General features: G+C 42.8%; 3 long non-coding RNA genes and 1 pseudogene across 5 annotated transcripts; all 4 read right to left on the bottom strand.

The window, feature by feature from the left end:
* Positions 1-14,316: 14,316 nt before the first annotated feature.
* LOC124692735 lies at positions 14,317-18,615 on the bottom strand. 2 transcript variants are annotated; one of them, XR_006999661.1, is made up of 5 exons: positions 18,193-18,615; positions 16,582-16,674; positions 15,687-15,745; positions 15,293-15,389; positions 14,317-14,822 (listed from the first exon to the last, which is right to left on the bottom strand). It is a non-coding gene; the product is annotated as an uncharacterized LOC124692735 (long non-coding RNA). The 2 variants fall into 2 exon arrangements; XR_006999660.1 differs by lacking the exon at positions 15,687-15,745 and having other exon boundaries at positions 18,193-18,611.
* A 17,832-nt stretch (positions 18,616-36,447) lies between these two features.
* LOC124692724 lies at positions 36,448-40,742 on the bottom strand. Of its 2 annotated transcripts, XR_006999656.1 has the most exons (5): positions 40,326-40,731; positions 38,715-38,807; positions 37,821-37,879; positions 37,427-37,523; positions 36,448-36,956 (listed from the first exon to the last, which is right to left on the bottom strand). It is a non-coding gene; the product is annotated as an uncharacterized LOC124692724 (long non-coding RNA). The 2 variants fall into 2 exon arrangements; XR_006999654.1 differs by lacking the exon at positions 37,821-37,879 and having other exon boundaries at positions 40,326-40,742.
* Positions 40,743-57,155: 16,413 nt separating this feature from the next.
* LOC124657554 lies at positions 57,156-60,300 on the bottom strand (annotated as a pseudogene).
* Positions 60,301-61,111: 811 nt separating this feature from the next.
* On the bottom strand, positions 61,112-65,392 carry LOC124692718. The gene is made up of 5 exons (XR_006999653.1): positions 65,279-65,392; positions 64,974-65,067; positions 63,413-63,505; positions 62,126-62,222; positions 61,112-61,655 (listed from the first exon to the last, which is right to left on the bottom strand). It is a non-coding gene; the product is annotated as an uncharacterized LOC124692718 (long non-coding RNA).
* Between the last annotated feature and the right edge of the window lie 6,697 nt (positions 65,393-72,089).

The raw sequence follows: 72,089 nt of genomic DNA, 5'->3' as shown, positions 1-72,089 counted from the left end.
TTTCGGGAGCCCGTTGACTGCTGGCGTCATGCAAACTGACACGTGGCAGACGCAGTTAACTGCCAGTTAACGTCGTTAACCGGCTAAAACCCCGTGGTATATGGTAGGCCCACACAAGTCCTTCCACGCCTTAAGCGGGCCGGCCCATTTAGTTTGCGGGCCGGGCCAGCTGACTTAGTTTGATCGATCAACTATATAGTTGGGCTGGTCCATTAGGCACGTGGGCCGGGCCTAACCTCTATGGTTGACTGGTCAAAATTTTAATAGGCCGGCCCACTAAGCCCATGGGCCGGGTCGAATGCCTTCGTTTGACCGGTCAACAGGCAAACGGGCCGGCCCACTAAGCATGTGGGGCCACTTTTCTATTATCGGGCCGACCCATTTAATAAATGGGGTCCACCATAAAGCAAGTGGGCTGGCCCAAGAAGTTAGTGGGCTGGCCCAATTATCGTGTGGGTCCCACTTTCCTGTTATTGGGCCGGCCCAGTAAGAAAGTGGGGTCCATCGTAGAGAAAGTGGGCTATGTACTCTATTGGAACTAGAGGATGCCCGGCGCGTTGCAGCCGGAATATGTTGCAAGCTAATTATATTCTTTATCTAATACGTGATGTGTGCAAATGAAACTATCCATATAATGTTAAAAAATATAGTATTGTACAATATTGGACACCGTGGGTATTCACAAATTACAAAGATCAAAAGCAACTAAAGTAGATTAAACACTATGTTCAAGTGGAACGAAGCGAAATCATCTATAACGATGGCGTACTCTGGTATATATGTAGTAGTCAAGTACATTTTTTTTCCAAGAACTTCGCCGAATCTGGAAGGACCGTCTTGTGGTGTTGTGGCGATCACGAACAAACAAATAGAAAAAGATTGGACTACCCTGGGAGTACTAAGCAGTGTGTGCAGCGTCATCCACCAACCAAAACAATATCTGGTAGATATGCCCAAAATATTTATCAATTATTTCACGCTTATCTTGCAAAGTAATTATGTGATGCATTGCAAACATAATTGCCCAAACTGCATTTCCAATAAGAATTGCCCAAACTGCATTTCCGATAAGAATTGTCCAAACCGCTAAGTGATGCAAAATGCTTAAGAGAATTGTACAATGTGTGACTATCAGATAGATGAACGTTCAGCATTCAGCAATGTAGACCAATCAATGAAAGCCAGATCAGTCAAATACACGGCAGCTTTCGGACGCACAAAACCATGAAAGAAGCAATTCATATCGTCTAAATCTTCTCTTGCGGAACTCGCTGGACGGCACCAGAATCCAATCCAACCTTGTGGCAATCATGTGCAGCGACAAATCAATATCAGTAACTTAAAACCATGTAACTGCATTGGAAATTAAGAAGGTCCTATGCTTTGAGTCAGCCAGAAACGCGTGATGCCCCTGCAGACTGGTCGGCACGTACCCAGCGGGAGGAGAAAATATAGAGCTGCTGCTCCGCGCCGATGTGGGCATTTGGACTGCTCAGGTTGTTCTAGGCTTCTAGCTCTCCGGCTCCTATTCCTCTCAATCAGCCACCGTGGCCGTCGATAGTTGTCTGGCCGTGTAGCTGGCCTATGGAGACTTGGAGAGATAGGAATGCCATGTTTATATAGCGAATCATAAGAATAGGAAGAGACAATGTCGACGTTCGAAGCCGGACGATGGGATGGAAAAAGCTAGAACAACCGAGAAGTACTAATGCATGCATTAATGTGTAGCGTGAGTGGAGAATGTGAAGGGTGGACAGCAAGACTCCCATGAATGGCTAAATGGGTGAAGGTTGCGATGATGTATTAATGTGGTTGGAAGGGGAAGCTGTCAGGTCAGCACAACCGAGCCGCACCTATGCATGGGATGGATTGATGTGGAGAGGAGAAAGCTGATTTGGTGGGACCGCTGAGGTGGCATAGTTGCATGTCAAGAGAAATAGTTTAGTGGGGATGAACTTCTTAGTTATATAGGATCACACAACCATAACACACGCATGCAGAACGGTAATTAAGGATGCCAGCAAATTTTGGAAAGTTGAACCGTCCACAATGCAGTTAGTAATTGGACCAGATTGACTAGTATACTAGTATTGATTTTCATCATGTAAATAAGACATAGCACGAGACTACATGTTATCGATCCGTGGCACGATAGATCTCCGCTGTCCATCCTCAATCCTGCTCCAAACAATCAACGATGGATCCAAACTCCCTCCATGATTTTTTTTTGAGCGAACGAAAATCGTATGCCAAGTCCAACAAAGCCAGAAGAAAACCCCACCCCACCCCTCACATCCTCTACCCAACACAGCGACATGTCTTTTCCCCTTCGCAGCGCCGCTTCTCATCGCCGGCAAATCCCGGCCGGTTCCGGCGATCCCTCGCACCGCCGACCATCGCACCGTGACCAACTCCTCCTATTCTATACCGTCTCCTTGTCGTGCAACCACCGTTATGCAGCCCCCACGGCGAGCCCTAGACCCACAGGAATCTTCCAAAGCGGCGCCGCCGCGTGGCTTCGTCTAGCTCTGGCCGACCCTCCTGCCCAACTTCATCTCCAGGCCGCATCCACGACCACCCACTAGCACAGATCGAATGGCCCCTTCAGGTGACAACATGTGATCGTGGCTGGTGGGACGGGCTCACAGCGGCGCCGGGAGGGCGGCGGGGAGGCACGGAGGACGAGCCGGTGGTCGCCTGCATAGCCTGTTGTTGTTGGCGTCTTCTTCTCGCAACCCGGCCCTCGACCTACTAGTGCCGACCACCTGCTCCTACCGCCGGCCACCAATCGAAGCAAACTACTACAACGTGGTGAAGCCTCTCTCTTCCTCTTCCGGTTTCCTCCATCCATTCTTGCTAAATATTTTGGCTTTTCTTCCGTTAAACATGTAGTTAGTAGAGAAAGTCACGTTCATCTGAATTTATGTTCAGTCTATTAGCGAGTGTTATTCAGCTGCGTGCCAACTATTTTTCTCCAGTTCCTTGGGCTGCCGGTGTGACTGCACACACCAACGAGAGAGTTGTTCCGTCGCTCTTTTGTTCATTGCCTAAATTCTCTCTATTCTAATTGTAATGCAATAAATGCGAATTTTCTTTGTGCCTGCTGCAGTTTGTAATCATTTCCTAGGTGGTCTTGGAGTTCGTTTGCTTCCTGTTCGATTAATCTACAGGTTTAGATTTTTCTCATTTTAATATTCAAAGTTCTGCACTTACAGGGTCATCCATGGCAACAAATCGAACGGCTTATGCAGTTGACGGCGTGTGACAGTAGGCTGCAGGAGGGGCTCGCTGTGTTGCCAGGATGGCGACAGGGAGGCACGGAGGACGAGCTAGTGTTCGTCTGCCCTGCAGTCCAGTCGGAGCTGCTTCTGCTGGCATCTTCTGGTGACCACACCACCAAGGGTTCTACTGTAGGCCACCACTCCGAGATGGTATGGCCTCGCGAGGTCTCTTTCCTCCTCATCCATCTAATCTTGTTAACAAATGCATCTTTTGTCCTATTGAATTGCATGTGTATACATGAGATAAAAAAAGCATAGGCATGTATCGATGTACTGATTGGAGAAGCATAAGGATGTGTGTGTGCATCAACATGTATGTGCGCGGCTCCTTTAGTTTCGGTCACTGATTATTCATAGGAAGTGTTGATATATTTCATAGCGTCCATCTATCTGTTGTTGTTGTGATAATTTGGGACGTTGAAACTTATTCTGAAACCTCAAAGAACTTGTTACACACTTTGTGGAGCATTGGTACATATAAAGAATAAGTTGGTCGTCTTATATTCTTGTGATATCTTCAATTAAAACATGTTTGGGCCGGAAAGGGTTTAATTCGTTTCCAATATTCACAGTTGGATTAGAGTTGAGAGTGACCTTGCACTTGTAATATAGTTGCTATATATCTATCTTGTAGTTTTGAAAATAATTTGCTATAATCCTCGGATATTTGAGTTTTTATTTGGAACAAATACACATAACTATTTGTTCCTGTTCCACTATAGGTCATAATGACAAGGTTGGATTTCAAGTACATGGAGACCAGCCTTCAAAGATGGTCCGATGGATGAAAAAGTAAGCGGAACTGGTGGTGGCCTGGAGTGATCCGGCCATCTAGACGTGCTTTTTATCATTAGATCTGATGTAGTTTTTGCTATAGTTTTGTGGTGTCCTAAAAGGATGAGTGAATTTGTTGTGATGTTGCATGTTGTGTTGGTTCATGCTCAAGTATGGCTGCATCTACGTTTCTCAATGTTCGAATCTGATGTAATCTCCAAGACTTTTAGTAGTATTTTCTTGACTCGATGATAGAAATCATCAACATGTCCGTTAAATTAAAACCTGATCAAAGATGCACATCATATTATTTAGGGTGTTTAAGTATTAGGACAACAGTCTCTTAGATAAAATATAATTTGGGCCTGATTTTGTACTGCCCATTATGAGCAAGAAATGATATATAAAACTAGCAGGCTGCAACTCGGGTACCACCTGCACGTTTTTGAAATGAAGCTGTGTCTACTGAGATAATTTAGGCTTGGTATTCCATGGGAAGGCTAGGAGCTTTCAGCTTTCCAAATTTGCAGGGTTTGGGTTTTTAATCGTAGGGTTGCTTATGTTTTGTGCCACATACACTTCATGTGTTTCTATATATTGTTGTCCAGTGAGCAAGGCTGCTCTTTTATTTTTCTTCTCACTAGAATGGCAAGCAGGGTCGAAAATTCTAGATACATCCAAATTTAGATAAATCTAAGACATCTTTCATGATATAGAGGCAGTAGATTCTACCAAATTTCTTCGCTGTTGGAAGCTAGGTTATACAACCGATCATACTTGAATAGATTTGAACTCTGTTCAACCAATTCCCCTCCTTCCTTTTGCAACACAAAATCTGTCTACTTGTAATTATCACTTATATCTCCAGCTTGTGTGATGTTGCAATAAAGGTTTCCATAAACATAAGACTCGAGCTGCATGAGTTAGTCAAAAAATAATCTTTAGCTTATATCCTCTACTAATTCTGTTGACGCTTGAAGTTAATATCCCTGTCAGTCTAGATATATGTGTAAATATATACACGTTGTGCTCTCTGCCTTTGGAGTAGAGGTAATCATGTTGGAACATTATTTTCCTTAATTCATATAATGCTCTGTGTAATGCAGAAAAATGGTACATATTAGAGAGATTCCTGATAGTTGCATCTAGTCACTGAAATAACATTTGTTTTAGGAAACTACACATTACTGCATATTATTATCTGGAGGATTAAATAAGTCCATGATTTTAAAGCCTTTACCACACAAAATATACTTGATGCAATATTGATTAATTAAGTCGGACAATTTCGCAGATTTTTTAGACAACGTATATGGCATCGATCCACCGGAAATACACATCCACAATGGAATGTTGAGCTCAAGAATATCTTCATGTCGGAAGATAAAGTAGCTGACTAGATGATGGATCATTTTTGACAAAAGGATCAACTTACGTCAGATTTTCCCATCCGAAGTAACTTCTTTATGCGGGAGTTGAGGGGAATATATCTACACTAAAATTATCTTACATTTGTTGCTTAATCGATATTGGTGGAGAAACATACAACCTACCAATTTATACGTGTGTTGTTCATTTTATGGCAAACAACGAGTTTGTGATGGATCCAACTTGCTCGATAGTGCATTTGTAACTTTTTCCATATAAAAATTTAGAATCTACATTACTTTGAGAAGGCCAAGATCTTCCAATAATCTTAATTCTTACATCTGGATTTAATAATTTTCTTTATATTACAAGAAACAGAGGGTTGCTGCCCATGCTTAATAGTAGGCTTAATATATGCAAGTGAGGGATAGTACGTGCTTAGTGTATTGATTTCCTGTTTAGTATTGTGTTGTACAATTTTTGTTTTTGCGAATTATTGTGTTGTACAACTTAAAGCTTGATGAATTACTGCATGCTCTAGCTAGTGAAAACTGGCATGCTGCAAGTAGAGATGCTGTTGTGGTCTGTTTTGTCAGTTGGTGTATATATTGCCATTTGATAGAAAGTGCCCGGTCTTGACATGAACTGTTTCTACATAGGTAATTCAGGCTAGGTATGTCACGGGAAGACTAGGATCTTTCACCTCTCCAAATTTGCATGTTGGGCCTATTCAATGTTTAGAAACAACAATGCTGCATCATGTATTCTGGTTCTTCATATGCTGGAAGAGTTGATGTTGTTGGAAAGGACATATGGTCAGTTAATTTCCTAACAGTTAACAAATAGTATTCAAATGTTGGTTAATAAAGTTTGGATTTTTTTTTAATCCTCGGGTTGGTTATCTTTTGTGCCACAGACACTTCATGCATTTCTGTATATTGGTGTTCAATGAGCAAGGCTGCTTTGCAATTTTCATTTTGGATATAATGGGCAAGCAGGGTCGACATTTCTAGAAACTCTTAATTTAGACAAATCTAAGACATCTTTAATGGACAGAGGGAGTATGTTCTATAAAATTGTTTTGCTATTGGAAGCTGGGTTATACAACAGATCATACTTGAAATGATTTGCACTATGTTCAACTAATTCTCCTCCTTCCTTTTGCAACATAAAATCCGTGTACTTGTCATTAGCAATTATATCTTCAGACTTGTACGGTGTTGTAATAAAGGTTTCCATAAACATTTGAGTAAGGCTCGAGCCGCTTGAGTTAGTAAAAAAATAAGCTTTAGCTTATATCCTCTACTAATTTTGTTGATGTTTCAAGTTATTGTCCTGCTTGTCGACTGGATAGCGTTGTGCTCTGTGTTGCCGGAGTAGAGGTAATCATGTTGGAACGTTATTGTCCTTAATTCATACATCTTTAGGTAACTAGATATCATTTAGCTGACGTTAGAGTTGCATCTCACTTTTATGAGAGGAAAGTTTAGATGTGTTTGTTGAGTTGATGTTTTCCTTTCTTTGCCATGTAAAGATTATAGTATTCTTCTTAACATTTTCATATGCCAAATAGATTGTGATACAGTTTCTGTAACCTGGCATTTCTGCATTTTATCTTGTACCACTTATCTGACACTATATTATTGAAATGGAAGACCCCACAGATTGTTATTAAGAAAGTTGTACTGGCATCACCTTATTTTTGGATGGCAGTGAATTTAGTTGTTGAGCTTTTATATTTTTTAATTTCATAGATCCTCATGTCATAGCTGCAATAATGCCTCAAGTAATTTCTGGTCCATGGTGTACTCTCTCCATACCGGTTTATAGGCCCATTATGTGCTTCGAGAAAAGTTTTGACCATTAAGATGGTCAATAAAATATAAAATACCTGCCACAAAAATTATACCATTGGAAACATATTTTGAACCCAGTGGTATCTTTTTTGTGCCATATATCTCGTATATGTTGACCAAATTAATGGTCAATTTTTTATTAAAATAGGTGGTGGCCTAATAAACCGGTCTGGAGGGGTCGTAACATTTCATTCTATCGAAACCCTATGGCGCAGGGATGAGGGGTGGGCATCACAAGGCAAAGACCCAAGAACTCTAGTCCATTAGAGTTGTCTCCAGGATCTTTGTCATACTGCGACACCTCCAATGGATATGCGATTTAGACAGAATTCTGCCTCTGAATTTGTTTTAATCTTTGTCACGGAAGTGAGTGTTCAACGTCAATGCCAGAAGATCAATCTGTCACCCTCTCGTCCCAGTGGCATATTTTTTCGTGCGCAAGCTGTTCCAAGAGATCAACGGCTAATGTAGTTGCATTGTATATATATGCACTTCTTCCTGATTGTTGTTACGTGTGTGTGCTTAACATATGTTGATAACCAAATTTTTGGGGCATGTCCTCTAGTTCTTTTTGAGCTACACTAGACTTCAACCTTAAACTTACCGCTGAGGTATCAAGGTAACAAAGCAAGTGAATAATGCAGAGCTTATTTTAAATGTTGGATGCTGGTAATGTAGGTAGTAGATTGGCCACTTTTCAGTAAATTTTCTCTGTATGGACATTGTTCATCCATGTATTCTACATGAAAGTATTTCTCATCTAATATAACAACCTGATTATGTACCATTTCTGCTACTCCGTATTATTTTACTTCAAAAAAAGCTTGAATCTGTACATGTATCTGAGCCTCCTATTTAACTTTTGCAGGCATTACGGTTAAGCCTAGACAGTTGGTTGAGGCCTTGCCTGAAGATGACTACTTCATATTCTCAGGTTTACCTAACTATATGCCACACCCCTTGCTCTTTTCACAAGCTATGTACATGTATTTTCATGTGTGCCTTATGTTATCTTGTCATTGAGATGGTCTGCTTATCTTGGCAGGGAGCCTTCGGCAAGGCCAAGAAGGACGACAAGGCGGCCATGTTCGTGAAGATGGATGACCGGAAGTTGTCCACCAGGACCCTATCGACAAGTTTGTCCTGGTCTTTGAGAAGGATTTCAATCTCGCGTCGACCTCCAAGTCCTACGAGTGTGTCTTCTAATCTGTGTATGGGTACAAGATCTTCCGGACGGCCAACGAGAGATGAGATGGACTTGAATGTGAAGGTATATACATACATGTCGATGTACTCGAATGTTGTAGTGCTCTTTTGTTAAATGTACATGGTGAGGAATTAACGGATGGTCTTTTTCCCTTTCTGATAAAGAGGAGGAAGAGAAGATTGTTCCAGACACCAAGGTAAGAGAAGGACATGCAGGGGATACCACGGGACAAGTCAAACTAACATGTACAAGATCTACAGTAGGGATCACTACCGCCCGATGAGTCTAAAAATGTACAAGATCTATGAGAGCCTCGTCCGTCCGGCTGCAAGAATGACTAGAAAAGGTGAGATCCCGAGCTCATCCTTTTATTGTGTTTAAATTACATCCTAAAATTTAAATCTCAATGTTGTTTAATCTTTGAAATTTATATTCGGCCTTTCTAATAGTTATGTTTGTTCCGGTTCTAAATTTTTATAAAAAAGGTCACTGTTTTCCAGCAAATTGCAGTCCTTCCTTGAGGTTCTGTTAACGTAGTTAACAGTTACTCTTAATACTTATCCTGGTACCATTTGTCCATATCGATATTATGTTGTTCAATCTGATTTTTAGGATTTAATATAAGCAGAGCCATATTAACAGACTGAAACTTAGTGACAAGAATAGTGCTGTGTTCAACAACCTTCTCACAATAAAAAGGCATATGCTAGTTTATAAGCCTGAAATACTACATGTATCTGCTGCAACTCTAGTCTATTTGGATGTTGTTTAGATAGTTATCCCCTTGTTTTCTCATTTCAGGAGAACGTCGAGCTTGTTCTGGATTCTTGAAGCCTGGCGGCAACGAAGGGAGTGCAGTGTCTGTTCGTGGTGGGAAAGAGGTCCTTATCATGGTATGTCTCCTTTGCCGAAAGAGTAAAACGGGTATGCAAGTGGTTGCATACATGTTTTTGGTAGTTCAATGCTCAGTACTTTGTTCTGAACAAATGGTATGTGAGCCCAGGGATGATTCCGTAGTGGCGCTGACCAGCTATTGTGGTGCTGACCTGTTTATTTTGGAAATGAGAAATGGTTTGGATGGGGTTGGGTAATGAACCTGAGTTGTCCGGTGCTTCTTAGGTTATGAAAATAGTATTTTTCGTATGAAACGAGACCTTGTGTGGTTGAATAATGTCGGTTTACTTAGTTGTGGCTTGCGCTGCTATCGTGGTTCATTCTAATGTTGTCGTGGTGCATGGTTTGTGGCCATTGTGAGACATACCTATATTTGGTTTGGCAATGTGCCCAACCTTGTGTGTTGAAAACATATATAACTTGTCGGCCTAGTTGTTTTGATGTAGTACAACTTAAGCCTCGTGAATATGTTGGGTGGCACAACTTTGTTGATTGGATTTTCTGTCAATGGTGGCTGGCGTTCATGTGCTTTAGCTTTCCCGAGGGAAACAAAATCTAAGCATACTTTAATTGATTTGTCTTGCCAAACGAATTTGTTTATTCATGACTAGCTTTTTTGCTCATTTGTTACAACAACCCACTGCTATGATTTTCTCGGGCAGGGCTGATATTGATGCTCTGATGGTCGGGGATGTGGATAACATGCTATTTGACCAAGTTGGCTGGGGAGGCGTAGCAGCTCCAGGGTGGCGCTCCTTGTTGCGATAACGGTGGTGGAGAGGTGCGAGTGGAGCACACTCGGCGGCCTGGTCGCACTTGGAAAAGTGCCATAAAGGTCGAGGTGTTCGAGCTTGCCGGGTGTAGTGCAGTGTGGATGTATTTTTGCGGTGCATTGAATGTGCACGTACCCAGTATATTCATTGTTACTCAAGTGGTCGGTAGTGTAATGCATGTATGATGATCTTGCACCTTTTCTTTGTCAAATTTTCAAGTTACTGTTTTTAGTTCTTAACCATTAAGTGTATGACTAAGTACTGCATGTAGCATTGTAATTTTCTTGTAGCTGATGTGCATGCTATTGGTAGCTAGCTTGTTATGCTGCCATGATCATAAGCAATCTCATTCCTGGATAACATTCATATCTTGAGGTAATCAAGTGATCTGGTACGTTGAGTTAGCCATATACAAGAGAAAACCATGGTAGAGTGAGAAGCAAAAAAATGACAGAAGAATGTAAGGCATCTTAACAACAACACGCCCGTAATGCTCTCTCCTTTCCTAACTAGGATGCATATTAGTTTTGTTTAAATTCAAACTTTGTTAACTTTGATCAGTTGTACAGAATATCAACATTAACTCAATATTAGTGCAACCATCTTGAAATTCATTTTCATATATTGTATTAATTTAGTATCATAGAAGATACTCCGAGAAGGAGTGAGCACTCGTGGAATTAGTTGATGTGCGAGGAAGCACGTGATGGAACGCAATGTGCAAAACCGGCCATCGGGAAGTGACGCAGTTGATCATCAAAAACTGTTGTGGTAGCTATATGTCAATTTAACTTTTTTTGGCAGAGTTCCTAGCCATGGCGACATGAATAAGAAATCAACCAGAAGCTCATGTTCTCCGAGATTAATTTCCAGGTGTTGTTTGTCCCATCCATATGGCAAGCCCTGTTATTGGGAGAGTGGATGCAGACCTAGGTAAGTAGGTAACACATAAACAAGAATGAAGTCTGAGCATCGTCCCTAATTACTGTTTGATTGAGTGACTACTATGAAAGGAAAATCGAGGAGACCCCCACCCTTGGTTATTGGGCTACTAGGATTCTGCATGGTAATTGATTGAAAAACGATTAACTCTTCGACCAGCCAAGCAGTTATCTATGGGGCCTTTGTTTTTATTACGCCAAGTCAGCAATCCATGAGATAACCTATCTCATCCGTCCATCTAAGCATGAAACAGGAGAGAAGAGCAGTGTGGAATTAATTTATGTGACGAGGAAGCACTCGATGGTACACAATGTGCAAAATTGGCCATCGGAGAGTGATGCAGTTGATCATCAAATAGTTGTAGCTATGTGTAAATTTTTTTTAAAAGTTGGCAGAGTTTGTAGCCATGGCGACACAAATAACAAATCAACCTGAAGCTCAACTTCTTGGAGATTGGTTTTCAGGTGTTTGTTGGTGTTCCCAGCCATATGGCAAACCTGGTTGTAGGGAGCATGCATGCAGACCTAGGTAAAGGTAACGCATAATAAACAAAAGGGAAGTCCGAGCATCATCCACGATTACTGTTTGATTGAGTGACTAGTAGGAAAGGAGGAAAATCGAGGAGACCCACCCTTGATTATTGTTTGATTGGTTGGCTACTAGAATTGCCTTGGCTATTAAGTGGAACAGTTAACTTTTTGATCAGCGGTGCAGTTATCCATGGGGCCTTTGTTTTTATAATTAGGCCAAGTCAGCAATCCGTGGGATTACCTATCCCATCCGTCCATCTAAGTATGAAACAGGAGAGCAGAGCCAATGGATCCGCATACACGCTTAGCTTTCTCAAATCCGTACCTCTCTTCACTTCGAAAATGAGTCTATAAATAAAAGCCAGGACCAAAACCGCGGGCGGCAGCGCGTGCCGTGACTTATGACTTTGGACTTTGGCGTCGGCGACGAGAGGAGAGGGCACTCTGTATCGCTTGGCCGGCGAAGGTGAGGCAAGCACCGTACCGTCGTCTACATGGCTAGCCTGCCGGCGGCGAGCTCTCTTTCTGATCGATGGATCCCGTAGGTATGTTGTTGAGTCCCCATCGTACATAGGCTTCCTCTCTGTTTCTGTCTTTCTCTCTGTTTCATGCGTGAGGGCGCGAGGGTTTGGTGGTCGCAAATGAAAAACAGAGATCAGTCTTGTTTAGTTTGTTTTCTTCTCGCCGATTGAATGCGCCGTCTTCTTTCGTTTTGCTCGCCCGCGGTCGCGTGCACCTGGACCCGCCTAAAGGCTGTCGGTGAGCCAACCACGACCTGCGCGATCCATCCACAAAGCTACGTACTGTATTTCTTTAGTCGCGCGCGCAGGTCAAGTGCCCATAAAAAGTACTGCTCCATCCTAAACCAAGCTTTGCATCGGTTCCTTACAAAATCCTCAACCTTGTGAAATGCAGATGGCACGAAAGCATTGAAGCATATTACATTGATGTAAGCATTGAAGCATATTACATTTTTGTATAAACATGTTTTCTTGCTCACCCGGTCAGGGACCCGGTCGGACCGGCCCATGCGCCGGCCGGTTCCGGTCTGCCACCCGGTCAGCCGGCCTCCCAACCGGCCTGCCCGGCGTGCCGACCGGTCAACCGGGCGGCAACCGAGCTCCAAACGAAGAGCCAACAGATCCGGTTGCCGACCGGTCAGCCGGCCTGCAGACCGGGGTGTCCGGCGCTCGGCCCGGTCAACCGGGCGGCAACCAGGCGCCGACCGGATGACCTCGGGGTCCGTCCTACCGACCGGTTTGGACCAGCTGGTCCGGTCTGTGGCCCGGTCTGACCGGGCCCTGGACCGGACGGCCCGGCCCCAGGCCCGGTTGACCGGCTTCCTCGACGGTTGACTCAGCCCAACTTTTCCCCAACGGTTATATTTGCTCTTGGGCTATAAATAGCCCTTCTTCCACCTTGGGCTGAGTAGTTCTTCCCATTCTCTCTCCTCCATTGTTGCATTTGAAGAACTTGCTCTCTCTCTTGATTCCTCCCATAGTTATTGCTATTTCTTGAGGGATCTAAGAGAGGAGATCTAGATCTACTCTTCCACCAATCCATTTCTTCTCTAAGTGAGGCGAACTCTTGGGATCTAGATCTTGGAGTCTTTTGTTGACTTTCCCCATTGTTTTTCCTCTTCAATCTCATCCTAGCATTTGTTGTTTGGGTGGGATTTGAGAGTGAAGGATTTGAACACCTCTAGTGTTCTTGCTTTGCATCATTGCATAGTGTTGAGCTCTCCACCACGATTAGTTCGAGTGAGAGACCGTGAGCTTGTTACTCTTGGAGGGTGACCTCCTAGTTGGCTTGGTGATTGGTGCTCCGGTGATCTCTTCAAGAAGATTGTGAAGAGGCCCGGGCTTCTTCTTCGTGGAGCTTGTGAAGTGGTTGTGGAGCTTGCCATCTCCGGAGCGGAGGAAAAGCTAACCATAAGAAAAGGGCCATTATCCTTTGTGCTGCGTTCGGCTCGGGAAAACAGCCTGTTTCCAGCGACGCGACTGGGTGGCATCTCTGGCATCTCGCGCGCCGTGAAGACCAATCTTTTTGCTCGGCTGTAAATACGAATTTCCCTCATCTGCCTTCTTGAGCCTGCCGGGCGCGCTTACTAGCATAACAACCGAGATTCAGCGGATCAATTCAAAACGAATGCAACTAAGAACGTGCACAGGGAAAATTACAACTTCCGGTCAAACCCAAACACACGCCGGCCAGCACCACTGCGCCCGTAACATTACACAATCTCAGGTTAACACTAGTACTCACTGCTTCTGCTAGCTATTACAAGAAACCAAAACACCGACAGCCAAGCGTAGCCAGTCACCGAATCAATCGACAATGATCATTTCAAATATCAGGTCCGTAAAATTAATCCACGATTGAAACTACTGAGTAGTATATATCCCTGTGTGCTATAGCCACCCAGAATACCAAGAATCAGGAGCCCAAGCACTACGCATGTGTGCTGTAGCCAAAACCTAGTCATCGCTACCAATTAGCAGGTCACACGCTGCTCCACGTATACGTTAACGGGAGAACCAAAAACTCACCTAACCATGGAAGCATAGAAAAAAGGCCACCACTGCCTGTTTTCACGTCCTAATTAAACTGGTTAACTCAATCGAGAATGATCATTTCAATTATCAGGCCGGTAAAAGTAATCTACCATTGAAAGTATATTCCTTTGGTACAAAAATTCAACAGCCCACCATTAATGTATCTTACTGGAAATCAATAAGTTGACTAGTACGTACCACCAGCAGCAGGTATATAATTCAACAATCAAACCACTCAGAATACCAAATATCAAGAGCGCAAGCACTACCCGCAAAAAAAAAACAAAAAAAAAACGCGCAAGCACAACTTATCTGTGTTATAGCCAAAACCTAGTCATCACTACCATTTAGCATGTCACAGGCTGCTCAATGGCCATGGAGCACGTATACGATACAATGGGTGAACCACAAATTAACTCACCTAAACACAGAGGCATACAAAAAGGCTACCGCTACCTATTTCCGGGTCCTAATTAAGCTGGTTAACTCAAGTCTTGATCTTCTGTCCATTACCAGAAAACCGAGGACAGAGGGAATGCCATCAAGTCTCGTGATAGCAGTAGCTAGTCAAATGTAGTCAGCGAGGGACGCGGTGGACCGGCCAGAGCCGCACAAGACCAAGCCTGCAACAACCTCCCCTGCCTGCAGTCACATACACACACATAAACTTCAGCAAATTTGTACAGCTCAACACAAACAAGCTCTGCTGATGTATACCCACATGACATCCATATAAACACGACAATGAACACTACAAACATAGCCAATTACCAGAATGCGTATGCATGTACTTGCCATATAAGAAGCCAAATGATATTAAGTGCATAAGGCAGGAGCAAAATACAATCATATTCAGTGGAAACATGCTAACATGTAGAATTCAGAATCAAGGGTATCATTTTGTTCTTACCATGTTGCGTAGCTACAGCTAGATAACAAAAACCACCCAGTGAGCCAACCGAACCTAAGCATGCCATCTAATCAAATTTCCTAACGACAAAATATAGAGTCCATTGTAGATCACCACATAATACTAAACCAAAGCAGTGCCAGTACAACCACACCACCAGAATCCTAAATAAGAAGAGACAAGTGAGGACCATGATACTCACCTAAACCCGCCAATTCGAAGAAGAGGGCCACAGCTGCCAGACGGCTGGATCCAGCGGCCATGACTACCTTCTAGCCAGCTGCACATCCACTTATTCCCTGAGATTCGAAAACACAAAGATAAAGCAAGTGGTCAGGAACTGATCCAATTCGAAAAGGAAATACTACAGCTAGAGAACATTCAAGTCAGGCAACAATTTCCAAGCTACACATACAGGGTACATGTAGATGTCATTTCCAAGCAAGGCTGATATATAACACAGATGATCCATAAAATTAGCAGAATTAATTCATCGTTCCTGAGATAATATTAACCAACAGCAGCACAGGCATTTCAAACAAGGAACAACAGAATCAATTCATCCTTATAAGGTGGCAAAATTTGTGTTGACTCACAGAAATTAAACTGCTTTGTTGAACTAGTGGTCCAGATCAGCTCCAAAGAGCTTGAGGTTCTGCCCACATTTAATAAAAACTACAAGATCAGCTCCAAGTCAGGTTTAAGCTTCACAGTTCACATTCATCAAGTCGACCAAACAACAAGTTCAATAAAAACTTAAGGATAATCTAAAACTAGTGGTACAGATGGTCAGAATGTCAACTTCTTTCTTATTAACACAAAAAATTACTAGAACTACAAACCATTTCCAAGTCACAAACAAGAAACAACTTAGGTGCAGATATCACTCTTTCGAGATAAGCAGCAACATCATAGGCATTTCAAACAGGCAGAAACAGAATTAATCAATCCTTTTAAGGTGGCTGCATTGTCTTGACTCACAAAAGATTTAACTACTTTGTGGAACTAGTAGTGCATATCAGCTCCAAAAAGCAGCAGCTCGGTTACATGACCGCATATGGTTGTGCACCTCACATGTTAGAAAAGGAAACCAGGATTATTATGCACATCACATACACCGATCACAAGAACATTTGCTCAACAAACGTCATGAGATGGCATATAAGAGATCTAGGGTTCAAGCAACCTAGAAAATACAAGCAAATACAAGCATATTCAGTGCAAGCAAGGAACATGCTAGCATGTAGAATTCAGAATCAAAGGTATCATTTTGTTCTTACCATGTTGCGTAGCTACAGCTAGATAAAAAAAAAACCCAGTGAGCAATCCAACCTAAACATGCCATCTAATCAAATTTCCTAACTATACAATATAGTGTCCATTGGAGATCACCACATAATACTAAACCAAAGCAGTGCCAATACAGTGTCAAGACAACCACACCACAAGAGTCCTAAATAAGAAGAGACAAGTGAGGAACATGACACTCACCTAAACCTGCCGAGTCGAAGAAGAAGGCCGCCACTGCCAGCCAGATCAGGCGGCCATGACTACCTCATAGCCAGCTGCACATCCACTTATTCCCTGAGATTCGAAAACACAAAGATAAAGGAAGTTGCCAGGAACTGATCCAATTCTAAAATTCTTACTAAAGGAATTAATAAAGCTAGAAAACATTCCAGTCAGGCAACAATTTCCAAGCTAGACATCCAGGGTACATGTAGATGTCATTTCCAAGCGAGGCAACAATTTCTCTACTGTCTACAAAGTCAATTCATACTGAAAAAATAAGCCCTTTGTGCAAACAATGAGCACAATTACTCTTCAACACTAGAAGCTTTGCCAACATATTAAGCAGTATTAAATCATCCTTCCCGAGATAATATTAAGCAACAACAGCACAGACTTTATAAGGTAGCAGCATTTGTGTTGAATCACAAAAATTAAACTGCTTTGTTGAGCTAGTGGTCCAGATCAGCTCCAAAGAACTCCCACATTCAATACAACTCAGGTTTAAGCTTCTCATTCATCAAGTCGACCAAACAACAAAGTTCAACAAAAACTTAAGGATAATCTAAAACTAGAGCTACAGAAGAATGCCTATTTCTTTCTTATTAACACAAAATAAAATACTAGAGCTACAAACCGTTTCCAAGTCGCAAACAACTTAGGTGCAGATATCGAGCTTTCTGAGATAAGCAGCAACATCATAGGCATTTCAAACAGGCAAAAACAGAATTAATCCATCCTTTTAAGGTGGCTGTATAGTCTTGACTAACAAAAGATTTAACTACTTTGTTGAACTAGTAGTCCGGATCAGCTCCAAAAGCAGCAGCTTGGTTACATGACCGCATACACTTGTGCACCTCACATGTTAGAAAAAGAAACCAACTACTCAACAAACATCATGAGATAGCATATAAGTGATCTAGGGTTCAAAGCAACCTAGAAAATAGAAGGAAAACAAGTTTATGATCAAATATACATATAAAGAGTTGCAAAATACTAAAGTATGATCAAGAATTAGGCTCTTAAGCCATCATGGTAAATATAAGCGATTTACAAACTGCAACAATTCAAAAACGAACAAGATTTTGAATTGTTGCTATGTTTCGCTACTTTTTCTTGCTGTTTTCGATGTGAGTTGTGAAATCAATTGCCATCAACAAGCAGAAAAAAGGCTTAAGGCTTATACTACGCAAAGGCGACATAGGGCAAAAATCATTTGAGGCGCGGAAAAGATAGGCTGCTTCATTGATGTGATATTGAACTACCACAGGCAATGCAAATATTACAAACCTGAATCCGGTGCCAGCATGATATGCTGCTCCAGGGATTTGATCCCGACTTACCGCACATAAGAAACCATCACGCAATGAAAACAGAGACTAACTGAAGCATTCATTCAGGCGTAGTGTTCTTCACCAAAAATATGAACAGGGTATTGCAACAATTCCAACAAAACCCACTGCCATCAAACCATCATATTTTCCAAAAAAAATCATATCAAACCCACTCCATCCGAAACACACATAGGCAGAGCTAGATGGGCATGCTATCACGGAGAAAATAGAGGAGAAATAAGAGGAACCAGAAATTTACCAAAGCCCATGGAGTTGAAGACGATGGCCACCAGCTGCCATAGCATGCCGCTGCCGCAGTGAACTCACGGGCTGGTTTGCACTCTTGCCAGGGACACCTACAACGAACGTCCATGCAAACCCAGGTGAATTTCCTGTAGGTGCGAAAATTTCTTCATATGTATATCCAGTGGAAATTTGAGCCACGCATGCAGCACTAGTATGAAAATCTAGAGTTAACTAAAGCAATGTATCCTGCAGCAGCAGCTCTGCAAATACGCCCACATACAAGATTGGGTGGATGGTGTCGATTCTAGCGAGAGAACAGGGGAAAATTAACTTCGACCTTTGCGTGGCGATAGGTGTTCCTGGGTGGCGAGCTCCTGCAGGTCGTGAGCGCGCTTCGTCCGGCCATCACGGCCGCGTCGAGCGGCACCCCCGAGGATGTCGGCGAGCGGGATGCCGGAGCTCGCGCGCGGCGGCGGACTTGGAGGTTCCCTTGGACGAGCAGCGGCTCCCATGGCCGCTGAATCGACGGCGAGGGCCAGCCGCACTGTGCGAGGCGAGAGCCGTCGTCCTCGACCCCGGCCTGCAGTCCCGGCACTAGGGTTCGCTGCGGGTTGGGGATGCAGCAGGCTCGGGGATGCAAGCAGCAGTCCGTCCTCCCGTCTTCCTGCGCCGGCCGCCGGAAAGGAGACAGCTTTTCGAGGCGGCGCGATTAGGGAGGGGTTCGGGAGGGCTTCGTCGACGGGGAACCAGCGGGGAGAAGGCGCCGGAGCTTCGTCGGCGAGCGGCGGCGGCATGCGTGGGCGGGGGAGTTGTGTTGGGTGAGAGAAAAGGGGACTTGTGCGTCCGTCCCTTGGTTTTCATGTTTGGCTGGAAATTAATTTTTTGCTGCCGAATTAATTACCAGCTCTTCTATTGTGTACTCAACACTAAAACAGTCAATAACAACAAGTGATGTATCGCATGCAATAGTACGTACCTAGCTCTTTTTTTTTCACTAGCTAAAAATACTAGTGTCGAATCCTCCTAGTTGCTACGTATGTTAATTCGGAAAAAAAATTAGTTACTGTGTATGTTCATACAAAAATGTGACATGTTTTTCTAAATTGGAATGCATCTAGATGTTTTTTAGTGTATACATACCTTCGAATTTAGATAAATCCTTTTATGAATGGAGAGAGTACATATTATGATTTCACCATTGAGAATTATGGATGGATATGTGCTATATACATAAGCATCACATCACATCATGACATGTATATATGCAAACCGTCTCGAACGATCCTACTACTCTGTGCTAGCTCGCGATGAAGTCCACCAAGCCGAGAAAAATCTCCCTAGACGTAGAAAATAGAACATATACATAAAACCTAGGCCGTGAACCACTTTGAAGTGGCATCTCATATGAAACCCTAGATTTACACCTAAGCTGGCAATTTGATCCATGGGCACACCCGACCCGAATTGGCGGGGTATGGGTTGGCAAGTTTTCCCATGGGCAATACCCACGGGCGACATGATTAGCCATGGGAAGGATATGGGCACGAGTTTATACCAACGGATGACTCGTGGGTCGCCCTATTATTGTTTTCAATTAATAATATGTGCATATAAGGGTGGCATAAAGAGGAAAATCAATACACAAATCTGAAGTGGCACCTCATTCGCAAACATAACTTCCCTGGAGGATGATTTCATAATTATAGCACAAAATTCTCACTTCGAGGCCACGATCAACTCTTATGTCACAAACAAATACATGAGCACTTGGAATCGATCATGACTTTAGAAGTAAACAAGGGGTAGGCACCACGAGGCACACAAAATAGGGTTTCGCTTAAAACCGTGAGAGGAAGGGTAAAAAATATCCCCTTATTGCATTGGGTACTTATATGGGTATAAAAGTGTGGCGTGAAGAGGAAAAGCCAAGATATAACTCGAAGTGCACCTCTTTCGTAAACATGACTACCCAGATGAAGATTGTAGACTTATAGTGTTAAGCTCCCATTTCGAGGCCTCCGTCCCAACTCTTGTAAGCACGTGGGATCCTTTTGACGTTTTCATATTTATAGGACCCACACTAACACACACACAAAAGATAAGCTTCACATGGAATCACCACTTTGGATGAAAGATAGGGGTACATTCCATGCGGACCACAAAACATGGTTTCACCTGGAATTGGGTAGGAATGATCGGAATCCCTACCCCCGTTGCATGGAATCCTATTATGGGCATAAACAAATGGTGTAAATAGGAAAATCGATTACACAACTCCAAAGTGGCACCTCTTTCTCAAACATGACTACCCCGGAGGAAGATTTTAGACTTATAGTGTTAAGCTCCCACTTCGAGGCCTTCGTCCCAACTCTTGTAAGAACGTGTGATCCTTTTAACGTTTTCATGTTTATAGGACCCACACTAACACAAAAAAAGATAAGCTTCACATGGAATCACCACTTTGGATGAAAGATTGGGGGTACACTCCATGGGGACCACAAAACATGGTTCACGACACCTAGGATGGTGTAAAGAGGTAAATCGATTACACGACTCCGAAGTGGCACATCATTCACAAGCATGACTATCTCGGAGGAAGATTTTAGAATTACAGTAGAAAACTCCCAGTTTGTAGCCAGCGGCCCAACCACCAGTCTGTATAGTTAGTGGCGCATGTTATTTCTACAACGCTACTGTTAATTACAATGGCGTTGCAAAAAAGTTAAACGCCACCACTAAGCTACTACTGGTAGCGTTGCGTTAGAAACGAAACACCGCCACTAGGTGGGGCCAGCATCTTGACCAAGCGAAATATAATATGGTATTGTACGCCACCATTGTTTTGGTAGTAGTGGCGTTAGGTTGTACTTGGTGGCGTGAAAATGGAGGTACATATATCACGCAAACCAACCTGGTTGTGGTTGGTTTTGTTAGGACATCTCCAACGACCCTACGTATTTTAAAATGCGTCGCCGCGAACGGTCCGATTAATTTACGCAGAGCCGCTAGGATAAGGTGCAGATTCAATTATTTAGTCGCCCGCACTTTTGCGTCGGCCGTGGAGATGCTCGTCTCCCTAGTCCATCCAACATCTTGGAAATTATTTTGTATACAACATTACATAAGCTGATTGGCCTGAACCGAGAAACACTCTCCGGGTTCTGAACCTTCGGGATCATAACAATGACAGAATTGTTCCACCCTTCAGGTATTTCACACGTATTTACTGCATTCAACACTTCTTGGACTAACAAAGTCCAAAATCTCTTAAAGAAGATCGCATGTGAATAGTACTTTCCTAGTTTTTCTTGTTTTGGTTGTACGTGCTTTCAAGAAATTTGTTAAATATCAAAGAAGTAAATCTGCTGAAAATTTGCCTCTCTAATTTTCGTATAGCTAAGCTATGTACTCTATTGGAATCACACAACCATAACACACGCATGCAGAACGGTAATTAAGGATGCCAGCAAATTTTGGAAAGTCGAACCGTCCACAATGCAGTTAGTAATTGGACCAGATTGACTAGTATACTAGTATTGATTTTCATCATGTAATTAAGACATAGCACGGGACTACATGTTATCGATCCGTGGCACGATAGATCTCCGCTGTCCATCCTCAATCCTGCTCCAAACAATCAACGATGGATCCAAACTCTCTTCATGAAAATTTATTTTTGGAGCGAACGAAAATCGTATGCCAAGTCCAACAAAGCCGGAAGAAAACCCCACCCCACCCCTCACATCCTCTACCCAACACAGCGACACGTCTTTTCCCCTTCGCAGCGCCGCTTCTCATCGCCGGCAAATCCCGGCCGGTTCCGGCGATCCCTCGCACCGCCGACCATCGCACCGTGACCAACTCCTCCTATTCTATACCGTCTCCTTGTCGTGCAACCACCGTTATGCAGCCCCCACGGCGAGCCCTAGACCCACAGGAATCTTCCAAAGCGGCGCCGCCGCGTGGCTTCGTCTAGTTCTGGCCGACCCTCCTGCCCAACTTCATCTCCAGGCCGCATCCACGACCACCCACTAGCACAGATCGAATGGCCCCTTCAGGTGACAACATGTGATCGTGGCTGGTGGGACGGGCTCACAGCGGCGCCGGGAGTGCGGCGGGGAGGCACGGAGGACGAGCCGGTGGTCGCCTGCATAGCCTGTTGTTGTTGGCGTCTTCTTCTCGCAACCCGGCCCTCGACCTACTAGTGCCGACCACCTGCTCCTACCGCCGGCCACCAATCGAAGCAAACTACTACAACCGTGGTGAAGCCTCTCTCTTCCTCTTCCGGTTTCCTCCATCCATTCTTGCTAAATATTTTGGCTTTTCTTCCGTTAAACATGTAGTTAGTAGAGAAAGTCACGTTCATCTGAATTTATGTTCAGTCTATTAGCGAGTGTTATTCAGCTGCGTGCCAACTATTTTTCTCCAGTTCCTTGGGCTGCCGGTGTGATCTGCACACACCAACGAGAGAGTTGTTCCGTCGCTCTTTTGTTCATTGCCTAAATTCTCTCTATTCTAATTGTAATGCAATAAATGCGAATTTTCTTTGTGCCTGCTGCAGTTTGTAATCATTTCCTAGGTGGTCTTGGAGTTCGTTTGCTTCCTGTTCGATTAATCTACAGGTTTAGATTTTTCTCATTTTAATATTCAGAGTTCCGCACTTACGGGGTCATCCATGGCAACAAATCGAACGGCTTATGCGGTTGACGGCGTGTGACGGTAGGGCTGCGGGAGGGGCTCGCTGTGTTGCCGGGATGGCGACAGGGAGGCACGGAGGACGAGCTAGTGTTCGTCCGCCCTGCAGATCCGATCGGAGCCGCCTGCTGGCATCTTCTGGTGACCACACCACCAAGGGTTCTACTGTAGGCCACCACTCCGAGATGGTATGGCCTCGCGAGGTCTCTTTCCTCCTCATCCATCTAATCTTGTTAACAAATGCATCTTTTGTCCTATTGAATTGCATGTGTATACATGAGATAAAAAAAAGCATAGGCATGTATCGATGTACTGATTGGAGAAGCATAAGGATGTGTGTGTGCATCAACATGTATGTGCGCGGCTCCTTTAGTTTCGGTCACTGATTATTCATAGGAAGTGTTGATATATTTCATAGCGTCCATCTATCTGTTGTTGTTGTGATAATTTGGGACGTTGAAACTTATTCTGAAACCTCAAAGAACTTGTTACACACTTTGTGGAGCATTGGTACATATAAAGAACTAGATAATACCCCGCGCGTTGCTGCGGAAATTTGTTTTGATATCTAGAAGCATCACTTATATAGTTAATAACATGAGGTCCGTTGCTGCGGGACATTAGCGTGCCAAAGATAAAAAAATTACAATAATAACATAAAAAATTGTTACAATACCATAATATCACTTAGAAATAAAACTAAATAGCTGACATCTTACATTGCGAACGTTGGTGGACTTGCCTTATAATAACTTTTCTACTGAACTCCCAAATGAGTTCCTATTATATTTACTATGAATAGCTTACACGGGAGGTATACCACTTCTAAGCTCAAACTGCACTCGATATGAATCGCCCAACATTATGAATTTACTTATGGATGTTCCAAAAACTACTGGACTTGCCATGAAGACCAGGAGGAAACATAAACATGACATATCAGCTCAAGAAACAGCACAATAAGCAAAATATCATGTTTGGACAATAAATTATTACAAAAGTGTTTCAATATCAAATGACACATTGTTACTCGATTTTACAATTGGTGGTGAGAGGTATACTTTTACATATGTGTAGAAGGCAAATTAAAGAGATCAACCAGAAGTTATCAGTAGTTTAAGTGGACTTTATACATCATGTTAGTGGATGATGTACATTTTTCCTGAAAACAAATCATGCCTTACAACACTTCATATATATATATATAAACAAAGAATATGTGAGAGATGAATAATACGATATATTCAATTATGAAATTGTGGTGGAAAACTACGTACACCAGATTGCATTGTCAATTTGATCTATTCGTTTGAACTGAATATTATTTATACAATACCACTTCTGCACTGGAGATCAAGTTTGAAGCCAGAGGATCAACATATATCATCAGAATCAGTTTTCCCCTACAGAATTCAATAAAGAGGCTTAACTATCATATGCACATCTTTAGTCGATATTGATGTTAGACTTGATGTAATACTTCTTTGGATGAGGATTGAGTTGTCATGAAAAATATCACGCTGTATGCATACTTCGCAAGAGGAACTACAAAGCAAGAAGCTTTATTCACATCAACTGAAACATTAATGTTAGCAAAAATAAAAATACAATACCATCATGAAGTTAGAATTACCTATCCTGGTACTTGAGATTCAACAATGCCAAGATTTTGGTGAAAAGATACATAGAGTAAACAGTCTAAAATAAGATAACTTGATGATGCTGGATGATTTAATGCCAGTGTATAATACCTTTTTTTTCTTGTTGAATCTCAAGGGAACTATGTTGCTGCAGAGAAAAATCAAGAAGAATATGTTACGTATAACAGTTGGTTTAGTGCATGTCTGTAAGCCTGTACAAATGTATCAGATCTTATGGTGTAGTGCCATGTCTTTTGGATAACATGCAACCTTCAATGTGGTTTAAACCTGCAATTTTTTGGATAACATGCAACCAAGATGAACATGCTTGCTGAATGTGCCCTAAGATTTCTATAAATCTCAAGTCAAACGCATAAAGACTAAAACTGGACCATGAACATCAATTACAGTGATACTATTTGTTGCTGGTGTAAAGCGTGATTGCTGAAACAGATAAAGGAAATCATGCAACTCACCCGAGCACATAATGATCTTTTTTGCATATCGACCTCAAACTACCCATCAAAAGGAAGTGCAAAGGTATATGAAAATACTCAGGGGAGACATGGAAAAAATAATAACAGGGCGACCATATAATATTGTGGTGGTCTTGAGTTATGGGCTAACCTTATACAGTAACGGAATATGACGAAGGCAACGGCGGCGGCACCAGATCCGTCATGTTCAGCAGGTAGAGAATAGAAGGGGCGGCTCTAGGCTGTTCTGTTTCCGATCGGAGGAGGGTCGCGGCCATGGATAATACAATCAAATTCTGAGGGGCTTGACCGAGCAACACAATCCAATCCAATCAGACGGGGATGAGAAAATGCTGAGCAGATTTCGAGCCCTGCCGGAGCACAATCTGTCAAATTGAGAGAGGGGATTGAAAAGTAAGAGGAAGAATGCAAATCATGAGCGGCCATACCAGAGTGGAGACTGGTGCCAGAGATGCGATGCCATCAGGCTTTTAACATGCAGCAACAATTGAATTGATCGAGCGGTTTCTAGTTTTCTACTCGATGAATGGCAGAACACATCGGACGACTTCATGAGCATTTGTTGCGAGGAGCCCATCGATCGTGGTGAGAGGAATCATCGGGAGGCCGTGCGTCGTGACCGAGGAGGAATAGGTGCTGGTGATTAAAGGGCCACATCTTGTGGAGGCCCGTGGGTCTGGCCATGAAGGTACTGCCGTTCGGCTCCCGTGAGTATCGCGACGAAGCTTGTGTCGCTCGGCTCGTGCCGTGTTGGTCTGCGCACAAAAAACGTGGTCTACAGCTGGGAACAATGAGGGAAAGGTGAAGATTCTTATTCAGGTGACGTGGCTCGCTGTGAGACCAGCAAAATGGGGCCATCTATTAAGAAAGAGAAGATAAGTTGGTCGTCTTATATTCTTGTGATATCTTCAATTAAAACATGTTTGGGCCGGAAAGGGTTTAATTCGTTTCCAATATTCACAGTTGGATTAGAGTTGAGAGTGACCTTGCACTTGTAATATAGTTGCTATATATCTATCTTGTAGTTTTGAAAATAATTTGCTATAATCCTCGGATATTTGAGTTTTTATTTGGAACAAATACACATAACTATTTGTTCCTGTTCCACTATAGGTCATAATGACAAGGTTGGATTTCAAGTACATGGAGACCAGCCTTCAAAGATGGTCCGATGGATGAAAAAGTAAGCGGAACAGGTGGTGGCCTGGAGTGATCCGGCCATCTAGACGTGCTTTTTATCATTAGATCTGATGTAGTTTTTGCTATAGTTTTGTGGTGTCCTAAAAGGATGAGTGAATTTGTTGTGATGTTGCATGTTGTGTTGGTTCATGCTCAAGTATGGCTGCATCTACGTTTCTCAATGTTCGAATCTGATGTAATCTCCAAGACTTTTAGTAGTATTTTCTTGACCTGATGATAGAAATCATCAACATGTCTGTTAAATTAAAACCTGATCAAAGATGCACATCATATTATTTAGGGTGTTTAAGTATTAGGACAACAGTCTCTTAGATAAAATATAATTTGGGCCTGATTTTGTACTGCCCATTATGAGCAAGAAATGATATATAAAACTAGCAGGCTGCAACTGGGTACCACCTGCACGTTTTTGAAATGAACTGTGTCTACTGAGATAATTTAGGCTTGGTATTCCATGGGAAGGCTAGGAGCTTTCAGCTTTCCAAATTTGCAGGGTTTGGGTTTTTAATCGTAGGGTTGCTTATGTTTTGTGCCACATACACTTCATGTGTTTCTATATATTGTTGTCCAGTGAGCAAGGCTGCTCTTTTATTTTTCTTCTCACTAGAATGGCAAGCAGGGTCGAAAATTCTAGATACATCCAAATTTAGATAAATCTAAGACATCTTTCATGAAATAGAGGCAGTAGATTCTACCAAATTTCTTTGCTGTTGGAAGCTAGGTTATACAACCGATCATACTTGAATAGATTTGAACTCTGTTCAACCAATTCCCCTCCTTCCTTTTGCAACACAAAATCTGTCTACTTGTAATTATCACTTATATCTCCAGCTTGTGTGATGTTGCAATAAAGGTTTCCATAAACATAAGACTCAGAGCTGCATGAGTTAGTCAAAAAATAATCTTTAGCTTATATCCTCTACTAATTCTGTTGACGCTTGAAGTTAATATCCCTGTCAGTCTAGATATATGTGTAAATATATACACGTTGTGCTCTCTGCCTTTGGAGTAGAGGTAATCATGTTGGAACATTATTTTCCTTAATTCATATAATGCTCTGTGTAATGCAGAAAAATGGTACATATTAGAGAGATTCCTGATAGTTGCATCTAGTCACTGAAATAACAATTGTTTCAGGAAACTACACATTACTGCATATTATTATCTGGAGGATTAAATAAGTCCATGATTTTAAAGCCTTTACCACACAAAATATACTTGATGCAATATTGATTAATTAAGTCGGACAATTTCGCAGATTTTTTAGACAACGTATATGGCATCGATCCACCAGAAATACACATCCACAATGGAATGTTGAGCTCAAGAATATCTTCATGTCAGAAGATAAAGTAGCTGACTAGATGATGGATCATTTTTGACAAAAGGATCAACTTATGTCAGATTTTCCCATCTGAAGTAACTTCTTTATGCGGGAGTTGAGGGGAATATATCTACACTAAAATTATCTTACATTTGTTGCTTAATCGATATTGGTGGAGAAACATACAACCTACCAATTTATACGTGTGTTGTTCATTTTATGGCAAACAACGAGGTTGTGATGGATCCAACTTGCTCGATAGTGCATTTGTAACTTTTTCCATATAAAAATTTAGAATCTACATTACTTTGAGAAGGCCAAGATCTTCCAATAATCTTAATTCTTACATCTGGATTTAATAATTTTCTTTATATTACAAGAAACGAGAGGGTTGCTGCCCATGCTTAATAGTAGGCCTAATATATGCAAGTGAGGGATAGTACGTGCTTAGTGTATTGATTTCCTGTTTAGTATTGTGTTGTACAATTTTTGTTTTTGCGAATTATTGTGTTGTACAACTTAAAGCTTGATGAATTACTGCATGCTCTAGCTAGTGAAAACTGGCATGCTGCAAGTAGAGATGCTGTTGTGGTCTGTTTTGTCAGTTGGTGTATATATTGCCATTTGATAGAAAGTGCCCGGTCTTGACATGAACTGTTTCTACATAGGTAATTCAGGCTAGGTATGTCACGGGAAGACTAGGATCTTTCACCTCTCCAAATTTGCATGTTGGGCCTATTCAATGTTTAGAAACTACAATGCTGCATCATGTATTCTGGTTCTTCATATGCTGGAAGAGTTGATGTTGTTGGAAAGGACATATGGTCAGTTAATTTCCTAACAGTTAACAAATAGTATTCAAATGTTGGTTAATAAAGTTTGGATTTTTTTTTAATCCTCGGGTTGGTTATCTTTTGTGCCACAGACACTTCATGCATTTCTATATATTGGTGTTCAATGAGCAAGGCTGCTTTGCAATTTTCATTTTGGATATAATGGGCAAGCGAGGTCGACATTTCTAGAAACTCTTAATTTAGACAAATCTAAGACATCTTTAATGGACAGAGGGAGTATGTTCTATAAAATTGTTTTGCTATTGGAAGCTGGGTTATACAACAGATCATACTTGAAATGATTTGCACTATGTTCAACTAATTCTCCTCCTTCCTTTTGCAACATAAAATCCGTGTACTTGTCATTAGCAATTATATCTTCAGCTTGTACGGTGTTGTAATAAAGGTTTCCATAAACATTTGAGTAAGGCTCAGAGCCGCTTGAGTTAGTAAAAAAATAAGCTTTAGCTTATATCCTCTACTAATTTTGTTGATGTTTCAAGTTATTGTCCTGCTGTCAGCTGGATAGCGTTGTGCTCTGTGTTGCTCGGAGTAGAGGTAATCATGTTGGAACGTTATTGTCCTTAATTCATACATCTTTAGGTAACTGGATATCATTTAGTCGACGTTAGAGTTGCATCTCACTTTTATGAGAGGAAAGTTTAGATGTGTTTGTTGAGTTGATGTTTTCCTTTCTTTGCCATGTAAAGATTATAGTATTCTTCTTAACATTTTCATATGCCAAATAGATTGTGATACAGTTTCTGTAACCTGGCATTTCTGCATTTTATCTTGTACCACTTATCTGACACTATATTATTGAAATGGAAGACCCCACAGATTGTTATTAAGAAAGTTGTACTGGCATCACCTTATTTTTGGATGGCAGTGAATTTAGTTGTTGAGCTTTTATATTTTTTAATTTCATAGATCCTCATGTCATAGCTGCAATAATGCCTCAAGTAATTTCTGGTCCATGGTGTACTCTCTCCATACCGGTTTATAGGCCCATTATGTGCTTCGAGAAAAGTTTTGACCATTAAGATGGTCAATAAAATATAAAATACACGCTACAAAAATTATACCATTGGAAACTTATTTTGAACCCAGTGGTATCTTTTTTGTGCCATATATCTCGTATATGTTGACCAAATTAATGGTCAATTTTTTATTAAAATAGGTGGTGGCCTAATAAACCGGTCTGGAGGGGTCGTAACATTTCATTCTATCGAAACCCTATGGCGCGAGGGATGAGGGGTGGGCAGCACAAGGCAAAGACCCAAGAACTCTAGTCCATTAGAGTTGTCTCCGGGATCTTTGTCATACTTGCGACACCTCCAATGGATATGCGATTTAGACAGAATTCTGCCTCTGAAGTTGTTTTAATCTTTGTCACGGAAGTGAGTGTTCAACGTCAATGCCGGAAGATCAATCTGTCACCCTCTCGTCCCGATGGCATATTTTTTCGTGCGCAATCTGTTCCAAGAGATCAACGGCTAATGTAGTTGCATTGTATATATATGCACTTCTTCCTGATTGTTGTTACGTGTGTGTGCTTAACATATGTTGATAACCAAATTTTTGGGGCATGTCCTCTAGTTCTTTTTCAGCTACACTAGACTTCAACCTTAAACTTACCGCTCAGGTATCAAGGTAACAAAGCAAGTAAATAATGCAGAGCTTATTTTAAATGTTGGATGCTGGTAATGTAGGTAGTAGATTGGCCACTTTTCAGTAAATTTTCTCTCGTATGGACATTGTTCATCCATGTATTCTACATGAAAGTATTTCTCATCTAATATAACAACCTGATTATGTACCATTTACGCTACTCCGTATTATTTTACTTCAAAAAAAGCTTGAATCTGTACATGTATCCGAGCCTCCTATTTAACTTTTGCGAGGCATTACGGTTAAGCCTAGACGGTTGGTTGAGGCCTTGCTCGAAGATGACTACTTCATATTCTCATGTTTACCTAACTATATGCCACACCCCTTGCTCTTTTCACAAGCTATGTACATGTATTTTCATGTGTGCCTTATGTTATCTTGTCATTGAGATGGTCTGCTTATCTTGGCAGGGAGCCTTCGGCAAGGCCAAGAAGGACGACAAGGCGGCCATGTTCGTGAAGATGGATGACCGGAAGTTGTCCACCAGGACCCTATCGACAAGTTTGTCCTGGTCTTTGAGAAGGATTTCAATCTCGCGTCGACCTCCAAGTCCTACAGTGTGTCTTCTAATCTGTGTATGGGTACAAGATCTTCCGGACGGCCAACAGAGATGAGATGGACTTGAATGTGAAGGTATATACATACATGTCGATGTACTCGAATGTTGTAGTGCTCTTTTGTTAAATGTACCTGGTGAGGAATTAACGGATGGTCTTTTTCCCTTTCTGATAAAGAGGAGGAAGAGAAGATTGTTCCAGACACCAAGGTAAGAGAAGGACATGCAGGGGATACCACGGGACAAGTCAAACTAACATGTACAAGATCTACAGTAGGGATCACTACCGCCCGATGAGTCTAAAAATGTACAAGATCTATGAGAGCCTCGTCCAGTCCAGCTGCAAGAATGACTAGAAAAGGTGAGATCCCGAGCTCATCCTTTTATTGTGTTTAAATTACATCCTAAAATTTAAATCTCAATGTTGTTTAATCTTTGAAATTTATATTCGGCCTTTCTAATAGTTATGTTTGTTCCGGTTCTAAATTTTTATAAAAAAGGTCATCGTTTTCCGAGCAAATTGCAGTCCTTCCTTGAGGTTACGTTAACGTAGTTAACGGTTACTCTTAATACTTATCCTGGTACCATTTGTCCATATCGATATTATGTTGTTCAATCTGATTTTTAGGATTTAATATAAGCGAGCCATATTAACGGATCGAAACTTAGTGACAAGAATAGTGCTGTGTTCAACAACCTTCTCACAATAAAAAGGCATATGCTAGTTTATAAGCCTGAAATACTACATGTATCTGCTGCAACTCTAGTCTATTTGGATGTTGTTTAGATAGTTATCCCCTTGTTTTCTCATTTCGGGAGAACGTCGAGCTTGTTCTGGATTCTTGAAGCCTGGCGGCAACGAAGGGAGTGCGATGCACTGTTCGTGGTGGGAAAGAGGTCCTTATCATGGTATGTCTCCTTTGCCGAAAGAGTAAAACGGGTATGCAAGTGGTTGCATACATGTTTTTGGTAGTTCAATGCTCGGTACTTTGTTCCGAACAAATGGTATGTGAGCCCAGGGATGATTCCGTAGTGGCGCTGACCAGCTATTGTGGTGCTGACCTGTTTATTTTGGAAATGAGAAATGGTTTGGATGGGGTTGGGTAATGAACCTGAGTTGTCCGGTGCTTCTTAGGTTATGAAAATAGTATTTTTCGTATGAAACGAGACCTTGTGTGGTTGAATAATGTCGGTTTACTTAGTTGTGGCTTGCGCTGCTATCGTGGTTCATTCTAATGTTGTCGTGGTGCATGGATTGTGGCCATTGTGAGACATACCTATATTTGGTTTGGCAATGTGCCCAACCTTGTGTGTTGAAAACATATATAACTTGTCGGCCTAGTTGTTTTGATGTAGTACAACTTAAGCCTCGTGAATATGTTGGGTGGCACAACTTTGTTGATTGGATTTTCTGTCAATGGTGGCTGGCGTTCATGTGCTTTAGCTTTCCCGAGGGAAACAAAATCTAAGCATACTTTAATTGATTTGTCTTGCCAAACGAATTTGTTTATTCATGACTAGCTTTTTTGCTCATTTGTTACAACAACCCACTGCTATGATTTTCTCGGGCAGGGCTGATATTGATGCTCTGATGGTCGGGGATGTGGATAACATGCTATTTGACCAAGTTGGCTGGGGAGGCGTAGCAGCTCCGGGGTGGCGCTCCTTGTTGCGATAACGGTGGTGGAGAGGTGCGAGTGGAGCACACTCGGCGGCCTGGTCGCACTTGGAAAAGTGCCATAAAGGTCGAGGTGTTCGAGCTTGCCGGGTGTAGTGCAGTGTGGATGTATTTTTGCGGTGCATTGAATATGCACGTACCCGAGTATATTCATTGTTACTCAAGTGGTCGGTAGTGTAATGCATGTATGATGATCTTGCACCTTTTCTTTGTCAAATTTTCAAGTTACTTGTTTTTAGTTCTTAACCATTAAGTGTATGACTAAGTACTGCATGTAGCATTGTAATTTTCTTGTAGCTGATGTGCATGCTATTGGTAGCTAGCTTGTTATGCTGCCATGATCATAAGCAATCTCATTCCTGGATAACATTCATATCTTGAGGTAATCAAGTGATCTGGTACGTTGAGTTAGCCATATACAAGAGAAAACCATGGTAGAGTGAGAAGCAAAAAAATGACGAGAAGAATGTAAGGCATCTTAACAACAACACGCCCGTAATGCTCTCTCCTTTCCTAACTAGGATGCGTATTAGTTTTGTTTAAATTCAAACTTTGTTAACTTTGATCGGTTGTACGGAATATCAACATTAACTCAATATTAGTGCAACCATCTTGAAATTCATTTTCATATATTGTATTAATTTAGTATCATAGAAGATACTCCGAGAAGGAGTGAGCACTCGTGGAATTAGTTGATGTGCGAGGAAGCACGTGATGGAACGCAATGTGCAAAACCGGCCATCGGGAAGTGACGCAGTTGATCATCAAAAACTGTTGTGGTAGCTATATGTCAATTTAACTTTTTTTGGCAGAGTTCCTAGCCATGGCGACATGAATAAGAAATCAACCAGAAGCTCATGTTCTCCGAGATTAATTTCCAGGTGTTGTTTGTCCCATCCATATGGCAAGCCCTGTTATTGGGAGAGTGGATGCAGACCTAGGTAAGTAGGTAACGCATAAACAAGAATGAAGTCTGAGCATCGTCCCTAATTACTTGTTTGATTGAGTGACTACTATGAAAGGAAAATCGAGGAGACCCCCACCCTTGGTTATTGGGCTACTAGGATTCCGCATGGTAATTGATTGAAAAACGATTAACTCTTCGACCAGCCAAGCGGTTATCTATGGGGCCTTTGTTTTTATTACGCCAAGTCAGCAATCCATGAGATAACCTATCTCATCCGTCCATCTAAGCATGAAACAGGAGAGAAGAGCAGTGTGGAATTAATTTATGTGACGAGGAAGCACTCGATGGTACACAATGTGCAAAATTGGCCATCGGAAAGTGATGCAGTTGATCATCAAATAGTTGTAGCTATGTGTCTATTTTTTTTAAAAGTTGGCAGAGTTTGTAGCCATGGCGACACAAATAACAAATCAACCTGAAGCTCAACTTCTTGGAGATTGGTTTTCAGGTGTTTGTTGGTGTTCCCAGCCATATGGCAAACCTGGTTGTAGGGAGCATGCATGCAGACCTAGGTAAAGGTAACGCATAATAAACAAAAGGGAAGTCCGAGCATCATCCACGATTACTGTTTGATTGAGTGACTAGTAGGAAAGGAGGAAAATCGAGGAGACCCACCCTTGATTATTGTTTGATTGGTTGGCTACTAGAATTGCCTTGGCTATTAAGTGGAACGAGTTAACTTTTTGATCAGCGGTGCGGTTATCCATGGGGCCTTTGTTTTTATAATTAGGCCAAGTCAGCAATCCGTGGGATTACCTATCCCATCCGTCCATCTAAGTATGAAACAGGAGAGCAGAGCCAATGGATCCGCATACACGCTTAGCTTTCTCAAATCCGTACCTCTCTTCACTTCGAAAATGAGTCTATAAATAAAAGCCAGGACCAAAACCGCGGGCGGCAGCGCGTGCCGTGACTTATGACTTTGGACTTTGGCGTCGGCAACGAGAGGAGAGGGCACTCTGTATCGCTTGGCCGGCGAAGGTGAGGCAAGCACCGTACCGTCGTCTACATGGCTAGCCTGCCGGCGGCGAGCTCTCTTTCTGATCGGGATCCCGTAGGTATGTTGTTGAGTCCCCATCGTACATAGGCTTCCTCTCTGTTTCTGTCTTTCTCTCTGTTTCATGCGTGAGGGCGCGAGGGTTTGGTGGTCGCAAATGAAAAACAGAGATCAGTCTTGTTTAGTTTGTTTTCTTCTCGCCGATTGAATGCGCCGTCTTCTTTCGTTTTGCTCGCCCGCGGTCGCGTGCACCTGGACCCGCCTAAAGGCTGTCGGTGAGCCAACCACGACCTGCGCGATCCATCCACAAAGCTACGTACTGTATTTCTTTAGTCGCGCGCGCAGGTCAAGTGCCCATAAAAAGTACTTGCTCCATCCTAAACCAAGCTTTGCATCGGTTCCTTACAAAATCCTCAACCTTGTGAAATGCAGATGGCACGAAAGCATTGAAGCATATTACATTGATGTAAGCATTGAAGCATATTACATTTTTGTATAAACATGTTTTCCTGCTCACCCGGTCAGGGATCCGGTCGGACCGGCCCATGCGCCGGCCGGTTCCGGTCTGCCACCCGGTCAGCCGGCCTCCCAACCGGCCTGCCCGGCGTGCCGACCGGTCAACCGGGCGGCAACCGAGCTCCAAACGAAGAGCCAACAGATCCGGTTGATCCGGTTGCCGACCGGTCAGCCGGCCTGCAGACCGGGGTGTCCGGCGCTCGGCCCGGTCAACCGGGCGGCAACCGGGCGCCGACCGGATGACCTCGGGGTCCGTCCTACCGACCGGTTTGGACCAGCTGGTCCGGTCCGTGGCCCGGTCCGACCGGGCCCTGGACCGGACGGCCCGGCCCCAGGCCCGGTTGACCGGCTTCCTCGATGGTTGACTCAGCCCAACTTTTCCCCAACGGTTATATTTGCTCTTGGGCTATAAATAGCCCTTCTTCCACCTTGGGCTGAGTAGTTCTTCCCATTCTCTCTCCTCCATTGTTGCATTTGAAGAACTTGCTCTCTCTCTTGATTCCTCCCATAGTTATTGCTATTTCTTGAGGGATCTAAGAGAGGAGATCTAGATCTACTCTTCCACCAATCCATTTCTTCTCTAAGTGAGGGGAACTCTTGGGATCTAGATCTTGGAGTCTTTTGTTGACTTTCCCCATTGTTCTTCCTCTCCAATCTCATCCTACCATTTGTTGTTTGGGTGGGATTTGAGAGTGAAGGATTTGAACACCTCTAGTGTTCTTGCTTTGCATCATTGCATAGTGTTGAGCTCTCCACCACGATTAGTTCGAGTGAGAGACCGTGAGCTTGTTACTCTTGGAGGGTGACCTCCTAGTTGGCTTGGTGATTGGTGCTCCGGTGATCTCTTCAAGAAGATTGTGAAGAGGCCCGGGCTTCTTCTTCGTGGAGCTTGTGAAGTGGTTGTGGAGCTTGCCATCTCCGGAGCGGAGGAAAAGCTAACCATAAGAAAAGGGCCATTATCCTTTGTGCTGCGTTCGGCTCGGGAAAACAGCCTGTTTCCAGCGACGCGACTGGGTGGCATCTCGCGCGCCGTGAAGACCAATCTTTTTGCTCGGCTGTAAATACGAATTTCCCTCATCTGCCTTCTTGAGCCTGCCGGGCGCGCTTACTAGCATAACAACCGAGATTCAGCGGATCAATTCAAAACGAATGCAACTAAGAACGTGCACAGGGAAAATTACAACTTCCGGTCAAACCCAAACACACGCCGGCCAGCACCACTGCGCCCGTAACATTACACAATCTCAGGTTAACACTAGTACTCACTGCTTCTGCTAGCTATTACAAGAAACCAAAACACCGACAGCCAAGCGTAGCCAGTCACCGAATGATTCGACAATGATCATTTCAAATATCAGGTCCGTAAAATTAATCCACGATTGAAACTACTGAGTAGTATATATCCCTGTGTGCTATAGCCACCCAGAATACCAAGAATCAGGAGCCCAAGCACTACGCATGTGTGCTGTAGCCAAAACCTAGTCATCGCTACCAATTAGCAGGTCACACGCTGCTCCACGTATATACGTTAACGGGAGAACCAAAAACTCACCTAACCATGGAAGCATAGAAAAAAGGCCACCACTGCCTGTTTTCACGTCCTAATTAAACTGGTTAACTCAATCGAGAATGATCATTTCAATTATCAGGCCGGTAAAAGTAATCTACCATTGAAAGTATATTCCTTTGGTACAAAAATTCAACAGCCCACCATTAATGTATCTTACTGGAAATCAATAAGTTGACTAGTACGTACCACCAGCAGCAGGTATATAATTCAACAATCAAACCACTCAGAATACCAAATATCAAGAGCGCAAGCACTACCCGCAAAAAAAAAAAACAAAAAAAAAAACGCGCAAGCACAACTTATCTGTGTTATAGCCAAAACCTAGTCATCACTACCATTTAGCATGTCACAGGCTGCTCAATGGCCATGGAGCACGTATACGATACAATGGGTGAACCACAAATTAACTCACCTAAACACAGAGGCATACAAAAAGGCTACCGCTACCTATTTCCGGGTCCTAATTAAGCTGGTTAACTCAAGTCTTGATCTTCTGTCCATTACCAGAAAACCGAGGACAGAGGGAATGCCATCAAGTCTCGTGATAGCAGTAGCTAGTCAAATGTAGTCAGCGAGGGACGCGGTGGACCGGCCAGAGCCGCACAAGACCAAGCCTGCAACAACCTCCCCTGCCTGCAGTCACATACACACACATAAACTTCAGCAAATTTGTACAGCTCAACACAAACAAGCTCTGCTGATGTATACCCACATGACATCCATATAAACACGACAATGAACACTACAAACATAGCCAATTACCAGAATGCGTATGCATGTACTTGCCATATAAGAAGCCAAATGATATTAAGTGCATAAGGCAGGAGCAAAATACAATCATATTCAGTGGAAACATGCTAACATGTAGAATTCAGAATCAAGGGTATCATTTTGTTCTTACCATGTTGCGTAGCTACAGCTAGATAACAAAAACCACCCAGTGAGCCAACCGAACCTAAGCATGCCATCTAATCAAATTTCCTAACGACAAAATATAGAGTCCATTGTAGATCACCACATAATACTAAACCAAAGCAGTGCCAGTACAACCACACCACCAGAATCCTAAATAAGAAGAGACAAGTGAGGACCATGATACTCACCTAAACCCGCCAATTCGAAGAAGAGGGCCACAGCTGCCAGACGGCTGGATCCAGCGGCCATGACTACCTTCTAGCCAGCTGCACATCCACTTATTCCCTGAGATTCGAAAACACAAAGATAAAGCAAGTGGTCAGGAACTGATCCAATTCGAAAAGGAAATACTACAGCTAGAGAACATTCAAGTCAGGCAACAATTTCCAAGCTACACATACAGGGTACATGTAGATGTCATTTCCAAGCAAGGCTGATATATAACACAGATGATCCATAAAATTAGCAGAATTAATTCATCGTTCCTGAGATAATATTAACCAACAGCAGCACAGGCATTTCAAACAAGGAACAACAGAATCAATTCATCCTTAAAAGGTGGCAAAATTTGTGTTGACTCACAGAAATTAAACTGCTTTGTTGAACTAGTGGTCCAGATCAGCTCCAAAGAGCTTGAGGTTCTGCCCACATTTAATAAAAACTATAAGATCAGCTCCAAGTCAGGTTTAAGCTTCACAGTTCACATTCATCAAGTCGACCAAACAACAAGTTCAATAAAAACTTAAGGATAATCTAAAACTAGTGGTACAGATGGTCAGAATGTCAACTTCTTTCTTATTAACACAAAAAATTACTAGAACTACAAACCATTTCCAAGTCACAAACAAGAAACAACTTAGGTGCAGATATCACTCTTTCGAGATAAGCAGCAACATCATAGGCATTTCAAACAGGCAGAAACAGAATTAATCAATCCTTTTAAGGTGGCTGCATTGTCTTGACTCACAAAAGATTTAACTACTTTGTGGAATTAGTAGTGCATATCAGCTCCAAAAAGCAGCAGCTCGGTTACATGACCGCATATGGTTGTGCACCTCACATGTTAGAAAAGGAAACCAGGATTATTATGCACATCACATACACCGATCACAAGAACATTTGCTCAACAAACGTCATGAGATGGCATATAAGAGATCTAGGGTTCAAGCAACCTAGAAAATACAAGCAAATACAAGCATATTCAGTGCAAGCAAGGAACATGCTAGCATGTAGAATTCAGAATCAAAGGTATCATTTTGTTCTTACCATGTTGCGTAGCTACAGCTAGATAAAAAAAAACCCAGTGAGCAATCCAACCTAAACATGCCATCTAATCAAATTTCCTAACTATACAATATAGTGTCCATTGGAGATCACCACATAATACTAAACCAAAGCAGTGCCAATACAGTGTCAAGACAACCACACCACAAGAGTCCTAAATAAGAAGAGACAAGTGAGGAACATGACACTCACCTAAACCTGCCGAGTCGAAGAAGAAGGCCGCCACTGCCAGCCAGATCCGGCGGCCATGACTACCTCATAGCCAGCTGCACAGCCACTTATTCCCTGAGATTCGAAAACACAAAGATAAAGGAAGTTGCCAGGAACTGATCCAATTCTAAAATTCTTACTAAAGGAATTAATAAAGCTAGAAAACATTCCAGTCAGGCAACAATTTCCAAGCTAGACATCCAGGGTACATGTAGATGTCATTTCCAAGCGAGGCAACAATTTCTCTACTGTCTACAAAGTCAATTCATACTGAAAAAATAAGCCCTTTCTGCAAACAATGAGCACAATTACTCTTCAACACTAGAAGCTTTGCCAACATATTAAGCAGTATTAAATCATCCTTCCCGAGATAATATTAAGCAACAACAGCACAGACTTTATAAGGTAGCAGCATTTGTGTTGAATCACAAAAATTAAACTGCTTTGTTGAGCTAGTGGTCCAGATCAGCTCCAAAGAACTCCCACATTCAATACAACTCAGGTTTAAGCTTCTCATTCATCAAGTCGACCAAACAACAAAGTTCAACAAAAACTTAAGGATAATCTAAAACTAGAGCTACAGAAGAATGCCTATTTCTTTCTTATTAACACAAAATAAAATACTAGAGCTACAAACCGTTTCCAAGTCGCAAACAACTTAGGTGCAGATATCGAGCTTTCTGAGATAAGCAGCAACATCATAGGCATTTCAAACAGGCAAAAACAGAATTAATCCATCCTTTTAAGGTGGCTGTATAGTCTTGACTAACAAAAGATTTAACTACTTTGTTGAACTAGTAGTCCGGATCAGCTCCAAAAAGCAGCAGCTTGGTTACATGACCGCATACACTTGTGCACCCCACATGTTAGAAAAAGAAACCAACTACTCAACAAACATCATGAGATAGCATATAAGTGATCTAGGGTTCAAAGCAACCTAGAAAATAGAAGGAAAACAAGTTTATGATCAAATATACATATAAAGAGTTGCAAAATACTAAAGTATGATCAAGAATTAGGCTCTTAAGCCATCATGGTAAATATAAGCGATTTACAAACTGCAACAATTCAAAAACGAACAAGATTTTGAATTGTTGCTATGTTTCGCTACTTTTTCTTGCTGTTTTCGATGTGAGTTGTGAAATCAATTGCCATCAACAAGCAGAAAAAAGGCTTAAGGCTTATACTACGCAAAGGCGACATAGGGCAAAAATCATTTGAGGCGCGGAAAAGATAGGCTGCTTCATTGATGTGATATTGAACTACCACAGGCAATGCAAATATTACAAACCTGAATCCGGTGCCAGCATGATATGCTGCTCCAGGGATTTGATCCCGACTTACCGCACATAAGAAACCATCACGCAATGAAAACAGAGACTAACTGAAGCATTCATTCAGGCGTAGTGTTCTTCACCAAAAATATGAACAGGGTATTGCAACAATTCCAACAAAACCCACTGCCATCAAACCATCATATTTTCCAAAAAAATCATATCAAACCCACTCCATCCGAAACACACATAGGCAGAGCTAGATGGGCATGCTATCACGGAGAAAATAGAGGAGAAATAAGAGGAACCAGAAATTTACCAAAGCCCATGGAGTTGAAGACGATGGCCACCAGCTGCCATAGCATGCCGCTGCCGCAGTGAACTCACGGGCTGGTTTGCACTCTTGCCAGGGACACCTACAACGAACGTCCATGCAAACCCAGGTGAATTTCCTGTAGGTGCGAAAATTTCTTCATATGTATATCCAGTGGAAATTTGAGCCACGCATGCAGCACTAGTATGAAAATCTAGAGTTAACTAAAGCAATGTATCCTGCAGCAGCAGCTCTGCAAATACGCCCACATACAAGATTGGGTGGATGGTGTCGATTCTAGCGAGAGAACAGGGGAAAATTAACTTCGACCTTTGCGTGGCGATAGGTGTTCCTGGGTGGCGAGCTCCTGCAGGTCGTGAGCGCGCTTCGTCCGGCCATCACGGCCGCGTCGAGCGGCACCCCCGAGGATGTCGGCGAGCGGGATGCCGGAGCTCGCGCGCGGCGGCGGACTTGGAGGTTCCCTTGGACGAGCAGCGGCTCCCATGGCCGCTGAATCGACGGCGAGGGCCAGCCGCACTGTGCGAGGCGAGAGCCGTCGTCCTCGACCCCGGCCTGCAGTCCCGGCACTAGGGTTCGCTGCGGGTTGGGGATGCAGCAGGCTCGGGGATGCAAGCAGCAGTCCGTCCTCCCGTCTTCCTGCGCCGGCCGCCGGAAAGGAGACAGCTTTTCGAGGCGGCGCGATTAGGGAGGGGTTCGGGAGGGCTTCGTCGACGGGGAACCAGCGGGGAGAAGGCGCCGGAGCTTCGTCGGCGAGCGGCGGCGGCATGCGTGGGCGGGGGTGTTGTGTTGGGTGAGAGAAAAGGGGACTTGTGCGTCCGTCCCTTGGTTTTCATGTTTGGCTGGAAATTAATTTTTTGCTGCCGAATTAATTACCAGCTCTTCTATTGTGTACTCAACACTAAAACAGTCAATAACAACAAGTGATGTATCGCATGCAATAGTACGTACCTAGCTCTTTTTTTTTCACTAGCTAAAAATACTAGTGTCGAATCCTCCTAGTTGCTACGTATGTTAATTCGGAAAAAAAATTAGTTACTGTGTATGTTCATACAAAAATGTGACATGTTTTTCTAAATTGGAATGCATCTAGATGTTTTTTAGTGTATACATACCTTCGAATTTAGATAAATCCTTTTATGAATGGAGAGAGTACATATTATGATTTCACCATTGAGAATTATGGATGGATATGTGCTATATACATAAGCATCACATCACATCATGACATGTATATATGCAAACCGTCTCGAACGATCCTACTACTCTGTGCTAGCTCGCGATGAAGTCCACCAAGCCGAGAAAAATCTCCCTAGACGTAGAAAATAGAACATATACATAAAACCTAGGCCGTGAACCACTTTGAAGTGGCATCTCATATGAAACCCTAGATTTACACCTAAGCCGGCAATTTGATCCATGGGCACACCCGACCCGAATTGGCGGGGTATGGGTTGGCAAGTTTTCCCATGGGCAATACCCACGGGCGACATGATTAGCCATGGGAAGGATATGGGCACGAGTTTATACCAACGGATGACTCGTGGGTCGCCCTATTATTGTTTTCAATTAATAATATGTGCATATAAGGGTGGCATAAAGAGGAAAATCAACACACAAATCTGAAGTGGCACCTCATTCGCAAACATAACTTCCCTGGAGGATGATTTCATAATTATAGCACAAAATTCTCACTTCGAGGCCACGATCAACTCTTATGTCACAAACAAATACATGAGCACTTGGAATCGATCATGACTTTAGAAGTAAACAAGGGGTAGGCACCACGAGGCACACAAAATAGGGTTTCGCTTAAAACCGTGAGAGGAAGGGTAAAAAATATCCCCTTATTGCATTGGGTACTTATATGGGTATAAAAGTGTGGCGTGAAGAGGAAAAGCCAAGATATAACTCTGAAGTGCACCTCTTTCGTAAACATGACTACCCAGATGAAGATTGTAGACTTATAGTGTTAAGCTCCCATTTCGAGGCCTCCGTCCCAACTCTTGTAAGCACGTGGGATCCTTTTGACGTTTTCATATTTATAGGACCCACACTAACACACACACAAAAGATAAGCTTCACATGGAATCACCACTTTGGATGAAAGATAGGGGTACATTCCATGCGGACCACAAAACATGGTTTCACCTGGAATTGGGTAGGAATGATCGGAATCCCTACCCCTGTTGCATGGAATCCTATTATGGGCATAAACAAATGGTGTAAATAGGAAAATCGATTACACAACTCCAAAGTGGCACCTCTTTCTCAAACATGACTACCCCGGAGGAAGATTTTAGACTTATAGTGTTAAGCTCCCACTTCGAGGCCTTCGTGCCAACTCTTGTAAGAACGTGTGATCCTTTTAACGTTTTCATGTTTATAGGACCCACACTAACACAAAAAAAAGATAAGCTTCACATGGAATCACCACTTTGGATGAAAGATTGGGGGTACACTCCATGGGGACCACAAAACATGGTTCACGACACCTAGGATGGTGTAAAGAGGTAAATCGATTACACGACTCCGAAGTGGCACATCATTCACAAGCATGACTATCTCGGAGGAAGATTTTAGAATTACAGTAGAAAACTCCCAGTTTGTAGCCAGCGGCCCAACCACCAGTCTGTATAGTTAGTGGCGCATGTTATTTCTACAACGCTACTGTTAATTACAATGGCGTTGCAAAAAAGTTAAACGCCACCACTAAGCTACTACTGGTAGCGTTGCGTTAGAAACGAAACACCGCCACTAGGTGGGGCCAGCATCTTGACCAAGCGAAATATAATATGGTATTGTACGCCACCATTGTTTTGGTAGTAGTGGCGTTAGGTTGTACTGGTGGCGTGAAAATGGAGGTACATATATCACGCAAACCAACCTGGTTGTGGTTGGTTTTGTTAGGACATCTCCAACGACCCTACGTATTTTAAAATGCGTCGCCGCGAACGGTCCGATTAATTTACGCAGAGCCGCTAGGATAAGGTGCAGATTCAATTATTTAGTCGCCCGCACTTTTGCGTCGGCCGTGGAGATGCTCGTCTCCCTAGTCCATCCAACATCTTGGAAATTATTTTGTATACAACATTACATAAGCTGATTGGCCTGAACCGAGAAACACTCTCCGGGTTCTGAACCTTCGGGATCATAACAATGACAGAATTGTTCCACCCTTCAGGTATTTCACACGTATTTACTGCATTCAACACTTCTTGGACTAACAAAGTCCAAAATTTCTTAAAGAAGATCGCATGTGAATAGTACTTTCCTAGTTTTTCTTGTTTTGGTTGTACGTGCTTTCAAGAAATTTGTTAAATATCAAAGAAGTAAATCTGCTGAAAATTTGCCTCTCTAATTTTCGTATAGCTAAGCTATGTACTCTATTGGAATCACACAACCATAACACACGCATGCAGAACGGTAATTAAGGATGCCCAGCAAATTTTGGAAAGTCGAACCGTCCACAATGCAGTTAGTAATTGGACCAGATTGACTAGTATACTAGTATTGATTTTCATCATGTAATTAAGACATAGCACGGGACTACATGTTATCGATCCGTGGCACGATAGATCTCCGCTGTCCATCCTCAATCCTGCTCCAAACAATCAACGATGGATCCAAACTCTCTTCATGAAAATTTATTTTTGGAGCGAACGAAAATCGTATGCCAAGTCCAACAAAGCCAGAAGAAAACCCCACCCCACCCCTCACATCCTCTACCCAACACAGCGACACGTCTTTTCCCCTTCGCAGCGCCGCTTCTCATCGCCGGCAAATCCCGGCCGGTTCCGGCGATCCCTCGCACCGCCGACCATCGCACCGTGACCAACTCCTCCTATTCTATACCGTCTCCTTGTCGTGCAACCACCGTTATGCAGCCCCCACGGCGAGCCCTAGACCCACAGGAATCTTCCAAAGCGGCGCCGCCGCGTGGCTTCGTCTAGCTCTGGCCGACCCTCCTGCCCAACTTCATCTCCAGGCCACATCCACGACCACCCACTAGCACAGATCGAATGGCCCCTTCAGGTGACAACATGTGATCGTGGCTGGTGGGACGGGCTCACAGCGGCGCCGGGAGTGCGGCGGGGAGGCACGGAGGACGAGCCGGTGGTCGCCTGCATAGCCTGTTGTTGTTGGCGTCTTCTTCTCGCAACCCGGCCCTCGACCTACTAGTGCCGACCACCTGCTCCTACCGCCGGCCACCAATCGAAGCAAACTACTACAACCGTGGTGAAGCCTCTCTCTTCCTCTTCCGGTTTCCTCCATCCATTCTTGCTAAATATTTTGGCTTTTCTTCCGTTAAACATGTAGTTAGTAGAGAAAGTCACGTTCATCTGAATTTATGTTCAGTCTATTAGCGAGTGTTATTCAGCTGCGTGCCAACTATTTTTCTCCAGTTCCTTGGGCTGCCGGTGTGACTGCACACACCAACGAGAGAGTTGTTCCGTCGCTCTTTTGTTCATTGCCTAAATTCTCTCTATTCTAATTGTAATGCAATAAATGCGAATTTTCTTTGTGCCTGCTGCAGTTTGTAATCATTTCCTAGGTGGTCTTGGAGTTCGTTTGCTTCCTGTTCGATTAATCTACAGGTTTAGATTTTTCTCATTTTAATATTCAGAGTTCTGCACTTACAGGGTCATCCATGGCAACAAATCGAACGGCTTATGCAGTTGACGGCGTGTGACAGTAGGCTGCAGGAGGGGCTCGCTGTGTTGCCAGGATGGCGACAGGGAGGCACGGAGGACGAGCTAGTGTTCGTCTGCCCTGCAGTCCAGTCGGAGCTGCTTCTGCTGGCATCTTCTGGTGACCACACCACCAAGGGTTCTACTGTAGGCCACCACTCCGAGATGGTATGGCCTCGCGAGGTCTCTTTCCTCCTCATCCATCTAATCTTGTTAACAAATGCATCTTTTGTCCTATTGAATTGCATGTGTATACATGAGATAAAAAAAGCATAGGCATGTATCGATGTACTGATTGGAGAAGCATAAGGATGTGTGTGTGCATCAACATGTATGTGCGCGGCTCCTTTAGTTTCGGTCACTGATTATTCATAGGAAGTGTTGATATATTTCATAGCGTCCATCTATCTCGTTGTTGTTGTGATAATTTGGGACGTTGAAACTTATTCGAAACCTCAAAGAACTTGTTACACACTTTGTGGAGCATTGGTACATATAAAGAATAAGTTGGTCGTCTTATATTCTTGTGATATCTTCAATTAAAACATGTTTGGGCCGGAAAGGGTTTAATTCGTTTCCAATATTCACGGTTGGATTAGAGTTGAGAGTGACCTTGCACTTGTAATATAGTTGCTATATATCTATCTTGTAGTTTTGAAAATAATTTGCTATAATCCTCGGATATTTGAGTTTTTATTTGGAACAAATACACATAACTATTTGTTCCTGTTCCACTATAGGTCATAATGACAAGGTTGGATTTCAAGTACATGGAGACCAGCCTTCAAAGATGGTCCGATGGATGAAAAAGTAAGCGGAACAGGTGGTGGCCTGGAGTGATCCGGCCATCTAGACGTGCTTTTTATCATTAGATCTGATGTAGTTTTTGCTATAGTTTTGTGGTGTCCTAAAAGGATGAGTGAATTTGTTGTGATGTTGCATGTTGTGTTGGTTCATGCTCAAGTATGGCTGCATCTACGTTTCTCAATGTTCGAATCTGATGTAATCTCCAAGACTTTTAGTAGTATTTTCTTGACCCGATGATAGAAATCATCAACATGTCTCGTTAAATTAAAACCTGATCAAAGATGCACATCATATTATTTAGGGTGTTTAAGTATTAGGACAACAGTCTCTTAGATAAAATATAATTTGGGCCTGATTTTGTACTGCCCATTATGAGCAAGAAATGATATATAAAACTAGCAGGCTGCAACCGGGTACCACCTGCACGTTTTTGAAATGAACTGTGTCTACTGAGATAATTTAGGCTTGGTATTCCATGGGAAGGCTAGGAGCTTTCAGCTTTCCAAATTTGCAGGGTTTGGGTTTTTAATCGTAGGGTTGCTTATGTTTTGTGCCACATACACTTCATGTGTTTCTATATATTGTTGTCCAGTGAGCAAGGCTGCTCTTTTATTTTTCTTCTCACTAGAATGGCAAGCAGGGTCGAAAATTCTAGATACATCCAAATTTAGATAAATCTAAGACATCTTTCATGAAATAGAGGCAGTAGATTCTACCAAATTTCTTTGCTGTTGGAAGCTAGGTTATACAACCGATCATACTTGAATAGATTTGAACTCTGTTCAACCAATTCCCCTCCTTCCTTTTGCAACACAAAATCTGTCTACTTGTAATTATCACTTATATCTCCAGCTTGTGTGATGTTGCAATAAAGGTTTCCATAAACATAAGACTCGGAGCTGCATGAGTTAGTCAAAAAATAATCTTTAGCTTATATCCTCTACTAATTCTGTTGACGCTTGAAGTTAATATCCCCGTCGGTCTAGATATATGTGTAAATATATACACGTTGTGCTCTCTGCCTTTGGAGTAGAGGTAATCATGTTGGAACATTATTTTCCTTAATTCATATAATGCTCGTGTAATGCAGAAAAATGGTACATATTAGAGAGATTCTCGATAGTTGCATCTAGTCACTGAAATAACATTTGTTTCAGGAAACTACACATTACTGCATATTATTATCTGGAGGATTAAATAAGTCCATGATTTTAAAGCCTTTACCACACAAAATATACTTGATGCAATATTGATTAATTAAGTCGGACAATTTCGCAGATTTTTTAGACAACGTATATGGCATCGATCCACCAGAAATACACATCCACAATGGAATGTTGAGCTCAAGAATATCTTCATGTCAGAAGATAAAGTAGCTGACTAGATGATGGATCATTTTTGACAAAAGGATCAACTTCTGTCAGATTTTCCCATCTGAAGTAACTTCTTTATGCGGGAGTTGAGGGGAATATATCTACACTAAAATTATCTTACATTTGTTGCTTAATCGATATTGGTGGAGAAACATACAACCTACCAATTTATACGTGTGTTGTTCATTTTATGGCAAACAACGAGTTTGTGATGGATCCAACTTGCTCGATAGTGCATTTGTAACTTTTTCCATATAAAAATTTAGAATCTACATTACTTTGAGAAGGCCAAGATCTTCCAATAATCTTAATTCTTACATCTGGATTTAATAATTTTCTTTATATTACAAGAAACAGAGGGTTGCTGCCCATGCTTAATAGTAGGCTTAATATATGCAAGTGAGGGATAGTACGTGCTTAGTGTATTGATTTCCTGTTTAGTATTGTGTTGTACAATTTTTGTTTTTGCGAATTATTGTGTTGTACAACTTAAAGCTTGATGAATTACTGCATGCTCTAGCTAGTGAAAACGGCATGCTTGCAAGTAGAGATGCTTGTTGTGGTCTGTTTTGTCGGTTGGTGTATATATTGCCATTTGATAGAAAGTGCCCGGTCTTGACATGAACTTGTTTCTACATAGGTAATTCAGGCTAGGTATGTCACGGGAAGACTAGGATCTTTCACCTCTCCAAATTTGCATGTTGGGCCTATTCAATGTTTAGAAACTACAATGCTGCATCATGTATTCTGGTTCTTCATATGCTGGAAGAGTTGATGTTGTTGGAAAGGACATATGGTCAGTTAATTTCCTAACAGTTAACAAATAGTATTCAAATGTTGGTTAATAAAGTTTGGATTTTTTTTTAATCCTCGGGTTGGTTATCTTTTGTGCCACAGACACTTCATGCATTTACGTATATTGGTGTTCAATGAGCAAGGCTGCTTTGCAATTTTCATTTTGGATATAATGGGCAAGCGGGGTCGACATTTCTAGAAACTCTTAATTTAGACAAATCTAAGACATCTTTAATGGACGGAGGGAGTATGTTCTATAAAATTGTTTTGCTATTGGAAGTCTGGGTTATACAACGGATCATACTTGAAATGATTTGCACTATGTTCAACTAATTCTCCTCCTTCCTTTTGCAACATAAAATCCGTGTACTTGTCATTAGCAATTATATCTTCAGCTTGTACGGTGTTGTAATAAAGGTTTCCATAAACATTTGAGTAAGGCTCAGAGCCGCTTGAGTTAGTAAAAAAATAAGCTTTAGCTTATATCCTCTACTAATTTTGTTGATGTTTCAAGTTATTGTCCTGCTGTCAGCCTGGATAGCGTTGTGCTCTGTGTTGCCGGAGTAGAGGTAATCATGTTGGAACGTTATTGTCCTTAATTCATACATCTTTAGGTAACTGGATATCATTTAGCTGACGTTAGAGTTGCATCTCACTTTTATGAGAGGAAAGTTTAGATGTGTTTGTTGAGTTGATGTTTTCCTTTCTTTGCCATGTAAAGATTATAGTATTCTTCTTAACATTTTCATATGCCAAATAGATTGTGATACAGTTTCTGTAACCTGGCATTTCTGCATTTTATCTTGTACCACTTATCTGACACTATATTATTGAAATGGAAGACCCCACAGATTGTTATTAAGAAAGTTGTACTCGGCATCACCTTATTTTTGGATGGCGGTGAATTTAGTTGTTGAGCTTTTATATTTTTTAATTTCATAGATCCTCATGTCATAGCTGCAATAATGCCTCAAGTAATTTCTGGTCCATGGTGTACTCTCTCCATACCGGTTTATAGGCCCATTATGTGCTTCGAGAAAAGTTTTGACCATTAAGATGGTCAATAAAATATAAAATACCTGCCACAAAAATTATACCATTGGAAACTTATTTTGAACCCAGTGGTATCTTTTTTGTGCCATATATCTCGTATATGTTGACCAAATTAATGGTCAATTTTTTATTAAAATAGGTGGTGGCCTAATAAACCGGTCTGGAGGGGTCGTAACATTTCATTCTATCGAAACCCTATGGCGCAGGGATGAGGGGTGGGCAGCACAAGGCAAAGACCCAAGAACTCTAGTCCATTAGAGTTGTCTCCAGGATCTTTGTCATACTGCGACACCTCCAATGGATATGCGATTTAGACAGAATTCTGCCTCTGAATTTGTTTTAATCTTTGTCACGGAAGTGAGTGTTCAACGTCAATGCCAGAAGATCAATCTGTCACCCTCTCGTCCCAGTGGCATATTTTTTCGTGCGCAACTGTTCCAAGAGATCAACGGCTAATGTAGTTGCATTGTATATATATGCACTTCTTCCTGATTGTTGTTACGTGTGTGTGCTTAACATATGTTGATAACCAAATTTTTGGGGCATGTCCTCTAGTTCTTTTTGAGCTACACTAGACTTCAACCTTAAACTTACCGCTCAGGTATCAAGGTAACAAAGCAAGTAAATAATGCAGAGCTTATTTTAAATGTTGGATGTTGGTAATGTAGGTAGTAGATTGGCCACTTTTCAGTAAATTTTCTCTGTATGGACATTGTTCATCCATGTATTCTACATGAAAGTATTTCTCATCTAATATAACAACCTGATTATGTACCATTTCTGCTACTCCGTATTATTTTACTTCAAAAAAAGCTTGAATCTGTACATGTATCTGAGCCTCCTATTTAACTTTTGCAGGCATTACGGTTAAGCCTAGACAGTTGGTTGAGGCCTTGCCTGAAGATGACTACTTCATATTCTCATGTTTACCTAACTATATGCCACACCCCTTGCTCTTTTCACAAGCTATGTACATGTATTTTCATGTGTGCCTTATGTTATCTTGTCATTGAGATGGTCTGCTTATCTTGGCAGGGAGCCTTCGGCAAGGCCAAGAAGGACGACAAGGCGGCCATGTTCGTGAAGATGGATGACCGGAAGTTGTCCACCGAGGACCCTATCGACAAGTTTGTCCTGGTCTTTGAGAAGGATTTCAATCTCGCGTCGACCTCCAAGTCCTACAGTGTGTCTTCTAATCTGTGTATGGGTACAAGATCTTCCGGACGGCCAACAGAGATGAGATGGACTTGAATGTGAAGGTATATACATACATGTCGATGTACTCGAATGTTGTAGTGCTCTTTTGTTAAATGTACCCGGTGAGGAATTAACGGATGGTCTTTTTCCCTTTCGATAAAGAGGAGGAAGAGAAGATTGTTCCGGACACCAAGGTAAGAGAAGGACATGCGGGGGATACCACGGGACAAGTCAAACTAACATGTACAAGATCTACGGTAGGGATCACTACCGCCCGATGAGTCTAAAAATGTACAAGATCTATGAGAGCCTCGTCCGTCCAGTTGCAAGAATGACTAGAAAAGGTGAGATCCCGAGCTCATCCTTTTATTGTGTTTAAATTACATCCTAAAATTTAAATCTCAATGTTGTTTAATCTTTGAAATTTATATTCGGCCTTTCTAATAGTTATGTTTGTTCCGGTTCTAAATTTTTATAAAAAAGGTCACTGTTTTCCAGCAAATTGCAGTCCTTCCTTGAGGTTACGTTAACGTAGTTAACAGTTACTCTTAATACTTATCCTGGTACCATTTGTCCATATCGATATTATGTTGTTCAATCTGATTTTTAGGATTTAATATAAGCAGAGCCATATTAACAGACTGAAACTTAGTGACAAGAATAGTGCTGTGTTCAACAACCTTCTCACAATAAAAAGGCATATGCTAGTTTATAAGCCTGAAATACTACATGTATCTGCTGCAACTCTAGTCTATTTGGATGTTGTTTAGATAGTTATCCCCTTGTTTTCTCATTTCAGGAGAACGTCGAGCTTGTTCTGGATTCTTGAAGCCTGGCGGCAACGAAGGGAGTGCAGTGCCTGTTCGTGGTGGGAAAGAGGTCCTTATCATGGTATGTCTCCTTTGCCGAAAGAGTAAAACGGGTATGCAAGTGGTTGCATACATGTTTTTGGTAGTTCAATGCTCAGTACTTTGTTCTGAACAAATGGTATGTGAGCCCAGGGATGATTCCGTAGTGGCGCTGACCAGCTATTGTGGTGCTGACCTGTTTATTTTGGAAATGAGAAATGGTTTGGATGGGGTTGGGTAATGAACCTGAGTTGTCCGGTGCTTCTTAGGTTATGAAAATAGTATTTTTCGTATGAAACGAGACCTTGTGTGGTTGAATAATGTCGGTTTACTTAGTTGTGGCTTGCGCTGCTATCGTGGTTCATTCTAATGTTGTCGTGGTGCATGGATTGTGGCCATTGTGAGACATACCTATATTTGGTTTGGCAATGTGCCCAACCTTGTGTGTTGAAAACATATATAACTTGTCGGCCTAGTTGTTTTGATGTAGTACAACTTAAGCCTCGTGAATATGTTGGGTGGCACAACTTTGTTGATTGGATTTTCTGTCAATGGTGGCTGGCGTTCATGTGCTTTAGCTTTCCCGAGGGAAACAAAATCTAAGCATACTTTAATTGATTTGTCTTGCCAAACGAATTTGTTTATTCATGACTAGCTTTTTTGCTCATTTGTTACAACAACCCATTGCTATGATTTTCTCGGGCAGGGCTGATATTGATGCTCCGATGGTCGGGGATGTGGATAACATGCTATTTGACCAAGTTGGCTGGGGAGGCGTAGCAGCTCCAGGGTGGCGCTCCTTGTTGCGATAACGGTGGTGGAGAGGTGCGAGTGGAGCACACTCGGCGGCCTGGTCGCACTTGGAAAAGTGCCATAAAGGTCGAGGTGTTTGAGCTTGCCGGGTGTAGTGCAGTGTGGATGTATTTTTGCGGTGCATTGAATGTGCACGTACCCAGTATATTCATTGTTACTCAAGTGGTCGGTAGTGTAATGCATGTATGATGATCTTGCACCTTTTCTTTGTCAAATTTTCAAGTTACTTGTTTTTAGTTCTTAACCATTAAGTGTATGACTAAGTACTGCATGTAGCATTGTAATTTTCTTGTAGCTGATGTGCATGCTATTGGTAGCTAGCTTGTTATGCTGCCATGATCATAAGCAATCTCATTCCTGGATAACATTCATATCTTGAGGTAATCAAGTGATCTGGTACGTTGAGTTAGCCATATACAAGAGAAAACCATGGTAGAGTGAGAAGCAAAAAAAATGACAGAAGAATGTAAGGCATCTTAACAACAACACGCCCGTAATGCTCTCTCCTTTCCTAACTAGGATGCGTATTAGTTTTGTTTAAATTCAAACTTTGTTAACTTTGATCAGTTGTACAGAATATCAACATTAACTCAATATTAGTGCAACCATCTTGAAATTCATTTTCATATATTGTATTAATTTAGTATCATAGAAGATACTCCGAGAAGGAGTGAGCACTGTGGAATTAGTTGATGTGCGAGGAAGCACGTGATGGAACGCAATGTGCAAAACCGGCCATCGGGAAGTGACGCAGTTGATCATCAAAAACTGTTGTGGTAGCTATATGTCAATTTAACTTTTTTTGGCAGAGTTCCTAGCCATGGCGACATGAATAAGAAATCAACCAGAAGCTCATGTTCTCCGAGATTAATTTCCAGGTGTTGTTTGTCCCATCCATATGGCAAGCCCTGTTATTGGGAGAGTGGATGCAGACCTAGGTAAGTAGGTAACGCATAAACAAGAATGAAGTCTGAGCATCGTCCCTAATTACTGTTTGATTGAGTGACTACTATGAAAGGAAAATCGAGGAGACCCCCACCCTTGGTTATTGGGCTACTAGGATTCTGCATGGTAATTGATTGAAAAACGATTAACTCTTCGACCAGCCAAGCAGTTATCTATGGGGCCTTTGTTTTTATTACGCCAAGTCAGCAATCCATGAGATAACCTATCTCATCCGTCCATCTAAGCATGAAACAGGAGAGAAGAGCAGTGTGGAATTAATTTATGTGACGAGGAAGCACTCGATGGTACACAATGTGCAAAATTGGCCATCGGAAAGTGATGCAGTTGATCATCAAATAGTTGTAGCTATGTGTCAATTTTTTTTAAAAGTTGGCAGAGTTTGTAGCCATGGCGACACAAATAACAAATCAACCTGAAGCTCAACTTCTTGGAGATTGGTTTTCAGGTGTTTGTTGGTGTTCCCAGCCATATGGCAAACCTGGTTGTAGGGAGCATGCATGCAGACCTAGGTAAAGGTAACGCATAATAAACAAAAGGGAAGTCCGAGCATCATCCACGATTACTGTTTGATTGAGTGACTAGTAGGAAAGGAGGAAAATCGAGGAGACCCACCCTTGATTATTGTTTGATTGGTTGGCTACTAGAATTGCCTTGGCTATTAAGTGGAACAGTTAACTTTTTGATCAGCGGTGCGGTTATCCATGGGGCCTTTGTTTTTATAATTAGGCCAAGTCAGCAATCCGTGGGATTACCTATCCCATCCGTCCATCTAAGTATGAAACAGGAGAGCAGAGCCAATGGATCCGCATACACGCTTAGCTTTCTCAAATCCGTACCTCTCTTCACTTCGAAAATGAGTCTATAAATAAAAGCCAGGACCAAAACCGTGGGCGGCAGCGCGTGCCGTGACTTATGACTTTGGACTTTGGCGTCGGCGACGAGAGGAGAGGGCACTCTGTATCGCTTGGCCGGCGAAGGTGAGGCAAGCACCGTACCGTCGTCTACATGGCTAGCCTGCCGGCGGCGAGCTCTCTTTCTGATCGATGGATCCCGTAGGTATGTTGTTGAGTCCCCATCGTACATAGGCTTCCTCTCTGTTTCTGTCTTTCTCTCTGTTTCATGCGTGAGGGCGCGAGGGTTTGGTGGTCGCAAATGAAAAACAGAGATCAGTCTTGTTTAGTTTGTTTTCTTCTCGCCGATTGAATGCGCCGTCTTCTTTCGTTTTGCTCGCCCGCGGTCGCTTGCACCTGGACCCGCCTAAAGGCTGTCGGTGAGCCAACCACGACCTGCACGATCCATCCACAAAGCTACGTACTGTATTTCTTTAGTCGCGCGCGCAGGTCAAGTGCCCATAAAAAGTACTGCTCCATCCTAAACCAAGCTTTGCATCGGTTCCTTACAAAATCCTCAACCTTGTGAAATGCAGATGGCACGAAAGCATTGAAGCATATTACATTGATGTAAGCATTGAAGCATATTACATTTTTGTATAAACATGTTTTCCTGCTCACCCGGTCAGGGACCCGGTCGGACCGGCCCATGCGCCGGCCGGTTCCGGTCTGCCACCCGGTCAGCCGGCCTCCCAACCGGCCTGCCCGGCGTGCCGACCGGTCAACCGGACGGCAACCGAGCTCCAAACGAAGAGCCAACAGATCCGGTTGCCGACCGGTCAGCCGGCCTGCAGACCGGGGTGTCCGGCGCTCGGCCCGGTCAACCGGGCAGCAACCGGGCGCCGACCGGATGACCTCGGGGTCCGTCCTACCGACCGGTTTGGACCAGCTGGTCCGGTCTGTGGCCCGGTCTGACCGGGCCCTGGACCGGACGGCCCGGCCCCAGGCCCGGTTGACCGGCTTCCTCGACGGTTGACTCAGCCCAACTTTTCCCCAACGGTTATATTTGCTCTTGGGCTATAAATAGCCCTTCTTCCACCTTGGGCTGAGTAGTTCTTCCCATTCTCTCTCCTCCATTGTTGCATTTGAAGAACTTGCTCTCTCTCTCTTGATTCCTCCCATAGTTATTGCTATTTCTTGAGGGATCTAAGAGAGGAGATCTAGATCTACTCTTCCACCAATCCATTTCTTCTCTAAGTGAGGGGAACTCTTGGGATCTAGATCTTGGAGTCTTTTGTTGACTTTCCCCATTGTTCTTCCTCTCCAATCTCATCCTAGCATTTGTTGTTTGGGTGGGATTTGAGAGTGAAGGATTTGAACACCTCTAGTGTTCTTGCTTTGCATCATTGCATAGTGTTGAGCTCTCCACCACGATTAGTTCGAGTGAGAGACCGTGAGCTTGTTACTCTTGGAGGGTGACCTCCTAGTTGGCTTGGTGATTGGTGCTCCGGTGATCTCTTCAAGAAGATTGTGAAGAGGCCCGGGCTTCTCCTTCGTGGAGCTTGTGAAATGGTTGTGGAGCTTGCCATCTCCGGAGCGGAGGAAAAGCTAACCATAAGGAAAGGGCCATTATCCTTCGTGGGTGTGGTTCGGAGAATAGGGTGAGCCTTCGTGGCGCGGGGAATCCTTCGTGGGACCTCCACTCCTCCAAACGTGACGTACCTTGTTGCAAAGCAAGGGAACACGGGAATACATCCTCGTCTTCGCGTGCCGCGGTTATTTCTATACCCGAGCTCTCTTTCCTTGTGATAGCCATCGTGCTTGAAGTACATATATCTTGCTATCACTTGTGCTACATATATCTTGTGCCTATCTTGCTTAGCTCTAGTTGCTATTGTTACACTTAGTTGAGCTTAGCATATTTAGAGTTTGTGCTTGTAAACTAAACGATAGTTTAATTCCGCATTATTACAAGACAAATCCGTAAGAGTTTTTAATTGCCTATTCACCCCCCCCTCTAGGCGACATCTCGATCTTTCACTTTGTACCAAGCTTCATGTACTTCACTGTCAAGGACTCCATGGTCTGCTAAAGATGCTCAGCATTTATTTTTGGATTTTCTGGTGACCATCACTGCATCAAAGCATGCACCATATTCTTTCTCAGTAACATCATCAAACAACATTCATCCCACATTGAAGCCAAATTGGTGAGGAATTTCATACTGCAAGTACATTAGAGAGAGGGTGAAAGCATCTTACAAATAATATCCATAGCATGGTGTTTCGCATATTACCTGGAGCTATTAATCAATAAAACCTACAACATGGTGCAATCTATTCATTTCAAATAACAAGAAGATTTGGAAGATGAAGATACCATTAAAAATTAAATTTTTTGGATGGTATCTTCGTCGAGGGGTAATTCTCACCAAAGACAATCTTGTTAAGCGTAATTGGCATGGGAGTACTCGATGTGTTTTCTGTCATCACGACGAAACAATCAAACACTTATTCTTCCAGTGCCAGTTCGCGAGATCTATATGGTCAGTCATCCAAGTAGCGTCTACCCTGTATCCTCCGACTAGTGTTGCCAATGTCTTTGGCAATTGGCTTCATGGTGTCGATTCAAGGTTTAAGTTGCTTCTTAGGGTGGGGGCGCTAGCAGTTATCTGGGCGCTTTGGCTATGTAGAAATGACAAGATTTTTAATGATATAAATTGCTCTTTGTTGCAGGTCATCTACAGATGTACAGGTATTCTCCGTTCGTGGTTACCTCTTCAGCGAGTGGAGAACCGAGACCTGTTTACGGAGGTCTGTACACGGTTGGAGGCTACGGCGAGGGATACTTTTTCCCAACATGGGTGGCAGCATAGTCTACGGATAGATGCCCCACCTACTCCTTAGGCGTTATATGATTCATCGTTCCGATATGTATCTCGCCTAGTTTTATTTTTTTATCTTTTTGAACTTGAGACAATAAAACGGCTGTGTGCATCTGGTTATGCAGAGGCTGGATGTAATTGCTTTCAAAAAGTAATAAAGGCATCCTTTATCGAAAAAAAAAGTAATTGGCTAGCCTAAAAAAAAGACTTTTTTTGAGAATGGCGTGGAAACATTCGTTCTCTGTTTTGTTGTCTCAGGCCACAATAAACATGAGAACAATAAACAACACTCTCGGTACCTACCAGGGGCGTAGCTATGTGTATGTCAGGGAGGCCACCGCCCCCCAGACTTGAAAAAAATAGTGAAGAGTATTTTATTTTAGGGTGTTAAATTGGAAAACATAGACTAATTTGGCCCCACAACATTGTGTGTTTTCTCTATTGCCCCCCTGGTAGCTCCGCCACTGGTAGCTACGGAGTACTATCTTGCTTGACAAATGAAAATGCAGTATTAATGTTATTCCACTGAATAAGTTTCACACAGAAAACAGTCATTCAGTTTTTGCATGTAAGTAAATTAAAAAAGATCAGTATAAATCAAAGAGCTTTGTAGCACGTATCAACATTGACAAAAATGAATGTTGAAGAAAAAAATCAAGATCAATGTAACAAACAGCTTCACATCTTCCTAAGATTTTTCATCTCTAGAGATTAGTTAACCTCTGCTTCAGCACCTGAGCAAAATCCTTCCTCGGAACCTCCTCTTCCTGGCGAGCACTAATATTCTTCAGCTTCACCTTCCCGTCCCTTATCTCGGACTGACCAACTATCACCATCCATGGAATTCCTGACTGTGTCGCGTATCTTATGTGGTTCTGCACCTTGGGGCTGAGCTTGATCTCCGCTTTTATCTCAGCCCTCCACAGCTCGCTCGCGAGCTCGGCTGCCAATGTAAGGTCCTTCCCTAGAATCGACAGCAAAACCTCCGTCTCGGTGGTCCGGGTCTCCTGTGATATTAGAATTTTAATCCACTATTCCAATTTGATAACGACTCGATGGAAATTGGCAGGGGCATTGAGGAATATACCTGGTTCTTTTCTTTCTCCTGTTCTTCCATGATCGCAAAGACTCTTTCCATTCCAAGGCTGACGCCAACAGCGGGGACTTGCTTGCCAGCAACAATATCACCCACTAGGTTGTCGTAACGGCCACCAGCTGCAATGGAGCCAACCTATTGCAACAGAGTTATCACATGAATCAAATGAAGAGACATTTCCTTTGTTGGAAAAATGATATTGGATAATGCATCAATGTGCAATAGAAGAAGCAATTGTAAAAATATGATTTGAGGTGATAAATAAGATGGCATGTGTCAGAATCCAGTGTATCAAGTAATCATAGCATAAAATGGCGACTATAACTGAAAACATAAATCAGTGTCTGTATGAAGTAATATGATTTCACAATGTAAAATATCAGACTAACTTGGAACACTAACAAGGTAACAGGTGAGGCAAAGATATGGATGAAAAATTCTAACCTGTGTGGTACCCTTGAACACAGCTTCATATATCACACCAGTATAGTAATCAAGGCCTCTTGCAAGGCTTAAATCAAAACTTATCATGTCTATCGCATTTGCTTTTTCTAGAGCTTTGAATAATATTTCCAGTTCATTTAGTGCAGCAACAGACCCATCGTTCTCAATAAACTTGCTACCTTCCTTTCTGAGTTCCATCAGAACTTGTAGCGGTGGTCCTCTTGTCTTCACTAAATTGCCAATCTTTTCAGCGGTTTCATCTGATACACCCTTCTCTTCAACCTAAGCCAGCACATTGAACAATTAGGACCATGAAAAATAAATCCACACCGAGATCACGCACCATAAAAGTAGACCACTCATCTGAAACGAAGCAGAAAAAGGAGTTCGGATCCTTACCAGTTCCTTCTTCACCTCTTCGACTGTTAGTTTGTCGAGCTTGTCAATACTGGAGCAAACTGTTCTGAACTTCTCAGGGGACACACCACAAATCTCCAGCATTCCATCAAGAAGCTTTCTGTGATTTAGTTTTATCTCATACATGCCAATATCTAGCTTATCCAGCAATTCGGTCAAAACTTTGATAACCTCGAAATCTGCTTGCATGGGCTCGTACACTCCAGCAATGTCAAAGTCACATTGATAGAATTCTCGATATCTTCCCTTTGACGGTCTATCTCTCCTGTATACTTTTGCTATCTGGTATCTCCTCATTGTAGTTATGTGATTATTCATGGCAAGATACCGGGCAAATGGAACAGTCAGATCATACCGCAAAGAGCAGAGCTCACCACCCTGCAGGTTATTTGTTCGTAAGACTTGAAACCATCAGTAATAAGAGAGCTTAATAAATGTAACGTCGGAGTATGCAAGGTACTAACAAAGGAATGACCAAATTATCGAATGCCCTGAATACTAGAAGTTCTACTATGAACCTTGTCCAATATATATACTATATTAATCTAGTAATATAAAGAACTGGCGACACGATGAACAAAACAATTTTTGGGATTTTCTACGAGACAGAACCTTTCCACTAACATTTATTTAAGTATAAAAAGACATTGAAACTGTACCTGATCAGCAAGGTCATATATCAACTTAGAGTCTTCACCATATTTGCTCATGAGGGTTTCTGTCAACTCAAATACAGGTGTATCAAGTGCAACACCACCGTGCATCTTAAACACACCTGTTATTATCGAAAACGCACGCTCCCTTATGGCCATTTGCCGTCCCGCAAAGTCACGTGTTCCCTAAAACGAGTAAGGATGAATAATAAGATAAACGAAGTACAAAACTGACAGACCAAAGATGCTTCTAAAATCTACTCAATGTGTCATTGGAGCTGAAAGACAATGGAGTAAGAAACACGGACAGTGATCCAAATATTTCTTACCTTTGGAATTTTAGGCAATCTCCTCTTCTCTTTTTTGTCCTCTAAAATCCCCTTGAGTTTTTCCACGAGGGTCTCAAATTCAGGGCGCCTGGGATCAAACAGCGACGACAGCTTGGTTCTCCAATCTTGAACCAGTGCTGAGAGTTCACGCCGGGAACATCCTTTCCATACGTGACATGATCCCTGAGCAGCATCAATACAGAAGAATTGCCCTCCGCGCTAGCCCGCGGCTTCTGAATTGTACTGTGGGCGGTTTCGATCACTGCTATGGCCACAGCTGCCTCCCACGCTAGGCAGCCTCTGAGCTTGAGCAAATTTTCGTACACCCGCCGCAGGATCCACCCGGCATCCGAATCTTCCATAAGTTCAGCGAGCGTCCCCTTCAGCTTCAGATCACCAACGTCAATGTCAGCAACAGCAGCAAGTTCCTCCCTGAGCCTGGCGTCGGCGATGCTACCGGCGCAGAACCTCGCTCGTTCGACGCTCATCTTGCACATAAAGTGCGCCGAGGTTGCGAATTGCGTCGCCAGCAGCATCAGAACGTCCTCCTTCCCCTGACCGGCGTCCAGGTCGAGCGCGCGCACTGCCTGACGGAAGTTACCGTGCACGCTGGGCACGTCGGCGAAGGAGTTGGCGGAAGCGGCCTCGCAGGAGAGCGCGGCGACGGCGTCGGCGACGCGGGCGAGGGGGGCCGCGCAGCACACAATCTCGGCTGCGACGGCGGCTAGGCCATCGGCCGTCGGTGAGGCGGGATTACCCATTGCCATTGGGGATAAATAAAGCAGGGCTAGTAGTGGATTCGATGGGGATGTTATAAACTTGGGCTAGTAGTGCATCTCGCGCGCCGTGAAGTCCAATCTTTTGCGCCACTCTCGTTCCTTCCATGCCGCTCGTACAAACATTACTAATTAATTCATCGATCCATTCGATCCGTTCACGCGAATTCGCTCAAAACTTGGCTGCTGCATCCCTTCATTTCCCTCATCTGCCTTCTTGAGCCTGCCGGGCGCGCTTACTAGCATAACAACCGAGATTCAGCGGATCAATTCAAAACGAATGCAACTAAGAACGTGCACAGGGAAAATTACAACTTCCGGTCAAACCCAAACACACGCCGGCCAGCACCACTGCGCCCGTAACATTACACAATCTCAGGTTAACACTAGTACTTACTGCTTCTGCTAGCTATTACAAGAAACCAAAACACCGACATCCAAGCGTAGCCAGTCACCGAATCAATCGACAATGATCATTTCAAATATCAGGTCCGTAAAATTAATCCACGATTGAAACTACTGAGTAGTATATATTCCTGTGTGCTATAGCCACCCAGAATACCAAGAATCAGGAGCCCAAGCACTACGCATTTGTGCTATAGCCAAAACCTAGTCATCGCTACCAATTAGCAGGTCACAAGCTGCTCCACGTATACGTTAAGGGGAGAACCAAAAACTCACCTAACCATGGAAGCATAGAAAAAAGGCCACCACTGCCTGTTTTCACGTCCTAATTAAACTGTCCTAATAATTAAACTGGTTAACTCAATCGAGAATCAATCGAGAATGATCATTTCAATTATCAGGCCGGTAAAAGTAATCTACCATTGAAAGTATATTCCTTTGGTACAAAAATTCAACAGCCCACCATTAATGTATCTTACTGGAAATCAATAAGTTGACTAGTACGTACCACCAGCAGCAGGTATATAATTCAACAATCAAACCACTCAGAATACCAAATATCAAGAGCGCAAGCACTACCCGCAAAAAAAAAAAAAAAAAAAAAACGTGCAAGCACAACTCATCTGTATTATAGCCAAAACCTAGTCATCACTACCATTTAGCATGTCACAGGCTGCTCAATGGCCATGGAGCACGTATACGATACAATGGGTGAACCACAAATTAACTCACCTAAACACAGAGGCATACAAAAAGGCCACCGCTACCTGTTTCCGGGTCCTAATTAAGCTGCTTAACTCAAGTCTTGATCTTCTGTCCATTACTACAGAGGGAATGCCATCAAGTCTCGTGATAGCAGTAGCTAGTCAAATGTAGTCAGCGAGGGACGCGGTGGACCGGCCAGAGCCGCACAAGACCAAGCCTGCAACAACCTCCCCTGCCTGCAGTCACATACACACAAATAAACTTCAGCAAATTTGTACAGCTCAACACAAACAAGCTCTGCTGATGTATACCCACATGAGATCCATATAAACACGACAATGAACACTACAAACATAGCCAATTACCAAAATGCGTATGCATGTACTTGCCATATAAGAAGCCAAATGATATTAAGTGCATAAGGCAGGAGCAAAATACAATCATATTCAGTGGAAACATGCTAACATGTAGAATTCAGAATCAAGGGTATCATTTTGTTCTTACCATGTTGCGTAGCTACAGCTAGATAACAAAAACCACCCAGTGAGCCAACCGAACCTAAGCATGCCATCTAATCAAATTTCCTAACGACAAAATATAGTGTCCATTGTAGATCACCACATAATACTAAACCAAAGCAGTGCCAGTACAACCACACCACCAGAATCCTAAATAAGAAGAGACAAGTGAGGACCATGATACTCACCTAAACCCGCCAATTCGAAGAAGAGGGCCACAGCTGCCAGATGGCTGGATCCAGCGGCCATGACTACCTTCTAGCCAGCTGCACATCCACTTATTCCCTGAGATTCGAAAACACAAAGATAAAGCAAGTGGTCAGGAACTGATCCAATTCGAAAAGGAAATACTACAGCTAGAGAACATTCAAGTCAGGCAACAATTTCCAAGCTAGACATACAGGGTACATGTAGATGTCATTTCCAAGCAAGGCTGATATATAACACAGATGATCCATAAAATTAGCAGAATTAATTCATCGTTCCTGAGATAATATTAACCAACAGAAGCACAGGCATTTCAAACAAGGAACAACAGAATCAATTCATCCTTATAAGGTGGCAACATTTGTGTTGACTCACAGAAATTAAACTGCTTTGTTGAACTAGTGGTCCAGATCAGCTCCAAAGAGCTTGAGGTTCTGCCCACATTTAATAAAAACTACAAGATCAGCTCCAAGTCAGGTTTAAGCTTCACAGTTCACATTCATCAAGTCGACCAAACAACAAGTTCAATAAACTTAAGGATAATCTAAAACTAGTGCTACAGATGGTCAGAATGTCAACTTCTTTCTTGTTAACACAAAAAAATTACTAGAACTACAAACCATTTCCAAGTCACAAACAAGAAACAACTTAGGTGCAGATATCACTCTTTCGAGATAAGCAGCAACATCATAGGCATTTCAAACAGGCAAAAACAGAATTAATCAATCCTTTTAAGGTGGCTGCATTGTCTTGACTCACAAAAGATTTAACTACTTTGTGGAACTAGTAGTGCATATCAGCTACAAAAAGCAGCAGCTCGGTTACATGACCGCATATGGTTGTGCACCTCACATGTTAGAAAAGGAAACCAGGATTATTATGCACAGCACATACACCGATCACAAGAACATTTACTCAACAAACGTCATGAGATGGCATATAAGAGATCTAGGGTTCAAGCAACCTAGAAAATACAAGCAAATACAAGCATATTCAGTGGAAGCAAGGAACATGCTAGCATGTAGAATTCAGAATCAAAGGTATCATTTTGTTCTTACCATGTTGCGCAGCTACAGCTAGATAAAAAAAAACCCAGTGAGCAATCCAACCTAAACATGCCATGTAATAAAATTTCCTAACTATACAATATAGTGTCCATTGGAGATCACCACATAATACTAAACCAAAGCAGTGCCAGTACAGTGTCAAGACAACCACACCACAAGAGTCCTAAATAAGAAGAGACAGGTGAGGAACATGACACTCACCTAAACCTGCCGAGTCGAAGAAGAAGGCCGCCACTGCCAGCCAGATCCGGCGGCCATGACTACCTCATAGCCAGCTGCACATCCACTTATTCCCTGAGATTCGAAAACACAAAGATAAAGGAAGTTGCCAGGAACTGATCCAATTCTAAAATTCTTACTAAAGGAATTAATAAAGCTAGAAAACATTCCAGTCAGGCAACAATTTCCAAGCTAGACATCCAGGGTACATGTAGATGTCATTTCCAAGCGAGGCAACAATTTCTCTACTGTCTACAAAGTCAATTCATACTGGAAAAATAAGCCCTTTCTGCAAACAATGAGCACAATTACTCTTCAACACTAGAAGCTTTGCCAACATATTAAGCAGTATTAAATCATCCTTCCCGAGATAATATTAAGCAACAACAGCACAGACTTTATAAGGTAGCAGCATTTGTGTTGAATCACAAAAATTAAACTGCTTTGTTGAGCTAGTGGTCCAGATCTTCTCATTCATCAAGTCGACCAAACAACAAAGTTCAACAAAAACTTAAGGATAATCTAAAACTAGAGCTACAGAAGAATGTCTATTTCTTTCTTATTAACACAAAATAAAATACTAGAGCTACAAACTGTTTCCAAGTCGCAAACAACTTAGGTGCAGATATCGAGCTTTCTGAGATAAGCAGCAACATCATAGGCATTTCAAACAGGCCAAAACAGAATTTAATCCATCCTTTTAAGGTGGCTGTATAGTCTTGACTAACAAAAGATTTAACTACTTTGTTGAACTAGTAGTCCGGATCAGCTCCAAAAAGCAGCAGCTTGGTTACATGACCGCATACACTTGTGCACCTCACATGTTAGAAAAAGAAACCAACTACTCAACAAACATCATGAGATAGCATATAAGTGATCTAGGGTTCAAAGCAACCTAGAAAATAGAAGGAAAACAAGTTTATGATCAAATATACATATAAAGAGTTGCAAAATACTAAAGTATGATCAAGAATTAGGCTCTTAAGCCATCATGGTAAATATAAGCGATGTACAAACTGCAACAATTCAAAAACGAACAAGATTTTGAATTGTTGCTATGTTTCGCTACTTTTTCTTGCTGTTTTCGATGTGAGTTGTGAAATCAATTGCCATCAACAAGCAGAAAAAAGGCTTAAGGCTTATACTACGCAAAGGTGACATAGGGCAAAAATCATTTGAGGCGCGGAAAAGATAGGCTGCTTCATTGATGTGATATTGAACTACCACAGGCAATGCAAATATTACAAACCTGAATCCGGTGCCAGCATGATATGCTGCTCCAGGGATTTGATCCCGACTTACCGCACATAAGAAACCATCACGCAATGAAAACAGAGACTAACTGAAGCATTCATTCAGGCGTAGTGTTCTTCACCAAAAATATGAACAGGGTATTGCAACAATTCCAACAAAACCCACTGCCATCAAACCATCATATTTTCCAAAAAAAATTCATATCAAACCTACTCCATCCGAAACGCACCTAGATGGGCATGCTATCACAGCGAAAATAGAGGACAAATAAGAGGAACCAGAAATTTACCAAAGCCCACGGAATTGAAGACGATGCCCACCAGCTGCCATAGCATTCCGCCGCAGTGAACTCACGGGCTGGTTTGCACTCTTGCAAGGAACACCTACAACGAACATCCATGCAAACCCAGGTGAATTTCCTGTAGCCGCGAAAATTTCTTCAGATGTACATCCAGGGGAAATTTGAACCACGCAGCACTAGTATGAAAATCTAGATTTAACTAGAGCAATGTATCTTGCAGCAGTATCATACAAGATTGGGTGACGGACAAGGTGTCGATTGTAGCGCTAGGACAGGGGAAAATTAATTTCGACCTTTGGATGGCGATAGGTATTCCTGGGCGGCAGCGTGGATGTGGGGATTCCGTGGCGAGCTCTTGCAGGTCGTGAGCGCGCTTCGTCCGGCCATCACGGCCGCGTCGAGCGGCCTCCCGAGGATGCCGGCGAGCGGGATGCCGGAGCTCGCCCGCGGTGGCGGACTTGGAGGTTCCCTTGGACGAGCAGCGACCCCCATGGCCGCTGAATCGACGGCAAGGGCCAGCCACACCGCGCGGGGCGGGCGTCGTCGTCCTGGACCCCGGCCTGCAGTCCCGGCTGCAGGTCGGGGATGCAGTAGGCTCGGCGACGCTAGCATCAGTCCGTCCTCCCGTCTTCCTGCGCCGGCCGCCGTCCTGCAGGGTCGCGGTCACGCCGCCGCCGGAAAGGAGACAGCTTTTCGTGGCGGCGCGATTAGGGGCTCGGGAGGGCTTCGTCGGCGGGGAGAAGGCGCCGGAGCTTCGTCGGCGAGCGGCGGCGGCATGCGTGGGCGGGGGAGTTGGGTGAGAGAAAAGGGGAGGAGAATGGACTGGTTGGGGACTTGTGCGTCCGTCCCTTGGTTTTCATGTTCTTCTATTGTGTACTCAACAATAACAACAAGTGATGTATCGCATGCAATAGTACGTACCTAGCTCTTTTTTTTCACTACCTAAAAATACTAGTGTTGAATCCTCCTAGTTGCTACGTATGTTAATTCGGAAAAAAATTAGTTACTATGTATGTTCATAAAAATATGTGACATGTTTTTCTAAATTGGAATGCATCTAGATGTTTTTTAGTGTATACATATCTTCGAATTTAGACAAATCCTTTTATGAATGGAGAGAGTACATATTATGATTTCACCATTGAGAATTATGGATGGATATGTGCTATATACATAAGCATCACATCACATCATGACATGTATATATGCAAACCGTCTCGAACGATCCTACTACTCTGTGCTAGCTCGCGATGAAGTCGACCAAGCCGAGATAAATCTCCCTAGACCTAGAAAATAGAACATATACATAAAACCTAGGCCGTGAACCACTTTGAAGTGGCATCTCATATGAAACCCTAGATTTACACCTAAGCTGGCAATTTGATCCATGGGCACACCCGACCCGAATTGGCGGGGTATGGGTTAGCAAGTTTTCCCATGGGCAATACCCACGGGCGACATGATTAGCCATGGGAAGGATATGGGCACGAGTTTATACCAACGGATGACTCGTGGGTCGCCCTATTATTGTTTTCAATTAATAATATGTGCATATAAGGGTGGCATAAAGAGGAAAATCAATACACAAATCTGAAGTGGCACCTCATTCGCAAACATAACTTCCCTGGAGGATGATTTCATAATTATAGCACAAAATTCTCACTTCGAGGCCACGATCAACTCTTATAAGGACTTGTAGTCCTTTTGAGGTTTTCATGTTCCCAATACCTACACTGTCACAAACAAATACATGAGCACTTGGAATCGATCATGACTTTAGAAGTAAACAAGGGGTAGGCACCACGAGGCACACAAAATAGGGTTTCGCTTAAAACCGTGAGAGGAAGGGTCAAAAATATCCCCTTGTTGCATTGGGTACTTATATGGGTATAAAAGTGTGGCGTGAAGAGGAAAAGCCAAGATATAACTCTGAAGTGCACCTCTTTCGTAAACACGACTACCCGGAGGAGGAAGATTGCAGACTTATAGTGTTAAGCTCCCATTTCGAGGCCTCTGTCCCAACTCTTGTAAGCACGTGGGATCCTTTTGACGTTCTCATGTTTATAGGACCCACACTAACACACACACAAAAGATAAGCTTCACATGGAATCACCACTTTGGATGAAAGATAGGGGTACATTCCATGCGGACCACAAAACAGGGTTTCACCTGGAACTGGGTAGGAATGATCGAAATCCCTACCCCTGTTGCATGGAATCCTATTATGGGCATAAACAAATGGTGTAAATAGGAAAATCGATTACACAACTCCAAAGTGGCACCTCTTTCTCAAACATGACTACCCCGGAGGAAGATTTTAGACTTATAGTGTTAAGCTCCCACTTCGCGTCCCAACTCTTGTAAGAACGTGTGATCCTTTTGACATTTTCATGTTTATAGGACCCACACTAACACAAAAAAAAATAAGCTTCACATGGAATCACCACTTTGGATGAAAGATTGGGGGTACACTCTATGGGGACCACAAAACATGGTTCACGACACCTAGGCTGGTGTAAAGAGGTAAATCGATTACACGACTCCGAAGTGGCACATCATTCACAAGCATGACTATCTCGGAGAAAGATTTTAGAATTACAGTAGAAAACTCCCAGTTTGTAGCCAGCGGCCCAACCACCAGTCTGTATAGTTAGTGGCGCATGTCATTTCTACAACGCTACTGTTAATTATAATGGCGTTGCAAAAAAGTTAAACGCCACCACTAAGCTACTACTGGTAGCATTGCGTTAGAAACGAAACACCACCACTAGGTGGGGCAGCATCTTGACCAAGCAAAATATAATATGGTATTGTACGCCACCATTGTTTTGGTAGTAGTGGCGTTAGGTTGTACTGGTGGCGTGAAAATGGAGGTACATATATCATGCATGTTGTGGTTGGTTTTGTTAAGACATCTCCAACGACCCGACGTATTTTAAAATGTGTCGCCGCGAACGGTCCGATTATTTAGTCGCCCGCACTTTTGCGTCGGCCGTGGAGATGCTCGTCTCCCTAGTCCATCATGTGAATAGTACTTTCCTAGTTTTTCTTGTTTTGGTTGTACGTGCTTTCAAGAAATTTGTTAAATATCAAAGAAGTAAATCTGCTGAAAATTTGCCTCTCTAATTTTCGTATAGCTAAGCTAGCCCAAGAAGTTAGTGGGCCGGCCCAATAAGGATGTGGGTCCCACTTTCCTGTTATTGGACCGACTCATTAAGCAAGTGGTGTCCACCATTTATCAAGTGGGTTGGCCCAACAAGTTAGTGGGCCGGCCCAATAAGCATGCGAGTCTCACTTTCCTGTTACCGGGCCGCCTAGTTAGTAGGTGGGGTCCACCATAAAGCAAGTGGGCTGGCCCAACAGGATAGTGGGTCGACCCAATAATAAAAGTGGGTCCCACTTTCCTATTACTGGGCCGGCCCAGTTAGTGAGTGGGGTCCACTGAAAGGATCGTATGCCGCACCTAGAGGGGGGGGTGAATATGTGCTAACCAATTTTTAGTTCTTTTTCAATTTAGGCTTGACACAAAGGTAAATTCTCTAGATATGCAACTAAGTGAATTTACCTATATGACAAGGTTATCAACTAGGCAAGATATAGCTACGCAATATATAAGAGATAGAGTGGGATAGAGGTAACCGAGAGTGGAGCACACGATGACACGGAGATGATTCCCGTAGTTCCCTTCCTTTGCAAGAAGGTACGTCTACGTTTGGAGGAGTGTGGTTGCTACGAAAGCCAAACCAACGACCACGAAGGCTTCACTCGGATCTCCGGTGAGCAACGCCACGAAGGCCTAGCCCACTTCCACTAAGGGATTTCCTCGAGGCGGAAACCGGGCCTTTACAAGGTTCTTGGGGCACACATCCACAACCAAATTGGAGGCTCCCAAATCTGTTACAACACAACAATCAACAACAATACATCAACACAAATCAACTAGGGAACCAAATAGGAACACTAGCATGAGATCCCTCAAACAAGAGAGGGGAAATGAAGAACGCTTCGGTGAGGATGTAGATCGGTGTCTTCTCCTTCGAAACTCCAAAGATCAAGAGATTTGGTTGGGGGAGGAAGGAGATCTTGTAAATCTTGACTTTCTTGAGGTGGCTCTAATGGAGGTGGCTTGGCGAATTCTTGTGCAATGATTGAGCAAGCAACCAAGGTAGAAGAAGGGGGTATTTATACCCCCTCTCAAAATTGAGCCGTTGCTGTTCCGGGGGGCCGGATAATCCGGCCTAAGTAAGGGCCGGATAATCCGCCCCCCCCGGATAATCCGGCCATCGGGACAAAAGTGTGACATTGTCCGGCCAAATGTCCGGCCCATAGCCAGAGAAGCTTTTCTTCCAGTCCTTAGCCAAAAACAGGGGGGCCGGATATTTCCAAAATATCCGGCCCGGATAATCCGGCCCTGGTACAATACGGGACATTATCCGGGCAAATGTCCGGTCCCCATACGAGCCGCATTTCCTCGAAGACTTAGCCAAAACCGGGGGCCGGATATTTCAACAATATCCGGCCCGGATTATCCGGCCTGGCCAACTTTTTCTGAATTCTTTTGACAGACGATCAAATCCAACACACATGAATAAATATCTATGTAATCCCTGTATCACTTAAACAAACATTAGTGTATCATATATATTGGCATCAAACACACAAAACATAATGTGAGAGATGTTCTTTCAATCTCCCCCTTTTTGGTGTTTGATGATAATATACGGATTTGCAAGAGAATCACTATAGAGACAAGCATGATGGCAAAACATAGAGGCACTCCCCCTACATGTGTGCATATAAGTAATTTGCATTTGAATACAAATACACAACACATAGGAGTATGGTGCCTCAACACAAGAGATATCCAACATGAGCTCTAACAAAAGACATTGACACATATGAAGTTGAGATAGGATGCAAGAAATCATACCCATGTGTAGATATATAATGCGAAGATATAGCATCACACATAATGTAATATCCTTGATCTCAACACATAGAAATCCGAAAACCATAACAATGTCTCACACCACATAACATAAACAAACCAAATAGTTCAAATAAGAGGGAACACAAGCAATATAAGAATGATAAACGCATATGCTTGTGCCCAAACCATGCAAATCCCCGAGAATCCTAATAGAACACTTCTCCCCCTTTGGCATCGAGACGCCAAAAAGGGGACAAGCGCGATGCTACACGTCCCATGGGAATCACTCGGAGGCATAATCATCATCGGACTCTTGCGCCTCTTCTTCTTCTTCTTCTTCCTCTTCATCAGTGTCAGGAGCATCCGGAGAACGACGAGAGGTGTTGGACCTTTGAAGGCAATCATCAAGATCACTCCATGGAACCTGTGCAGAGTGCCATCCACTGTAACCCTGGTGAGCCGGAGGCCGAGGCGGGGACCTTGATCACCACTAAGCTTGTGTAGAATAACCGCCTGAGTATGCTTAATCTCAGAACGCTCACGGCTAGCTGCATAGTTCTCCTTGTGGATTTCAATGTTCATGCAAAGGATGTGACGCTGAAACCAACTAAGCCGAGTCACTTCCTTCCTCATAGCCGGGACATCAGGATGACGAGCAGGAGCAACACCACTAGAACGAGCATCACCCATGAAAGAGTCAGGTGCAGGTACAGCTGAAGAGACTGGCTTAAGCTTGTAGGCCTTCTTGACATGGTGCTTCACCAACGGATACCCACTCAAATCTTCACTCACAGTCACAGAGTTGTTGATGAGAAGCTGGATGTAGGGTTGTCAACACCCGGATTTTTAAAGTCCGGATGCCTATTATGTCATACATCGCAATCCCAGGAAAATGTTGTTGCGAGGCATAATAGTTAAGTATCACAGTCATCATTCATTACAAACCATAATGTCTTACAACTTGGAATCACATGATCCACATTACACAAATAGTTGATCTAATGATCAACGAACAAACACAAGTTCATAGCGGAAGCGTAAGATACAAGGACTCTCTAGTCCACAGGCCAACGCTTGACGTTAGAAGCTCCTAGTTGTGGTAGACGTCCTGCTGATCGTCATCCTCGTACTGTTGCTCGGCTTCATATTCTGGCCATTTGAATAGCCAGGGACAAAGCCGTGAGTACTTCATGTACTCGCAATCTAATACTAATGTAAGTACTAACATTACTATTGAAGGTATTCTAAGCTCTAAGTTTATTTGCATAAAGCCAATTTTATTTCATAAACACTTTTGTAAACAACTCCTCATGTGCTAACTAACTCAAGTGGGAACATTAGTGTCATTCCCACAACTCAGTTGTGAATCAAAGTCAAAGTCACCGTTCAAGTTCAAGTTCAAAAACACCAGTCACATAGATATAAATTCTGATGACGGAAATAGAATGGCCTTTCCAATTGTCCATATCCGCGGACGCGGCGGCTATTCGAATAGTTCTACACTCTGCAGAGGTCGCACACTTGTGCCACAACATTTGATTACATCCGTCAGGGATAAAACCCTGAATAATCGTAACTCAGTACGCGGATCATCAACCGTTAACCTTTCACTTACACACCCTAGTATAGGCACCTCTCCCCATGAGCTTGGCCTCCCGGTGAAAACCAACCGTTAACCCGGGAACTGCACAGGGCTTGGCCGTACAATTCACCTTCAATTCACATCATTTCTCAACAACGGAGGCAGCCTCAAGCATAACCCCTATGATGTGTGTTCAGAGGGAACCCATACTAAGACACATAAATTTCCAGCTAAGCCCTACCCATAATCAGGTATTGTGGGGGTACTTAATATTGGTAAGGTATCGCATCCACTCAATCATCAGTTTTTAACCAAAGTCACCAAGTCAACTTCAGTGTCATATTCACCTTCAAAATCTTTCAATGGAAATGACTAATCATTCCAAGGTTTTCACCATCATCATTTCAACAACACATGTTCCCATCTAGAGTAGTCATTTTAAATTTAGCACTAGCCACTATGTGTGAGGGGTGCTAAGTATTTGCTTTGCTTCTAGGCTAAGTTTGATACTCTTGTACTAACTCCATACTAATCTAGTAAATCATAAATCAAAGGTGCTTTGATAAAACAAAGGTAAATAAAGCTTGTAAA

Source organism: Lolium rigidum, chromosome 1 (genome assembly GCF_022539505.1).
Source record: "Lolium rigidum isolate FL_2022 chromosome 1, APGP_CSIRO_Lrig_0.1, whole genome shotgun sequence".
In the NCBI taxonomy this organism is placed as follows: Eukaryota; Viridiplantae; Streptophyta; class Magnoliopsida; order Poales; family Poaceae; genus Lolium; species Lolium rigidum.
Note: the sequence above shows the minus strand (reverse complement) of the source record. Positions and strands in the feature narration are given on the sequence as shown.